We start from the raw sequence: 72089 nt of genomic DNA on the forward strand, positions 1-72089 counted from the left end.
GGAACAGGGCCCCGATTGGTTTTTGGTGGCTACAGAGGCTTGCGGCGGCGGAACTCCCGATCTATTCTGTTCCCCGAAGGTTTTAGGGTATATGGATATATATAGGCGAAAGAAGTCGGTCAGGGGAGCCACGAGGGGCCCACAAGGGTGGAGGGCGCGCCCGGGGGGTGGGCGCCCCCCCTGCCTCGTGCCCTCCTCGTTGATTCCCTGACGTGCACTCCAAGTCCCCTGGATCGCTCCCGTTCCAAAAATAACTTTCCCGAAGGTTTCATTCCATTTGGACTCCGTTTGATATTCCTTTTCTGCGAAACACTGAAACAAGGGAAAAAACAAAAACTAGCACTGGGCTCTGGATTAATAGGTTAGTCCCAAAAATAATATAAAAGTGCATAGTAAAGCCCATTAAACACCCAAGATGGATAATATAATAGCATGAATACTTCAAAAATTATAGATACGTTGGAGACGTATCACCAAGTCCAAGCACGCCTTGGGCCCGGGGGCTACTGTCGGCGTCCTGGGAACGGGGGTACCCAGAATTGCCTACCTGCGGCCCAGGGCGTGGCTCATCCAGCGGCCTGGTACGGCCCATCTTCATCAACAACCACTGAAGACCCTCACGAGGGGCCAAGCCTCGCGAGGCGGACGACGCAAGACCTCCTCAGGGGCGGCCTCCCTAGACCATCCTCAGCGCACGAGCTCACCGAGCTCAAGAACACCTCTCCTCAGGAGGCTGTTCATACCTTGTATTGTTCATCCTCAGCCTACAAGGCAATCCACCACACCACACTGGAGCAGGGTATTACACCACAACGGTGGCCCGAACCAATATAAACCCTCGTGTCTCTTATTCTTTGGGTTCGTCGAGCTAGGCCTTGAGATCATTGCGAGAGCGAGCGAGAGAGAGAGAGAGAGAGAGAGAGATCTTTGTGCGCACCCCAGTGCTCGAACCTCAAGGGTTTGCCGGAACCCACAATCCGACAGACTCCCAATCCTAGTTGGACTCCCTTTCCTTTTTCAGAGAGGGGGAAAGAGGGAAAGGAGAGGAAGAGGAGAAGGAAAGGGGGGCGCCCCCCTCCCTAGTCCAATTCGGACTCCCTATAGGGAGGGGCGCGGCTGCCCCTTGTGGGCTGCGTCCCCTCTTCCCTATGGCCCATGTAGGCCCAATCTTCCCCCTGGGGGTTCCGGTAACCTCCCGATACACCAGAAAAATGCCCGAATCGCTCGGAACCATTCCGATGTCTGAATGCAACCTTCCAATATATGAATCTTTACCTCTCGACCATTTAGAGACTCCTCTTCATGTCCGTGATTTCATCCAGGACTCCGAACAAACTTCGGTCATCAAATCACATAACTCATAATACAAATCGTCATTGAACGTTAAGCGTGCGGACCCTATGGGTTCGAGAACTATGTAGACATGACCGAGACATATCTTTGGCCAATAACCAATAGCGGAACCTGGATGCTCATATTGGCTCCTAGATATTCTACGAATATCTTTATCGGTCAAACCACACAACAACATACGTTGTTCCCTTTGTCATCGGTATGTTACTTGTCTGTGATTTGATCATCGGTATCCTCATACCTAGTTCAATCTCGTTACCGGCAAGTCTCTTTACTCGTTCCGTAATGCATCATCCCGCAACTAACTCATTAGTCACATTGCTTGCAAGTCTTATAGTGATGTGCATTACCGAGAGGGCCCAGAGATACCTCTCTGATACACGGAGTGACAAATCCTATTCTTGATCTATGACAACCCAACAAACACCTTTGGAGACACTTGTAGAGCATCTTTATAATCACCCTATTACGTTGCGATGTTTGATAGCACACAAGGTGTTCCTCCAGCATTCGGGAGTTACACAATCTCATAGTCAGAGGAACATGTATAAGTCATGAAGAAAGCAATAGAAATAAAACTAAACGATCATTATGCTAAGCTAACGGATGAGTCTTGTCCATCACATCATTCTCAAATGATTGGATCCCGTTCATCAAATGACAACACATGTCCATGGTCAGGAAACTTAACCATCTTTGATTAACGAGCTAGTCAAGTAGAGGCATACCAGGGACATTCTGTTTTGTCTACGTATTCACACATGTAGTAAGTTTCCGGTCAATACAATTCTAGCATGAATAATAAAAATTTATCATGATATAAGGAAATATAAATAACAACTTTATTATTGCCTCTACGGCATATTTCCTTCAGTCTCCCACTTGCACTAGAGTCAATAATCTAGTTCACATCGTCATGTGATTTAACACCAATAGTTCACATCTTCATGTGATTAGTTCACATCTCCATGTGACTAATACCCAAAGGGTTTACTAGAGTCAATAATCTAGTTCACATTGCTATGTGATTAACACCCAAAGAGTGATCATGTTTTGCTTGTGAGGGAAGTTTAGTCAACGGGTCTTCCACATTCAGAGCCGTATGTATTTTGCAAATTTTCTATGTCTACAATGCTCTGCACGGAGCTACTCTAGCTAATCACTCCCACTTTCAATATGTATCCAGATTGAGACTTAGAGTCATCCGGAACAGTGTCAAAGCTTGCATCGACGTAACCCTTTACGACGAACTTTTTGTCACCTCCATAACCTAGAAACATGTCCTTATTCCACTAAGGATAATTTTGACCGTTGTCCAGTGATCCACTCCTGGATCACTATTGTACCCTCTTGCCAAACTCATGGTGAGGTACACAATAGGTCTGGTACACAGCATAGCATACTTTATAGAACCTATGACTGAGGCATAGGGAATGAATTTTCATTCTCTTCCTATTTTCTGTCGTGGTCGGGTTTTGAGTCTTTACTCAACTTCAGACCTTACAACTCAGGCAAGAACTCCTTCTTTGACTAGTCTATTTTGAACTCTTTCAAAATCTTATCAAGGTATGTACTCATCGAAAGTCTTATCAAGCGTTTTGATCTATCTTTATAGATCTTGATGCCCAATATGTAAGTAGCTTCACTGAGGTCTTTCATTGAAAAATTCTTATTCAAGTATCCTTTTATGCTATCCAGAAATTCTGTATTATTTCCAATCAACAATATGTCATCCACATATAATATCAGAAATGCTACAGAGCTCCCACTCACTTTCTTGTAAATACAGGCTTCTCCAAAAGTCTGTATAAAACCATATGCTTTGATCACACTATCAAAGCGTACATTCCAACTCCGAGATTCTTGCACCAGTCCATAAATGGATCACTGGAGCTTACACAGTTTGTTAGCACCTTTCGAATTGACAAAACCTTCTGGTTGCATCATATACAACTCTTCTTTAAGAAAACCATTAAGGAATGCAGTTTTGACATCCATTTGCCAAATTTCATAAAATGCGGCAATTGCTAACATGATTCGGACAGACTTGAAGCATAGATATGAGTGAGAAATTCTCATCGTAGTCAACACCTTGAACTTGTCGAAAACCTTTTGCGATAATTCGAGCTTTGTAGATAGTTAAACTACTATCAGCGTCCGTCTTCCTCTTGAAGATCCATTTAATCTCGATGGCTCGCCGATCATCGGGCAAGTCAATCAAAGTCCATACTTTGTTCTCATACATGGATCCCATATCAGATTTCATGGCCTCAAGCCATTTCGCGGAATCTGGGCTCATCATCGCTTCCTCATAGTTTGTAGGTCCGTCATGGTCTAGTAACATGATTTCCAGAAAGGATTACCGTACCACTCTGGTGCGGACCGTACTCTGGTTGACCTATGAGGTTCGGTAGTAACTTGATCTGAAGTTTCACGATCATCATCATTAGCTTCCTCACTAATTGGTGTAGGAATCACTGGAACTGATTTGTGTGATGAACTACTTTCCAATTCGAGAGAAGGTACAACTACCTCATCAAGTTCTACTTTCCTCCCACTCACTTCCTTTGAGAGAAACTCCTTCTCTAGAAAGCATCCATTCTTAGCAACAAAGATCTTGCCTTCGGATCTGTGATAGAAGGTGTACCCAACAGTTTCTTTTGGGTATCCTATGAAGACGCACTTCCCCGATTTGGGTTCGAGCTTATCAGGCGGAAGCTTTTTCACATAAGCATCACAACCTCAAACTTTAAGAAACGAAGCTTAGGTTTCTTGCCAAACCATAGTTCATACGGTGTCGTCTCAATGGATTTAGATGGTGCCCTATTTAATGTGAATGCAGTTGTCTCTAATGCATAACCCCAAAATGATAGTGGTAAATCGGTAAGAGGCATCATAGATCGCACCATATCTAATAAAGTACGGTTACGACGTTCGGACACTCCATTACGCTGTGGTGTTCCAGGCGGCATGAATTTGTGAAACTATTCCACATTGTTTTTAAATGAAGGCCAAACTCGTAACTTAAATATTTGTCTCCGCGATCAGATAGTAGAAACTTTATTTTCTTATTACGGTGATTTTCAACTTCACTCTGAATTTCTTTGAACTTTTCAAATGTTTCAGACTTGTGTTTCATTAAGTAGATATACCCATATCTGCTTAAATCATCTGTGAAGGTCAGAAAATGACGATACCCGCCGCGAGCCTCAACACTCATCGGACCACATACATCAGTATGTATTATTTTCAATAAGTCAGTGGCTCGCTCCATTGTTCCGGAGAACGGAGTCTTAGTCATCTTGCCCATGAGGCATGGTTTGCAAGCATCAAGTGATTCATAATCAAGTGATTCCAAAAGCCCATCGGCATGGAGTTTCTTCATGTGTTTTACACCAATATAACCTAAACGGCAGTGCCACAAACAAGTTGCACTATCATTATCAACTTTGCATCTTTTGGCATCAATATTATGTGTATCACTGTAATCGAGATTTAGTAAACCATTTACATTGGATGTAAGATCATAGAAGGTTTTATTCATGTAAACAGAAAAACAATTATTCTCTGACTTAAATGAATAACCGTATCATAATAAACATGATCCAATCATATTTATGCTCAACGCAAACACCAAATAACATTTATGTAGTTCCAATACTAATACCGAAGGTAGAGGGAGTGTGCGATGGTGATCGTATCAACCTTGGAATTACTTCCAACACACATCGCCACCTCGTCCTTAACTAGTCTCTGTTTATCTTGCAACTCCTATTTCAAGTTACTACTCATAGCAACTGAACCAGTATCAAATACCAAGGGGTTGCTATAAACACTAGTAAAGTACACATCAATAATATGTATATCAAATATACCTTTGTTCACTTTGCCATCCTTCTTATCCGCCAAGTATCTAGGGCAGTTCCACTTCCAGTGACCATTTCTTTTGCAGTAGAACCACTCAGTTTCAGGCTTGGGTCTAGCTTTGGGATTCTTCATGGGAGTGGCAACTTGCTTGCCATTCTTCTTGAAGTTCCCTTTCTTTCCCTTGCCCTTCTACTTGAAACTAGTGGTCTTGTCAACCATCAACACTTGATGCTTTTCTTGATTTCTACCTTCGCCGATTTCTACCTTGGACATTCTAAGCACATGCTCACTGGTTGAGCTATTCTCCTCCATCTTGTAGGCAAAATACTTGTCAGAGGTCTAATACCTCTTAACATGGGCATGAGTCTAAAATACCAATTTTAACTCTTGGAACATCTGATATGCTCCATGTCGTTCAAAACTTTTTTGAAGTCCCGATTCTAAGCCATAAAGCATGGTGCTGTTGGGGAACGTAGTAATTTCAAAAAAAAAATCCTACGCACACGCAAGATCATGGTGATGCATAGCAAGGAGAGGGGAGAGTGTTGTCTATGTACCCTCGTAGACCGTAAGAGGAAGCGTTATGACAACGCGGTTGATGTAGTCGTACATCGTCACGATCGACCGATCCTAGCACCGAAGGTACGGCACCTCCGCGGATTGCACACGTTCAGCTAGGCGACGTCTCACGAACTCACGATCCAGTAGAGCTTCGAGGGAGAGCTTCGTCAGCACGACAGCATGATGACGGTGATGATGAAGTTACCGACGCAGGGCTTCGCCTAAGCACCGCTACCGAGGTGGATTATGGTGGAGGGGGGCACCGCACACGGCTAAGAGATCAATGATCAACTTGTGTGTCCATGGGGTGCCTCCCTCCCCCATATATAAAGGAGTGGAGGAGGGGAGGGGTCGGCCCTCTCTATGGCGCGCCCTAGGGGAGTCCTACTCCCACCGAGAGTAGGATTCCCCCCTTCCCTAGTTGGAGTAGGAGAGGAAGGGAAGGAGGAGTAGGAGAGAAGGAAAGGGGGGCCGACACCCCCCAAACCTATTCCAATTCGGCCTCCTGCCCAAGGGGGGCGCACCAGCCCCTTGTGGGCTGGTGTGCTTCCTTCTTATGGCCCATAAGGCCCATAACTTCTCCCGGGGGGTTCCGGTAACCTCCCGGTACTCCGAAAAAATGCCCGAACCACTCGGAACCTTTTCAATGTCCGAATATAGACTTCCAATATATCGATCTTTACGTCTCGACCATTTCGGGACTCCTCGTCATGTTCGTGATCTCATCTGGGACTCTGAACAACCTTCGGTACATCAAATCACATAAACTCATAATACCGATCATCACCAAACGTTAAGCGTGCGGACCCTACGGGTTCGAGAACTATGTAGACAAGACCGAGACACGTCTCCGGTCAATTACCAATAGCGGAACCAGGATGCTCATATTGGCTCCTACATATTCTATGAAGATATTTATCGGTCAAACCGCATAACAACATACGTTGTTCCCTTTGTCATCGGTATGTTACTTGCCCGAGATTCGATCGTCGGTATCTCAATACCTAGTTCAATCTTGTTACCGGCAAGTCTCTTTACTCGTTCCATAATGCATCGTCCCGCAACTAAATCATTAGTCACATTGCTTGCAAGGCTTATAGTGATGTGCATTACCGAGAGGGCCCAGAGATACCTCTCCGACAATCGGAGTGACAAATCCTAATCTTGATCTATGCCAACTCAACAAGTACCATTGGAGACACCTGTAGAGCACCTTTATAATCACCCAGTTACGTTCTGACATTTGGTAGCACACAAAGTGTTCCTCCGGTATTCGGGAGTTGCATAATCTCATAGTCATAGGAACATGTATAAATCATGAAGAAAGCAATAGCAATATACTAAACGATCAAATGCTAATCTAACGGAATGGGTCAAGTCAATCACATCATTCTCTAATGATGTGATCCCGTTAATCAAATTACAACTCATGTCTATGGCTAGGAAACTTAACCATCTTTGATTCAACGAGCTAGTCAAGTAGAGGCATACTAGTGACACTCTTGTCTATGTATTCACACATGTACTAAGTTTCCGGTTAATACAATTCTAGCATGAATAATAAACATTTATCATGATAGAAGGAAATATAAATAACAACTTTATTATTGCCTCTAGGGCATATTTCCTTCAGTCTCCCACTTGCACTAGAGTCAATAATCTAGTTCACATCGCCATGTGATTTAACACCAATAGTTCATATCACCATGTGATTAACACCCATAGTTCACATCGCCATGTGACCAACACTCAAAGGGTTTACTAGAGTCAGTAATCTTAGTTCACATCGCCATGTGATTAACACCCAAAGAGTACTAAGGTGTGATCATGTTTTGCTTGTGAGAGAAGTTTAGTCAACGGGTCTGCCATATTCAAATCTGTATGTATTTTGCAAATTTCTATGTCAACAATGCTATGCACGGAGCTACTCTAGCTAATTGCTCCCACTTTCAATATGTATCTAAATCGAGACTTAGAGTCATCTAGATCGGTGTCAAAGCTTGCATTAACGTAACTCTTTACGACGAACCTTTTGTCACCTCCATAATCGAGAAACATATCCTTTATTCCACTACAGATAATTTTGACCGCTGTCTAGTGATCTACTCCTAGATCACTATTATACTCCCTTGCCAAACTCAGTGTAGGGTATACAATAGATCTAGTACACAGCATGGCATACTTTATAGAACCTATGGCTGAGGCATAGGGAATGACTTTCATTCTCTTTCTATCTTCTGCCGTGGTCGGGCTTTGAGTCTTACTCAATTTCACACCTTGTAACACAGGCAAGAACTCTTTCTTTGACTAATCCATTTTGAACTACTTCAAAATCTTGTTAAGGTATGTACTCATTGAAAAAACTTATCAAGCGTCTTGATCTATCTCTATAGATCTTGATGCTCAATATGTAAGCAGCTTCACCGAGGTCTTTCTTTGAAAAAAAAACTCCTTTCAAATACTCCTTTATGCTTTCCAGAAAATTCTACATTATTTCCGATCAACAATATGTCATTCACATATATTTATCAGAAATGTTGTAGTGCTCCCACTCACTTTCTTGTATATACAAGCTTCACTGCAAGTCTGTATAAAACTATATGATTTGATCAACTCATCAACGCGTATATTCCAACTCCGAGATGCTTGCACCAGTCCATAGATGGATCGCTGGAGCTTGCACATTTTGTTAGCACCTTTAGGATCGACAAAACCTTCAGGTTGCATCATATACAACTCTTCTTCGAGAAATCCATTCGGGAATGCAGTCTTTACATCCATTTGCCAAATTTCATAATCATAAAATGCGGCAATTTCTAACATGATTCGGACGGATTTAAGCATCGCTATGGGTGAGAAGGTCTCATCGTAGTCAACTCCTTGAACTTGTCGAAAACCTTTCACAACAAGTCGAGCTTTGTAGATAGTAACACTACTATCAGCGTCCGTCTTCCTCTTGAAGATCCATTTATTTTCCATGGCTTGCCGATCATCTGGCAAGTCAACCAAAGTCCACACTTTGTTCTCATACATGGATCCCATCTCAGATTTCATGGCCTCAAGCCATTTTGCAGAATCTGGGCTCATCATCGCTTCCTCATAGTTCGTAGGTTCGTCATGGTCAAGTAACATGACCTCCAGAACAGGATTACCGTACCACTCTAGTGCGGATCTTACTCTGGTTGACCTACGAGGTTCGGTAGTAACTTGATCTGAAGTTACATGATCATCATCTTTAGCTTCCTCACTAATTGGTGTAGGAGTCACAGGAACAGATTTCTGTGATGAACTACTTTCCAATAAGGGAGTAGGTACAGTTACCTCATCAAGTTCTACTTTCCTCCCACTCACTTCTTTCGAGAGAAACTCCTTCTCTAGAAAGGATCCATTCTTAGCAACGAATGTCTTGCCTTCGGATCTGTGATAGAAGGTGTACCTGTTGGGGAACGTAGCAATAATTCAAATTTTTCTACGCATCACCAAGAACAATCTATGGAGTCTTCTAGCAACGAGAGGGAAAAGAGTGCATCTACATACCCTTGTAGATCGCGAGAGGAAGCGTTCAAGTGAACGGGGTTGATGGAGTCGTACTCGTCGTGATCCAAATCACCGATGACCGAGCGCCGAACGGACGGCACCTCCGCGTTCAACACACGTACGGTTGGGAAGACGTCTCCTCCTTCTTGATCCAGCAAGGGGAGGGAGAGGTTGATGGAGATCCAGCAGCATGACAGCGTGGTGGTGGAAGCAGCGGGGATCTCGGCAGGGCTTCGCCAAGCTCAGCGAGAGGGAGAGGTGTCACGGGAGGGAGAGGGAGGCGCCAGGGGCTTGGGGTGCTGCTCCCATGCGCCTCCCCACTATATATAGGGGTGGAGGGGGCTGGTTTCTTGCCCTCCAAGTCCAGTGGGGCGTTGGCAAAGGTGGGGGAAAGAAATCCCATCATTTCCCTTCCCCACCGATTGTTATCCCCCTTTTTTAGGGATCTTGATCTTATCCCTTCGGGATATGATCTTATTCCTTCTAAGGTGGGATCTTGGTGCGCCTTGACCAGGGGTGTGGGGCATTGCCCCCACTACCCACGTTCATGTGGGTCCCCCCATGCAGGTGGGCCCCACTTCGGAACATTCTAAAACCTTCCCGGTACAATACCAAAAAATCCCGAACATTTTCCGGTGGCCAAAATAGGACTTCCCATATATAAATCTTTACCTTCGGACCATTCCGGAACTCCTCGTGACGTCCAGGATCTCATCCGGGACTCCGAACGACTTTCGGATTTCCGCATACTAATATCTCTACAACCCTAGCGTCACCGAACCTTAAGTGTGTAGACCCTACGGGTTCGGGAGACATGCAGACATGACCGAGACGACTCTCCGGTCAATAACTAACAGCGGGATCTGGATACCCATGTTGGCTCCCACATGTTCCACGATGATCTCATCGGATGAACCACGATGTCGAGGATTCAATCAATCCCGTATACAATTCCCTTTGTCAATCGGTACGTTACTTGCCCGAGATTCGATCGTCGGTATCCCAATACCTTGTTCAATCTCGTTACTGGCAAGTCACTTTACTCGTAGCGTAATGCATGATCCCGTGACCAAACACTTGGTCACATTGAGCTCATTATGATGATGCATTACCGAGTGGGCCCAGATATACCTCTCCGTCATACGGAGTGACAAATCCCAGTCTTGATTCGTGCCAACCCAACAGACACTTTCGGAGATACCTGTAGTGCACCTTTATAGCCACCCAGTTACGTTGTGACGTTTGGTACACCCAAAGCATTCCTACGGTATCCGGGAGTTGCACAATCTCATGGTCTAAGGAAATGATACTTGACATTAGAAAAGCTCTAGCAAACGAACTACACGATCTTGTGCTATGCTTAGGATTGGGTCTTGTCCATCACATCATTCTCCTAATGATGTGATCCCGTTATCAATGACATCCAATGTCCATGATCAGGAAACCATAACCATCTATTGATCAACGAGCTAGTCAACTAGAGGCTTACTAGGGACATGTTGTGGTCTATGTATTCGCACATGTATTACAGTTTCCAGTTAATACAATTATAGCATGAACAACACACGATTATCATGAACAAGGAAATACAATAATAACCATTTTATTATTGCCTCTAGGGCATATTTCCAACAGTCTCCCACTTGCACTAGAGTCAATAATCTAGTTCACATCACCATGTGATTAACACTCAAAGTTCACTAGAGTCAATAATCTAGTCCACATCACCATGTGATTAACACTCAATGAGTTCTAGGGTTTGATCATGTTATGCTTACGAGAGAGGTTTTAGTCAATGGGTCTGCAACATTCAGATCCGTGTGTGCTTTACAAATCTCTATGTCATCTTGTAGATGTAGCTACCACGCGCTACTTGGAGCTATTCCAAATAACTGCTCTACTATACGAATCCGGTTTACTACTCAGAGTCATCCGGATTAGTGTCAAAGTTTGCATCGACGTAACCCTTTACGACGAACTGTTTTACCACCTCCATAATCGAGAAAATTCCTTAGTCCACTAGATACTAAGGATAAGTTCGACGGCTGTCATGTGATCCATTCCCGGATCACTATTGTACCCCTTGACTAACTCATGGCAAGGCACACTTCAGGTGCGGTACACAGCATAGCATACTGTAGAGCCTACGTCTAAAGCATAGGGGACGACCTTCGTCCTTTCTCTCTCTTCTGCCATGGTCAGGTCTTGAGTCTTACTCAATACTCACACCTTGTAACACAGCCAAGAACTCCTTTGCTGATCTATTTTGAACTCCATCAAAATCTTGTCGCGGTATGTATTCATTTGAAAGTACTATTAAGCATTTTTTATCTATCCTTATAGATCTTGATGCTCAATGTTCAAGTAGCTTAATCCAGGTTTTCCATTAAAAAACACTTTTCAAATAACCCTAGATGCTTTCCAGAAATTCTACATCATTTCTGATCAACAATATGTTAACAACATATACTCATCAAAAATTCTATAGTGCTCCCACTCACTTCTTTGGAAATACAAGTTTCTCATGAACCTTGTATAAACCCAAAATCTTTGATCATCTCATCAAAGCGTTCATTCCAACTCCGAGATGCTTACTCCAATCCTTAGAAGGATTGCTGGAGCTTTGCATACTTGTTAGCATCTTTCAGGATTGACAAAACCTTCTGGTTGTATCACATACAACCTTTCCTCAAGAAAATCGTCGAGGAAACAATGTTTTGACATCCTATCTGCAAGATTTCATAAATAATGCAGTAACTGCTAATATAATTCTAACAGACTCTTAGCATCCCTACGAGTGAGAAAGTCTCATCACAGTCAACTCCTTGAACTTGCCGGAAAACATCTTAACGACAAGTCGAGCTTTCTTAATGGTGACACTTACCATCATTGTCTGTCTTCCCTTTAAAATCCATCTGTACCCAACAGCCTTACGACCATCAAGTAGTTCTTTCAAAGTCTATACTTTGTTTTCATACATGGATCCTCTCGGATTTTATGGCCTCAAGCCTTCGTCGGAATCCGGGCCCACCATCGCTTCTCCATAGCTCGTAGGTTCATTGTTGTCTAGCAAAATGACTTCCAAGACGGGATTACGTACCACTCTGAAGTAGTACGCATCCTTGTCGTCCTATGAGGTTTGGTAGTGACTTGATCTGAAGTTTCATGATCACTATCATAAGCTTCCACTTCAATTGGTGTAGGTGCCACAGGAACAACTTCATGTGCCCTGCTACACATTAGTTGAAGTGACGGTTCAATGACCTCATCAAGTCTCCACCATCCTCCCACTCAATTCTTTTGAGAGAAACTTTTCCTCGAGAAAGGACCCGTTTCTAGAAACAATCACTTTTGCTTCCAGATCTGAAATAGGAGGTATACCCAACTGTTTTGGGTATTCTATGAAGATGCATTTATCCGCTTTGGGTTCGAGCTTATCAGCCTGAAACTTTTTCACATAAGCGTCGCAGCCCCAAACTTTTAAGAGACGACAGCTTAGATTTCTCTAAACCATAGTTCATACGGTGTCATCTCAACGGAATTGCGTGGTGCCCTATTTAAAGTGAATGCGGTTGTCTCTAATGCCTAACCCATAAACGATAGTTGTAATTCGATAAGGGACATCATGGTATGCACCATATCCAATAGGGTGCAGTTATGATGTTTGGACACACCATCACAATATGGTGTTCCAGGCGGTATTAGTCGTGAAACAATTTCCACAATTTCTTAATTGTGTGCCAAACTCGTAACTCAGATATTCATCTCTATGATCATATCACAGACATTTTATCCTCTTGTCATGACGATCTTCAACTTCACTCTGAAATTACTTGAACTTTTCAATAATTCAGACTTGTGTTTCATCAAGTAAATATTCTCAGCATCTACTCAAATCATCTGTGAAGTAAGAACATAACGATATCCACTGCGTGCCTCGGCACTCATTGGACTGCACACATCAAATGTATTACTTCCAACAAGTTGCTCTCTTGTTCCATCTTACTGAAAACGAGGCCTTTCAGTCATCTTGCCCATGTCGTATGATTTGCATGTCTCAAGTGATTCAAAATGAAGTGAGTCCAAATGATCCATCTGTATGGACTTTCTTCATGCATATATACTAATAGACATGGTTCGCATGTCTCAATCTTTTCAAAAACGAGTGAGTCCAAAGATCCATCAACATGGAGCTTCTTCATGCGTTTTATACCAATATGACTCAAGTGGCAGTGCCACAAGTATGTGGTACTATCATTACTATCTTATATCTTTTGCCATGAACATGTGTATCACTACGATCGAGATTCAATAAACCATTCATTTTAGGTGCAAAACCATTGAAGGTATTATTCAAATAGACAGAGTGACCATTATTCTCCTTTAATGAATAACCGTATTGCGATAAACATAATCCAATCATGTCTATGCGCAACGCAAACACCAAATAACAATTATTCAGGTTTAACCCCAATCTCGATGGTAGAGGGAGCATGCGATGCTTGATCACATCAACCTTGGAAACACTTCCAACACATATCGTCATCTCACCTTTAGCTAGTCTCCGTTTATTCCGCAGCTTTTATTTCGAGTTACTAACACTTAGCAACCGAACCGGTATCTAATACCCTGGTGCTACTAGGAGTACTAGTAAAGTACACATTAATATAATGTATATCCAATATACTTATGTCGACCTTGCCAGCCTTCTCATCTACGAAGTTTCTAGGGTAGTTCTGCTTCAGTGACCGTTCCCCTCATTTCAGAAGCACTTAGTCTCGGGTTTGGGTTCAACCTTGGGTTTCTTCACTAGAGCAGCAACTGATTTGCCGTTTCATGAAGTATCCCTTCTTGCCCTTGCCCTTCTAGAAACTAGTGGTTTTACTAACCATCAACAATTGATGCTCCTACTTGATTTCTACTTTCGCGGTGTCAAACATCGCGAGTTGCTCAAGGATCATCATGTCTATCCCTGATATGTTATAGTTCATCACGAAGCTCTAATAGCTTGGTGGCAGTGACTATGGAGAACCATCACTATCTCATCTGGAAGATTAACTCCCACTCGATTCAAGTGATTGTAGTACTCAGACAATCTGAGCACATGCTCAACGATTGAGCTTTTCTCCCTTAGATTACAGGCTTAAGAAACTTGTCAGAGGTCTCATACCTCTTGACGTGGGCACTAGTCTGAAATCCCAATTTCAGTCTTTGGAACATCTCATATGTTCTACGACGTTTCAAAACCGTCTTTGGTGCCACAATTTTAAACCGTTCAACATTACGCACTGAACTATCACGTAGTCATCAAAACATGTATGTCAGATGTTCGCAACATCCACAAACGACGCTCGAGGTTCAGCACACCGAGCGGTGCATTAAGGACATAAGCCTTCTGTGCAGCAATGAGGACAATCCTTAGTTTACGGACCCAGTCCGCATAATTGCTACTATCAACTTTCAACTAAATTTTCTCTAGGAACATATCTTAGTAGAACTAAAGCGTAAGCTACGACATTATTTGCAAAGACCTTTTGACTATGTTCATGATAATTAAGTTCATCTGATTATTTAATGAACTCCCACTTAGATAGACATCCCTCTAGTCATCTAAGTGATACATGATCCGAATCGACTAGGCCGTGTCCGATCATCACGTGAGACGGACTAGTCATCATCGGTGAACATCTCCATGTTGATCGTATCTACTATACGACTCATGTTCGACCTTTCGGTCTCTTGTGTTCTGAGGCCATGCCTATACATGCTAGGCTCGTCAAGTCAACCTAAGTGTTTTGCTTGTGTTCCGAGGCCATGTCTGTACATGCTAGGCTCGTCAACACCCGTTGTATGCGAACGTTAGAATCTATCACACCCGATCATCACGTGGTGCTTCGAAACAACGAACCTTCGCAACGGTGCACAGTTAGGGGGAACACATCTCTTGAAATTTTAGTGAGGGATCATCTTATTTATGCTACCATCGTTCTAAGCAAATAAGATGTAAACATGACAAACATCACATGCAAATCATAAAGTGACATGATATGGCCAATATCATCTTGCGCCTTTTGATCTCCATCTTCGAGGCATGGCATGATCACCTTCGTCACCGGCATGACACCATGATCTCCATCATCATGATCTCCATCATCGTGTCTTCATGAAGTTGTCTCGCCAACTATTACTTCTACTACTATGGCTAACGGTTAGCAATAAAGTAAAGTAATTACATGGCGTTTTTCATTGACACGCAGGTCATACAATAAATTAAGACAGCTCCTATGGCTCCTGCCGGTTGTCATACTCATCGACATGTAAGTCGTGATTCCTATTACAAGAACATGATCAATCTCATACATCACATATATCATTCATCACATCCTTTTGGCCATATCACATCACATAGCATACCCTGCAAAAACAAGTTAGACGTCCTCTAATTGTTGTTGCATGTTTTACGTGGCTGCTATGGGTATCTAGCAAGAATGTTTCTTACCTACGCAAAAGCCACAACGGTGATATGCCAATTGCTATTTACCCTTCATAAGGACCCTTTTCATCGAATCCGATCCGACTAAAGTAGGAGAGACAGACACCCGCTAGCCACCTTATGCATCAAGTGCATGTCAGTCGGTGGAACCTGTCTCACGTAAGAGTACGTGTAAGGTTGGTCCGGGCTGCTTCATCCCACAATGCCACCGAATCAAGATAAGACTAGTAACGGTAAGCAAATTGAACAAATCGTCGCCCACAACTACTTTGTGTTCTACTCGTGCATAGAATCTACGCGTAGACCTGGCTCATGATGCCACTGTTGGGGAACGTAGCAATAATTCAAATTTTTCTACGCATCACCAAGAACAATCTATGGAGTCTTCTAGAAACGAGAGGGAAAAGAGTGCATCTACATACCCTTGTAGATCGCGAGCGGAAGCGTTCAAGTGAACGGGGTTGATGGAGTCGTACTCGTCGTGATCCAAATCACCGATGACCGAGCGCCGAACGGACGGCACCTCCGCGTTCAACACACGTACGGTTGGGAAGACGTCTCCTCCTTCTTGATCCAGCAAGGGGAGGGAGAGGTTGATGGAGATCCAGCAGCATGACGGCGTGGTGGTGGAAGCAGCGGGGATCTCGGCAGGGCTTCGCCAAGCTCAGCGAGAGGGAGAGGTGTCACGGGAGGGAGAGGGAGGCGCCAGGGGCTTGGGGTGCTGCTCCCATGCGCCTCCCCACTATATATAGGGGTGGAGGGGCTGGTTTCTTGCCCTCCAAGTCCAGTGGGGCGTTGGCAAAGGTGGGGGAAAGAAATCCCATCATTTCCCTTCCCCACCGATTGTTATCCCCCTTTTTTAGGGATCTTGATCTTATCCCTTCGGGATATGATCTTATTCCTTCTAAGGTGGGATCTTGGTGCGCCTTGACCAGGGGTGTGGGGCCTTGCCCCCACTACCCAAGTTCATGTGGTCCCCCCATGTAGGTGGGCCCCACTTCAGAACCTTCTAGAACCTTCCCGGTACAATACCAAAAAATCCCGAACATTTTCCGGTGGCCAAAATAGGACTTCCCGTATATAAATCTTTACCTCCGGACCATTCCGAAACCTCTCGTGATGTCCAGGATCTCATCCGGGACTCCGAACGACTTTCGGATTTCCACATACTAATATCTCTACAACCCTAGCGTCACCGAACCTTAAGTGTGTAGACCCTACGGGTTCGGGAGACATGCAGACATGACCGAGACGACTCTCCGGTCAATAACCAACAGCGGGATCTGGATACCCATGTTGGCTCCCACATGTTCCACGATGATCTCATCGGATGAACCACGATGTCGAGGATTCAATCAATCCCGTATACAATTCCCTTTGTCAATCGGTACGTTACTTGCCCGAGATTCGATCGTCGGTATCCCAATACCTTGTTCAATCTCGTTACCGGCAAGTCACTTTACTCGTACCGTAATGCATGATCCCGTGACCAAACACTTGGTCACATTGAGCTCATTATGATGATGCGTTTCTGAGTGGGCCCAGAGATACCTCTCCGTCATACGGAGTGACAAATCCCAGTCTCGATTCGTGCCAACCCAACAGACACTTTCGGAGATACCTATAGCGCACCTTTATAGCCACCCAGTTACGTTGTGACGTTTGGTACACCCAAAGCATTCCTACGGTATCCGGGAGTTGCATAATCTCATGGTCTAAGGAAATGATACTTGACATTAGAAAAGCTCTAGCAAACAAACTACACGATCTTGTGCTATGCTTAGGATTGGGTCTTGTCCATCACATCATTCTCCTAATGATGTGATCCCGTTATCAATGACATCCAATGTCCATGGTCAGGAAACCATAACCATCTATTGATCAACGAGCTAGTCAACTAGAGGCTAACTAGGGACATGTTGTGGTCTATGTATTCACACATGTATTACGGTTTCCAGTTCATACAATTATAGCATGAACAACACACAATTATCATGAACAAGGAAATACAATAATAACCATTTTATTATTGCCTCTAGGGCATATTTCCAACAGTACCCAACTGTCTCCTTTGGGTATCCTATGAAGACACATTTCTCCGATTTGGGTTTGAGCTTATCAGGATGAATCTTTTACGCATAAGCATCGCAACCCCAAACTTTAAGAAACGTCAACTTTGGTTTCTTGCCAAACCACAGTTCATATGGTGTCGTCTCAACGGATTTAGATGGTGCCCTATTTAACGTGAATGCAGCTGTCTCTAATGTATAACCCCAAAACGATAGTGCTAAATCGGTAAGAGACATCATAGATTGCACCATATCTAATAAAGTACGGTTACGATGTTCGGACACACCATTATACTGTGGTGTTCCAGGTGGCGTGAGTTGCGAAACTATTCGACATTGTTTCAAATGAAGACCAATCTCGTAACTCAAATATTCTCCTCCATGATCAGATCGTAAAAACTTTATTTTCTTGTTATGATGATTTTCCACTTCACTCTGAAATTATATGAACTTTTCAAATGTTTCAGACTTATGTTTCATCAAGTAGATATACCCATATCTGCTCAAATCATCCGTGAAATTCTGAAAATAACGATACCTGTCGCGAGCCTCAACACTCATCGGATCGCAAACATCAGTATGTATTATTTCCAATAAGCAGTTGCTCGCTCCATTGTTCCGGAGAACGGTGTTTTAGTCATCTTGCCCATCAGGCATGATTCGCAAGTACCAAGTGATTCCAAAAGTCCATCAGCATGGATTTTCTTCATGCGCTTTACACCAATATGACCTAGACGGCAGTGCCACAAATAAGTTGCGCTATCATTATTAACTTTGCATCTTTTGGCTTCAATATTATGAATATGTGTATCACTAAGATCGAGATCCAACAAACCATTTTCATTGGGTGTATGACCATAGAAGGTTTTATTCATGTAAACAGAACAACAATTATTCTCTAAATTAAATGAATAACCGTATTGCAATAAACATGATCAAATCATATTCATGCTCAACGCAAACACCAAATAACACTTATTTAGGTTCAACACTAATCCTGAAAGTATAGGGAGTGTGCGATGATGATCATATCAATCTTGGAACTACTTCCAACACACATTGTCACGTCGCCCTTAACTAGTTTCTGTTCATTCTGCAACTCCCGTTTTGACTTACTACTCTTAGCAACTGAACCAGTATCAAATGCCGAGGGTTTGCTATAAACACTAGTAAAGTACACATCAATAACATGTATATCCAATATACCTTTGTTCACTTTGCCATCCTTCTTATCCGCCAAGTATCTAGGGCAGTTCCACTTCCAGTGACCATTTCCTTTGCAGTAGGAGCACTCAGTTTCAGGCTTGGGTCTAGCTTTGGGCTTTTTCACAGGAGCAGCAACTTGCTTGACGTTCTTCTTGAAGTTCCCCTTCTTCCCTTTGCCATTTTCTTGAAACTAGTGGTCTTGTCAACCATCAACACTTGATGCTTTTATTGATTTCTACCTTCGTCGATTTTAGCATCACGAAGAGCTTGGGAATCGTTTCCGTTATCCCTTGCATATTATAGTTCATCATGAAGTTCAAGTAACTTGGTGATAGTGACTAGAGAACTCTGTCAATCACTATCTTATCTAGAAGATTAACTCCCACTTGATTCAAGTGATTGTAGTACTCAGACATTCTGAGCACATGCTCACTAGCTGAGCAATTCTCCTCCATCTTGTAGGCAAAGTGCTTGTCAAAGGTCTCATACCTTTCGACATAGGCATGAGTCTCAAATACTAATTTCAACTCTTGGAACATCTCATATGCTCCGTGGCGTTTAAAAAACGTCTTTGAAGCTCCGATTCTAAGCCGTAAAGCATGGTGCACTAAACTATCAAGTATTCATCATATCGAGCTTGCCAAACATTCATAACGTCTGCATCTGCTCCTGCAATCGGTCTGTCACCTAGCGGTGCATTAAGGACATAATTCTTCTGTGCAGCAATGAGGATAATCCTCAGATCACGGATCCAATCCGCATCATTGCTACTAACATCTTTCAACTTAGTTTTCTCTAGGAACATATCAAAAATAAAACAGGGGAGCTAAACGCGAGCTATTGATCTATAACATAGATATGCTAATACTACCAGGACTAAGTTCATGATAAATTAAAGTTCAATTAATCATATTACTAAAGAACTCACACTTAGATAGACATCCCTCTAATCATCTAAGTGATCACGTGATCCAAATCAACTAAACCATGTCCGATCATCACGTGAAATGGAGTAGTTTTCAATGGTGAACATCACTATGTTGATCATATCTTCTATATGATTCACGCTCGACCTTTCGGTCTCCAGTGTTCCGAGGCCATATCTGCATATGCTAGGCTCGTCAAGTTTAACCCGAGTAATTTTGCGTGTGCAAAACTGGCTTGCACCCGTTGTATGTGAACGTAGAGCTTATCACACCTGATCATCACGTGGTGTCTCGGCACAATGAACTTTGGCAATGGTGCATACTCAGGGAGAACACTTGTACCTTGAAATTTAGTGAGAGATCATCTTATAATGCTACCGTCAATCAAAGCAAAATAAGATGCATAAAGGATAAACCTCACATGCAATCAATATAAGTGATATGATATGGCCATCATCATCTTGTGCCTTTGATCTCCATCTCCAAAGCACCGTCATGATCACCATCGTCACCGGCTTGACACCTTGATCTCCATCGAAGCATCGTTGTCATCTCGCCAACTATTTCTACTACGACTATCGCTACCGCCTAGTGATAAAGTAAAGAATATACAGGGCGATTGCATTGCATATAATAAAGCGACAACCATATGGCTCCTGCCAGTTGCCGATAACTCCGTTACAAAACATGATCATCTCATACAAGAAAATATAGCATCATGCCTTGACCATATCACATCACAACATGCCCTGCAAAAACAAGTTAGACGTCCTCTACTTTGTTGTTGCAAATTTTACGTGGCTGCTACAGGCTGAGCAAGAACCGTTCTTACCTACGCATCAAAACCACAACGATATTTCATCAAGTTAGTATTGTTTTAACCTTCACAAGGACCGGGCATATCCACAATCGATTCAACTAAAGTTGGAGAAACTGACACCCGCCAGCCACCTGTGTGCGAAGCACGTCGGTAGAACTAGTCTCGCGTAAGCGTACGCGTAATGTCGGTCCGGGCCGCTTCATCCAACAATACCGCCGAATCAAAGTATGACATGCTGGTAAGAATTATGACTAGTATCGCCCACAACTCACTTGTGTTCTACTCGTGCATATAACATCTACGCATAGACCTGGCTCGGATGCCACTGTTGGGGAACGTAGTAATTTCAAAAAAAAATCCTACGCACACGCAAGATCATGGTGATGCATAGCAACGAGAGGGGAGAGTGTTGTCTACGTACCCTCGTAGACCGTAAGCGGAAGCGTTATGACAACGTGGTTGATGTAGTCGTACGTCTTCACGATCGATCGATCCTAGCACTGAAGGTACGGCACCTCCGTGGATTGCACACGTTCAGCGCGGCGACGTGCCACGAACTCACGATCCAATAGAGCTTCGAGGGAGAGCTTCGTCAGCACGACGGCGTGATGACGGTGATGATGAAGTTACCGATGCAGGGATTTGCCTAAGTACCGCTACGATATGAACGAGGTGGATTATGGTGGAGGGGGGCACTGCACACCGCTAAGAGATCAATGATCAACTTGTGTGTCCATGGGATGCCTCCCTCCCCCAAATATAAAGGAGTGGAGGAGGGGAGCAGCCGGCCCTCTCTATGGCGCGCCCTAGGGGAGTCCTACTCCCACCGGGAGTAGGATTCCCCCCTTCCCTAGTTGGAGTAGGAGAGGAAGGGAAGGAGGAGTGGGAGAGAAGGAAAGGGGGGGCGCTGCTACCTCTTGAGCACTTCGTTGGTTTTCCCTTGAAGAGGAAAGGGTGATGCAGTAAAGTAGTGTAAGTATTTCCCTCAGTTTTTGAGAACCAAGGTATCAATCCAGTAGGAGACCATGCTCAAGTCCCTCGTACCTACATAAACAAATAAGAACCTTGCAACCAATGCGATAAAGGGGTTGTCGATCCCTTCACAACCACTTGCAAAAGTGAGATCTGATAGAGATGATAAGATAATTTTTTTGGTATTTTTATGATAAAGACTAAAAGTAAAGAAAGCAAAATAAACGGTAATAGAAATAACAGTAGACTAATATGATAGAGAATAGACCCGGGGGCCATAGGTTTCACTAGTGGCTTCTCTCAAGAGCATACGTATTACGGTGGGTGAACAAATTATTGTGGAGCAATTGATAGAATTGAGCATAGTTATGAGAATATCTAGGTATGATCATGTATATAGGCATCACGTCCGTGACAAGTAGACCGACTCCTGCCTGCATCTACTACTATTACTCCACACATCGACCGCTATCCAGCATACATCTAGAGTATTAAGTTCATAAGAACAGAGTAACACTTTAAGCAAGATGACATGATGTAGAGGGATAAACTCAAGCAATATGATATAAACCCCATCTTTTTATCCTTGATGGCAACAATACAATACATGTCGTTTACCCTTCTGTCACTGGGATTGAGCACCACAAGATTGAACCCAAAGCTAAGCACTTCTCCCATTGCAAGAAAGATCAATCTAGTAGGCCAAACCAAACTGATAATTCGAAGAGACTTGCAAAGATAACCAATCATACATAAAAGAATTCAGAGGAGATTCAAATATTGTTCATAGATAATCTTGATCATAAACCCACAATTCATCGGATCTCGACAAACACACCGCAAAAGAAGATTACATCGAATAGATCTCCAAGAGAATCGAGGAGAACTTTGTATTGAGATCCAAAGAGAGAGAAGAAACCATCTAGCTAATAACTATGGACCCGAAGGTCTGAGGTAAACTACTCACACATCATCGGAGAGGCCATGGTGTTGATGTAGAAGCCCTCCGTGATCAATTCCCCCTCCGGCGAAGCGCCGGAAAAGGCCCCAAGATGGGATCTCACGGGTACAGAGAGTTGCAGTGGTGGAAATAGGGTTTCGGCTCTTGTTCTGATGTTTCCAGGGTATATGAGTATATATAGGCGAAAGAGGTCGGTCAGGAGAGCTACGAGGGGCCCACGAGGGTGGGGGCGCGCCTAGGGGGCAGGCACGCCTCCCTGCCTCATGGCCTCCTCGTTGATTGCTTGACATCCACTCCAAGTCCTCTGGATCACGTTTGTTCAAAAAATCATGTTCCCGAAGGTTTCATTCCGTTTGGACTCCGTTTGATATTCCTTTCCTTCAAAACACTGAAATAGGAAAAAAACAGCAATTTGGGATGGGCCTCCGGTTAATAGGTTAGTCCCAAAAATAATATAAAAGTGTATAATAAAGCCCATTGAACATCCAAAACAGATAATATGATAGCATGGAACAATCAAAAATTATAGATACGTTGGAGACGTATCAAGCATCCCCAAGCTTAATTCCTGCTCGTCCTCGAGTAGGTAAATGATAAAAACAGAATTTTTGATGTGGAATGCTACTTGGCATAATTTTCAATGTAATTATTTTTATTGTGGCATGAATATTTAGATCCGAAAGATTCAAGATAAAATTTTAATGTTGACATAAAAACAATAATACTTCAAACATGCTAACCAAGCAATTATGTCTTATCAAAATAACATAGCCAACGAAAGCTTATCCCTACAAAATCATATAGTTGGGCCATGCTTCAATTTCGTCAAACAAAACGTTCTCATCATGCATAACCCCGATGACAAGCTGAACAATTGGTTCATACTTTTTAACGCGCTTCAGCCTTTTCAACCCTTACGCAATACATGAGCGCAAGCCATGGATATAGCACTATGGGTGGAATAAAGTATAATGATGGGGATTATGTGAGAAGACAAAAAGGTAGAGAGTCTCACATTGAACGCGGCTAATCAATAGGCTATGGAGATGCCCATCAATTGATGTCAATGTGAGGAGTAGGGATTGCCATGCAACGGATGCACTGGAGCTATAAATATACGAAAGCTCAACAAAAGAAACTAAGTGGGTGTGCATCCAACTTGCTTGCTCACGAAGACCTAGGGCATTTTGAGGAAGCCCATCATTGGAATATACAAGCCAAGTTCTATAATGAAAAATTCCCACTAGTATATGAAAGTGACAACATAGGAGACTCTCTATCATGAAGATCACGGTGCTACTTTGAAGCACAAGTGTGGAAAAAGGATAGTAACATTGTCCTTCTCTCTTTTTCTCTCATTTTTTTCTTGGGCCTTCTCTTTTTTTTCTTTGGCCACTTTTTTTTAGTCCGGAATCTCATCCCGACTTGTGGGGGAATCATAGTCTCCATCATCCTTTCCTCACATGGGACAATGCTCTAATAATGATGATCATCACACTTTTATTATTTACAACTCAAGAATTACAACTCAATACTTAGAACAAAATATGACTCTATGTGAATGTCTCCGGCGGTGTACCGGGATATGCAATGAATCAAGAGTGACATGTATGAAAAATTATGAATGGTGGCTTTGCCACAAATACAATGTCAACTACATGATCATGCAAAGCAATATGACAATGATGAAGCGTGTCATAATAAACGAAACGGTGGAAAGTTGCATGGCAATATATCTCGGAATGGCTATGGAAATGCCATGATAGGTAGGTATGGTGGCTGTTTTGAGGAAGATATAAGGAGGTTTATGTGTGATAGAGTGTATCATATCACGGGGTTTGGATGCACCGGCGAAGTTTGCACCAACTCTCAAGGTGAGAAAGGGCAATGCATGGTACCGTAGAGGCTAGAAAATTGTGGAAGGGTGAGAGTGCGTATAATCCATGGACTCACATTAGTCATAAAGAACTCATATACTTATTGCAAAAGTTTATTAGCCCTCGAAGCAAAGTACTACTACGCATGCCCCTAGAGGGATAGATTGGTAGGAAAAGACCATCGCTCGTCCCCGACCGCCACTCATAAGGAAAGCAATAAAAGAACATCTTATGCGTCAAATTTGTCACACAACTTTTACCATACGTGCATGTTACGGGACTTGCCAACCTTAACACAAGTATTTCTCAATTTCACAATTACTCAACTAGCACACTCTAATATTACCACCTTTATATCTCAAAACACTTATCAAGTATCAAACTTCTCACGATATTCAATGAACTCAATATGGAAGTTTTTATTATACTCATCTTGGATGCCTATCATATTAGGACTAATTTCACATTTAAAGCAAATTACCATGTTGTTTAAGACTCTAAAAATAATATAAGTGAAGCATGAGAGATTAATAATTTCTATAAAATAAAACCACCACCGTGCTCTAAAAGATATAAGTGAAGCTCTAGAGCAAAAACTATATAGCTCAAAAGATATAAGTGAAGCACATAGAGTATTCTAATAAATTCCGAATCATGTGTGTCTCTCTCAAAAGGTGTATTCAGCAAGGATGATTTTGGTAAACTAAAAAGCAAAGACTCAAATCATACAAGACGCTCCAAGCAAAACACATATCATGTGGTGAAAAAATATATAGCCCCAAGTAAAGTTACCGATAGACGAAGACGAAAGAGGGGATGCCTTCCGGGGCATCCCCAAGCTTAAGCTTTTGGTTGTCCTTGAATTTTACCTTGGAGTGCCTTGGGCATACCCAAGATTAGGCTCTTGCCAATACTTGTTCCATAATCCATCAAATCTTTACCCAAAACTTGAAAACTTCACAACACAAAACTCAACAGAAAATCTCATGAGCTCCGTTAGCGAAATAAAACAAACCACCACTTTAAGGTACTGTATTGAACTCATTCGTTATTTATATTGGTGTTGAACCCACTGTATTCCAATTTCTCTATGGTTTATAAGCTCTTTTACTAGCCATAGCTTCATCAAAATAAGCAAACAACACACGAAAAACAGAATCTGTCAAAAACAGAATAGTCTGTAGTAATCTGTATCTAACGCAAACTTCTGTAACTCAAAAAATTCTGATAAAATAGGAAATCCTAAATAATTTGTTTATTGGTCTACTGCAATTGAATCAGTATTTTATCACATTTTGGTGATTTTAAACAATTGTTTTCGTGAACAGAAAGTTTCTGACTTTTTCAGCAAGATCAAATAACTATTATCCAAGAAGATCCTATAGGTTTTACTTGGCACAAACACTAATTAAAACATAAAAACAAATCTAACAAGAGGCTAGATCAAATATTTATTCAAAAACAGAAAGGAAATATATTGGGTTGTCTCCCAATAAGCGCTTTTCTTTAAAGCCTTTTTAGCTAGGCATTGATCATTTTAATGATGCTCAAATCAAAGACAAGAATTAAAGCACAAAGAGAGCATCATAAAGCATGTGACAAACACATCCAAGTCTAACATAATTCCTATGCATAGGCATTTTATAAGCAAACAAATTATCATAGCAAGCAAAAATTAGCATATGCAAGGAAGAAGAAAGAGACGATAGCAATCTCAGCATGACGAGAGGTAATTTAGTAACATGAAAATTTCTACAACCATATTTTCCTCTCTCATAATAATTACATGTAGGATCATAAGAAAATTCAACAATATAGCTATCACAAAACATATTCTTAACACGATCCACATGTATGCAAAGTTGGCACTTGATAACCCATAAGTATAGCGGATCGCAACAGTTTTCGAGGGTAGAGTATTCAACCCAAATTTATTGATTTGACACAAGGGGAGCCAAAGAATATTCTCAAGTATTAGCAGTTGAGTTGTCAATTCAACCACACCTGGATAACTTAGTATCTGCAGCAAAGTATTTAGTAGCAAAGTAGTATGATAGTAACGGTAACGGTAGCAAAAGTAATATTTTTGGGTTTTGTAGTGATTGTAACAGTAGCAACAGAAAAGTAAATAAGCGAAGAAAAATATGTGAAAAGCTCGTAGGCATTGGATCGGTGATGGAGAATTATGCCGGATGCGGTTCATCATGTAACAGTCATAACATAGGGTGACACAGAACTAGCTCCAATTCATCAATGTAATGTAGGCATGTATTCCGAATATAGTCATACGTGCTTATGGAAAAGAACTTGCATGACATCTTTTGTCCTACCCTCCCGTGGCAGCGGGGTCCTAGTGGAAACTAAGGGATATTAAGGCCTCCTTTTAATAGAGTACCGGACCAAAGCATTAACACATAGTGAATACATGAACTCCTCAAACTACGGTCATCACCTGGAGTGGTCCCGATTATTGTCACTTCGGGGTTGCTGGATCATAACACGTAGTAGGTGACTATAGACTTGCAAGATAGGATCAAGAACTCACATATATTCATGAAAACATAATAGGTTTAGATCTAAAATCATGGCACTCGGGCCCTAGTGACAAGCATTAAGCATAGCAAAGTCATAGCAACATCAATCTCAAAACATAGTGGATACTAGGGATCAAACCCTAACAAAACTAACTCGACTACATGATAAATCTCATCCAACCCATCACCGTCCAGCAAGCCTACGATGGACTTACTCACGCACGGCGGTGAGCATCATGAAATTGGTGATGGAGGATGGTTGATGATGACGATGGTGACGGATTCCCCTCTCTGGAGCCCCGAACGGACTCCAGATCAGCCGTCCCGAGAGAGTTTAGGGCTTGGCGGCGGCTCCGTATCGTAAAACATGATGAATCCTTCTCTCTGGTTTTTTTCTCCCCGAACACGAAAAATATAGAGTTGGAGTTGAGGTCGGTGGAGCTCCAGGGGGCCCTAGAGGCAGGGGCGCGCCCTGGGGGGCAGGCACGCCTCCCACCCTCATGGACAGGGTGTGGGCCCCCTGGCCTTGATTCTTTCGCCAGTATTTTTTATTATTTCCAAAAATAATCTCCGTGAAGTTTCAGGTCATTCCGAGAACTTTTGTTTCTGCACAAAGATAACACCATGGCAATTCTGCTGAAAACAACGTCAGTCCAGGTTAGTTCCATTCAAATCATGCAAGTTAGAGTCCGAAACAAGGGCAAACGTGTTTGGAGAAGTAGATACGTTGGAGACGTATCAACTCCCCCAAGCTTAAACCTTTGCTTGTCCTCAAGCAATTCAGTTGATAAACTGAAAGTGATAAAGAAAAACTTTTACAAACTCTGTTTGCTCTTGTTGTTGTAAATATGTAAAGCCAGCATTCAAGTTTTCAGCAAAGATTATGAGCTAACCATATTCACAATAACATTTAGGTCTCATGTTTACTCATATCAATGGCATTATCAACTAGTGAGCAATAATAATAAATCTCGGATGACAACACTTTCTCAAAACAATCATGATATGATATAACAAGATGGTATCTCGCTAGCCCTTTCTGAGACCGCAAAACATAAAATGCAGAGCACCTTTAAAGATCAAGGACTAACTAAACATTGTAATTCATGGTAAAAGAGATCCAGTCATACCCAATATAAACTAATAGTAATGGATGCAAATGACAGCGGTGCTCTCCAGCTGGTGCTTTTTAATAAGAGGGTGATGACTCAACATAAAAGTAAATAGATAGGCCCTTCGCAGAGGGAAGCAGGGATTTGTAGAGGTGCCAGAGCTCGATTTTGAAATAGAGATGAATAATATTTTGAGCGGCATACTTTCATTGTCAACATAACAACCGAGAGATGGCGATATCTTCCATGCTACACACATTATAGGCGGTTCCCAAACAGAATGGTAAAGTTTTTACTCCCCCTCCACCAACAAACATCAGTCCATGGCTTCTCCGAAACAATGGGTGCCTCCAACTAACAACAGTCCCGGGGGAGTTTTGTTTGCAATTATTTTGATTTGGTTTGCATAAAGCATGGGACTGGGCATCCCGGTGACTAGCCATTTTCTCGTGAGTGAGGAGCGGAGTCCACTCCTCTTGAGAATAACCTGCCTAGCATGGAAGATACCGACAGCCCTAGTTGATACATGAGCTATTCGAGCATACAAAACAGAATTTCATTTGAAGGTTTAGAGTTTGGCACATACAAATTTACTTGGAACGGCAGGTAGATACCGCATATAGGAAGGTATAGTGGACTCATATGGAAATAACTTTGGGGTTTAAGGGATTGGATGCACAAGCAGTATTCCCGCTTAGTACAAGTGAAGGCTAGCAAAAGACTGGGAAGCGACCAGCTAGAGAGCGACAACAGTCATGAACATGCATTAAACATTGAGTGCAAGCATGAGTAGGATATAATCCACCATGAACATAAATATCGTGAAGGCTATGTTGATTTTGTTTCGACTACATGTGTGAACATGTGCCAAGTCAAGTCACTTAAATCATTCAAAGGAGGATACCACCCTACTATACCACATCACAACCATTTTAATAGCATGTTGGCATGCATGATAAACCATTATAAACTCCTAGCTAATTAAGCATGGCATAAGCAACTATAATCTCTAATTTTCATTGCAAACATGTTTATTCATAATAGGCTGAATCAGGAATGATGAACTAATCATATTTACAAAAACAAAAGAGGTTGAGTTCATACCAGCTTCTCTCATCTCAATCAGTCCATCATATATCGTCATAATTGCCTTTCACTTGCACGACCGAATGATGTGAATAATAATAGTGCACGTGCATTGGACTAAGCTGGAATCTGCAAGCATCCAATAAACTGGAGAAGACAAGGCAATATGGGCTCTTGGTTAAATCAACAATAATGCATATAAGAGCCACTTCAACATTTTCATTATGGTCTTCTCCTATCGACCCCCAAAGAAAAGAAATAAAACTATTTACACGGGAAGGCTCCCAACAAGCAAAAGAAGAACGGGAAATATTTTTTTGGGTTTTCTTTTAATTAATACTACTACAGCAAGAAAAGTAAACTAGCTAAAAGCTACAACTAATTTTTTTTGTTTTTCTTAATGTTTTTCAAACACACAATAAGAAAGCGTAAAAAGGAAAATAAACTAGCATGAATATTACAGTGAAAAAGTATGAGCACAGACAACTAGCATGAGTGTGTGAATATGAATGTAATGTCGGTGAGAAATACGTACTCCCCCAAGCTTAGGTTTTTGGCCTAAGTTGGTCTATGGCCACGGCTGGCCTGGCGGATATCTGAAGTTATAGTTGGGGTCGTACTGAGATGAAGCCTCGGGTTGCCACTGGTTGGCAACCTCCTCCGGGTCCCACCGGTAAACAGACTGGCGTGGGGGAACAAATTGTGGTTCCGGATCTGGCTCTGTAGCTGATGTGGGGTTCCGGTAGGCGTGAATGGCCTCAAACAGAACAAGGTACTCACCTGCAGATAAATCAAACAAGGAAGGAGCAGGCAAGGTAATAATCTGAGGGTGATTTTTATCAAATAACAGTCTATAGTTAAGCTCATTTTTCCTGTTCTTAACAATGAAATCATGTGCAACCATACTCTTGTAATCTAGAAGAACGGTAGGCAACAATTTTTCTTCTTTCTCATAATGCCTAATAGGTATATTAAAGTATGAAGCGAGGCGTGAGGCGAAGATGCCTCCCAAGATGGGGTCCTTAGTACGGTTAAGATTTAACCGCTTTGCAACAATAGCGCCCGTACTAAATGAGTCATCACGAAACAAGGCATGGCACAAAATAACAATATCAGGGGCACTTAGGTTGCCACAGTTTCCGCGACCAATTAAGCATCTACTAGCAAATAATGCAAAGTAAAGTAAAACAGGGAAATGTATGCTAGTAATTCTTGCATCGGAAACTTTCCTAGTTTCCCCTACAGCAATTGTATCAATAAACCCCTCCACATCGTCACGATGTGGTTCCTCTACGCTGCCCGGAAAAGGCAACTTGCAAACCTCACAAAATTCACGAAGGGTCATCTCCTTATACTCATCATATAAATAAAAATCCACCGTAGGTGGTGACCTCCTAGAACGGAAATGAAAATTTTGCACAAAGATATTAGTGAGTAAGAGATACTGTTAGCGTTGGTCGCGGAGGAAGTCGGTGAGGCCTGCATTCTCAGCCAACTCATAAAAATCATCATAAATCCCGGCTGCTCTCAAGAAATCATCACAAGGCCATTCACATGGCCGAACTTCCGCGGTGCGAGGGAGATTATATTTGGGCCTCTCTTCTTCTTCACTTTGCTTTTCCTTCGAGCTTCGGCTCGAAGAGCCCCTCAAAAATCTCTTCATCATTTTCTGAAAATTTCTGAAATTTTTAGTAACTTCAAATAAAAGTGAACCAAACTCAACAAAATTGATGGCAACTACTCCCACAAGTGCCTAGAGACTATATCATGCATTAGAACTACTTGGGACCATATAAATTTGACATGCAAGCTCAAGAACAGGGTCACCTAGGCAGCAAAAATTTGCAATGAATAAAGCATTAGAACAAAAACTAATTGGACCATTGGAGGAGCCACATACCAAGGAACAATCTCCCAAAGCAGTTTCATGAGAGGTGCTTTGAGCAAGGAGATCGAAAATCGCAGAAAAATGAGCTAGAACTCGTGCTTGAGCTGGTTGGTGATTTTTTTGGGAGGAAGAAGGAGTGTGTGGGTGCAGGAATAAGTGGAGGGGAGCCACCATGGGCCCATGAGGCAGGGGGCGCGCCCTGTAGGGGTGGGCGCGCCCTGGACCCTTGTGGCCAAGTGCTTGCTCCCCCTGCTGTGTTCTCAGTGCCAGATATTCTCAAATATTCCAGAACAAAACATATTTCAATTTCGGGGCATTTGCAGAACTTTTATTTTCGGGGTATTTTTTTATTGCACGGATAATTCAGAAAACTGACAGAAAATACTATTTTTGCTTTATTTCAGCAAAATAACAAAAAGTAAAAGGAGGGTACAGAGAGTTGTGCTTTCTAACTTCATCCATCTCATACTCATCAAAAGGAATCCACTAACAAGGTTGATCAAGTCTTGTTAACAAACTCATTCCGAATAACATGGAACCGGAGAAATTCGAATAACACTATGTTACCTCAATGGGGATATGCACGTCCCCAATAATAAGAATATCATATTTCTTCTTGACAGTAGGAAGAGGAAATTCAAAACCTCCAAAAATAACCAATGGAATTTTTCCAATAGAGTTTATACTATGAACTTGAGGTTGTTTCCTCAGAAAGTGTACCGTATGCTCATTACCATTAACATGAAAAGTGACATTGCCTTTGTTGCAATCGATAACAGCCCCTGCAGTATTCAAAAAGGGTCTTCCAAGAATAATAGACATACTATCGTCCTCGGGAATATCAAGAATAACAAAGTCCGTTAAAATAGTAACGTTTGCAACCACAACAGGCACATCCTCACAAATACCAACATGTATAGCAGTTGATTTATCAGCCATTTGCAAAGATATTTCAGTAGGTGTCAACTTATTCAAATCAAGTCTACGATACAAAGAGAGAGGCATAACACTAACACCGGCTCCAAGATCACATAAAGCAGTTCTAACATAGTTTCTTTTAATGGAGCATGGTATAGTTGGTACTCCTGGATCTCCAAGTTTCTTAGGTATTCCACCCTTAAAAGTATAATTAGCAAGCATGGTGGAAATTTCAGCTTTCGGTATCTTTCTTTTATTTGTAACAATATCCTTCATATACTTGGCATAAGGATTCATTTTAAGCATATCAGTTAAACGCATACGCAAAAAGAGAGGTCTAATCATTTCAGCAAAGCGCTCAAAATCCTCATCATCCTTTTTCTTGGATGGATTAGGAGGAAAAGGCATGGGTTTCTGAACCCAAGGTTCTCTTTCCTTACCGTGCTTCCTACCAACAAAGTCTCTCTTATCATAACGTTGATTCTTTGATTGTGGGTTATCAAGATCAACAACAGGTTCAATTTCTACATCATTATCATTGCTAGGTTGAGCATCAACATGAACATTATCATTAACATTATCACTAGGTTCATGTTCATCACCGGATTGTGTTTCAGCATCAGAAATAGAAATATCATTAGGATTCTCAAGTGTGTCAACAATAGGTTCACTAGAAGCATGCAAAGTCCTATCATTTTTCTTTTTCTTCTTCTTAGAAGGACTAGGTGTATCAACATTATTTCTCTGAGAATCATGCTCAATTCTCTTAGGGTGACCTTCAGGATACAAAGGTTCCTGAGTCTCTTTACCCCCTCTAGTTGCAACTCTAACAGCAAAGTCATTATTCTTACTATTCAATTCATTGAGCAAATCATTCTGAGCTTTAAGTACTTGTTCTACTTGAGTGGTAACCATAGAAGCATGTTTACTAATGAGTTTAAGTTCACCTTTAACTCTAGACATATAATCACTTAATTGTTCAATCATATAAGCATTGCGTTTTAATTCCCTACCAAAATAAGCATTGAAGTCTTCTTGCTTAACCATAAAATTATCAAACTCATCCAAACATTGGCTAGCAAACTTGGTAGGCGGGATTTCAGCTTTATCATACCTATAGAGAGAATTTACCTTTACTACCTGTGTCGGGTTATCAAGACCGTGTACTTCTTCAATAGGTGATGAATTAAGACCATGTATTTCTTCAATAGGCAGTAAATTAAGACCATGTATTTCTTCAATAGGAGGTAAATTCTTAACATCTTCAGCTTTAATACCCTTTTCTTTCATAGATTTATTTGCCTCTTGCATATCTTCAGGACTGAGAAATAGAACACCCTTTTTCTTCGGAGTTGGCTTAGGAGTTGGTTCAGGAAGTGTCCAATTATTTTCATTGGTCAACATATTATTCAATAGAATTTCAGCTTGATCAACAGTTCTTTCCCTGAAAACACAACCAGCACAACTATCCAGGTGGTCTCTGGAAGCATCAGTTAGTCCATTATAAAAGATATCAAGTATTTCATTTTTCTTGACAGGATGATCAGGCAAAGCATTAAGTAATTGGAGAAGCCTCCCCAAGCTTGTGGGAGACTCTCTTCTTCAATTTGCACAAAATTATATATTTCCCTTAAAGCAGCTTGTTTCTTATGAGCAGGGAAATATTTAGCAGAGAAGTAATAAATCATATCCTGGGGACTACGCACACAACCAGGATCAAGAGAATTAAACCATATCTTAGCATCACCCTTTAATGAGAACGGAAATATTTGAAGGATATAATAGTAGCGAGTTTTCTCATCATTAGTGAATAAGGTGGCTATATCATTTAATTTAGTAAGATGTGCCACAACAGTTTCAGATTCATAGCCATAAAAAGGATCAGATTCAACCAAAGTAATTATATCAGGATCAACAGACAATTCATAATCCTTATCAGTAACAAAGATAGGTGAAGTAGCATAAGCAGGGTCATATTTCATTCTAGCATTCAAAGTTTTTTGTTTCAGCTTAGCTAGTAATTTCTTAAGATCACTTCTATCATTGCAAGCAAGAAAGTCTCTAGCTATTTCTTCATCCATAACATAGCCCTCAGGCACAACAGGCAATTCATATCTAGGGGGAGAATCTTCATCATCACTTTCATCAATATTATCAGTTTCAATAATTTCATTCTCTCTAGCCCTAGCAAGTTGTTCGTCAAGAAATTCACCAAGTGGCACAGTAGTATCAAGCATAGAAGTAGTTTCGTCGTAAGTATCATGCATAGCAGAAGTGGCATCATCAATAACATGCGACATATCAGAATTAATAGCAGAAGCAGGTTTAGGTGTCGCAAGCTTACTCAAAACAGAAGGTGAATCAAGTGCAGAGCTAGATGGCAGTTCCTTACCTCCCCTCGTAGTTGAGGGATAAATTTTAGTTTTCTCATCTTTCAAGTTCTTCATAATGACCAGCAGATATAAATCACAAGTGACTCAAAGAATAGAGCTATGCTCCCCGGCAACGGCGCCAGAAAATAGTCTTGATAACCCACAAGTATAGGGTAGAGTATTCAACCCAAATTTATTGATTCGACACAAGGGGAGCCAAAGAATATTCTCAAGTATTAGCTGTTGAGTTGTCAATTCAACCACACCTGGATAACTTAATATCTGCAGCTAAGTATTTAGTAGCAAAGTAGTATGATAGTAACGGTAACAGTAGCAAAAGTAATATTTTTGGGTTTTGTAGTGATTGTAACAGTAGCAATGGAAAAGTAAATAAGCGAAGAACAATATGTGAAAAGCTCGTAGGCATTGGATCGGTGATGGAGAATTATGTCGGATGCGGTTCATCATGTAACAGTCATAACATAGGGTGACACAGAACTAGCTCCAATTCATCAATGTAATGTAGGCATGTATTCCGAATATAGTCATACGTGCTTATGGAAAAGAACTTGCATGACATCTTTTGTCCTACCCTCCCGTGGCAGCAGGGTCCTAGTGGAAACTAAGGGATATTAAGGCCTCCTTTTAATACAGTACCGGACCAAAGCATTAACACATAGTGAATACATGAACACCTCAAACTACGTTCATCACCGGGAGTGGTCCCGATTATTGTCACTTCGGGGTTGCCGGATCATAACACATAGTAGGTGACTATAGACTTGCAAGATAGGATCAATAACTCACATATATTCATGAAAACATAATAGGTTCAGATCTGAAATCATTGCACTCGGGCCCTAGTGACAAGCATTAAGCATAGCAAAGTCATAGCAACATCAATCTCAAAACATAGTGGATACTAGGGATCAAACCCTAACAAAACTAACTCGACTACATGATAAATCTCATCCAACCCATCACCGTCCAGCAAGCCTACGATGGAGTTACTCACGCACGGCGGTGAGCATCATGAAATTGGTGATGGAGGATGGTTGATGATGACGATGGCGATGAATTCCCCTCTCCGGAGCCCCGAACGGACTCCAGATCAGCCCTCCCGAGAGAGTTTAGGGCTTGGCGGCGGCTCCGTATCGTAAAATGCGATGAATCCTTCTCTCTGATTTTTTTTCTCCCCAAACACGAATATATAGAGTTGGAGTTGAGGTCGGTGGAGCTCCAGGGGGACCACGAGGCAGGGGGCGCGCCCTGGGGGGAAGGCGCGCCTCCCACCCTCGTGGACAGGGTGTGGGCCCCTGGCCTTGATTCTTTCGCCAGTATTTTTTATTATTTCCAAAAATAATCTCCGTGAAGTTTCAGGTCATTCCGAGAACTTTTGTTTCTGCACAAAGATAACACCATGGCAATTCTGCTAAAAACAGCGTCAGTCCGGGTTAGTTCCATTCAAATCATGTAAGTTAGAGTCCAAAACAAGGGCAAAAGTGTTTGGAAAAGTAGATACGTTGGAAACGTATCAACACTCTTCCAAAATAGTGGGATTATCATTAACTAAAGTCATGACCTCTCCAAACCCACTTTTATCAAAAATACCATAAGATTGAACATTCTCCAAATATGTGGGATCTAAAGTTGACACTCTTCCAAACCCACTTTCAATACTATTGCAAACATTATTATCAATCTCATATTCATCATGGGGCTTAAATAAATTTTCAAGATCATAAGAAGAATCACCCCAATCATGATCATTGCAACAAGTAGTAGACATAGCAAACTTAGCATCCCCAAGCTTGGGTTTTGCATATCATTAACACAATTGACATTAATAGAATTTATAATAACATCATTGCAATCATGCTTTTTATTCAAAGATCTATCGTGAATCACTTCATAAAGCACTTCATCACAATTTTCAGATTCACGGATTTCAAGCAAAACCTTATAAAGATAATCTAGTGCACCCAAATCACTAGGTATTGGTTCATCGTAATTGGATCTCTTAAAAAGATTGGTAAGCGGATGAGGATCCATAGATCTTAGGTTCTCTGTTTAGCAATAAATTATTCCAACCAAATGAGCAAATAAGCCAACTAAGACATCAAGGCAAACAAAAAGGCGAACAGAAGAAGGCGAATAAAACGGCAAGGGTGAAGTGGGGGAGAGGAAAACGAGAGCCAAATGGCAAATAATGTAATGCGAGGGATAAGAGTTTGTGATGGGTACTTGGTATGTCTTGACTTGTGCGTAGACTCCCCGGCAACGGCGCCAAAAATCCTTCTTGCTACCTCTTGAGCACTGCGTTGGTTTTCCCTTGAAGAGGAAAGGGTGATGCAGTAAAGTAGCGTAAGTATTTCCCTTAGTTTTTGAGAACCAAGGTATCAATCCAGTAGGAGACCACACACAAGTCCCTCGTTCCTACACAAACAAATAAGAACCTTGCAACCAACGCGATAAAGGGGTTGTCAATCCCTTCACGGCCACTTGCAAAAGTGAGATCTGATAGAGATGATAAGATAATATTTTTGGTATTTTTATGATAAAGACTAAAAGTAAAGAAAGCAAAATAAATGGTAATAGAAATAACGGTAGATTAATATGATAGAGAATAGACCGGGGGGCATAGGTTTCACTAGTGGCTTCTCTCAAGAGCGTAAGTATTACGGTGGGTGAACAAATTACTGTCGAGCATTTGATAGAATTGAGCATAGTTATGAGAATATCTAGGTATGATCATGTATATAGGCATCACGTCCGTGATAAGTAGACCGACTCCTACCTGCATCTACTACTATTACTCCACACATCGACCGCTATCTAGCATGCATCTAGAGTATTAAGTTCATAAGAACAGAGTAACGCTTTAAGCAAGATGACATGATGTAGAGGGATAAACTCAAGCAATATGATATAAACCCCATCTTTTTATCCTCGATGGCAACAATACAATACGTGTTGTTTCACTGGGATTGAGCACCGCAAGATTGAACCCAAAGCTAAGCACTTCTCCCATTGCAAGAAAGATCAATCTTGTAGGCCAGACCAAACTGATAATTTGAAGAGACTTGCAAAGACAGGCGATCATACATAAAAGAATTCAGAGGAGATTCAAATATTGTTCATAGATAATCTTGATCATAAACCCACAATTCATCGGATCTCGACAAACACACCGCAAAAGAATATTACATCGAATAGATCTCCAAGAAAATCGAGGAGAACTTTGTATTGAGATCCAAAGAGAGAGAAGAAGCCATCTAGCTAATAACTATGGACCCGAAGGTCTGAGGTAAACTACTCACACATCATCGGAGAGGCCATGATGTTGATGTAGAAGCCCTCCGTGATCAATGCCCCCTCCGGCGGAGCGCCGGAAAAGGCCCCAAGATAGGATCTCACGGGTACATAGAGTTGCGGCGGTGGAAATAGGGTTTCGGCTCCTGTTCTGATGTTTCTAGGGTATATGAGTATATATAGGCGAAAGAGGTCGGTCAGGAGAGCTACGAGGGGCCCACGAGGGTGGGGGGCACGCCCAGGGGGGCAGGCGCGCCTCCCTGCCACGTGGCCTCCTCGTTGATTGCTTGACGTCCACTCCAAGTCCTCTGGATCACGTTTGTTCCGAAAATCACGTTCCCGAAGGTTTCATTCCGTTTGGACTCCGTTTGATATTCCTTTCCTTTGAAACACTGAAATAGGCAAAAAACAGCAATTTGGGCTGGGCCTCCGGTTAATAGGTTAGTCCCAAAAATAATATAAACGTGTATAATAAAGCCCATTGAACATCCAAAACAGGTAATATAATAGCATGGAACAATAAAAAATTATAGATACGTTGGAGACGTATCAGCCGCCGCCCCCCAAACCTATTCCAATTCGGCCTCCTGCCCAAGGGGGGCGCACCAGCCCCTTGTGGGCTGGTGTGCTTCCTTCTTATGGCCCATAAGGCCCATAACTTCTCCTGGGGGGTTCCGGTAACCTTCCGGTACTCCGGAAAAATGCCCGAACCACTCGGAACCTTTCCGATGTCCGAATATAGCCTTCCAATATATTGATCTTTACGTCTCGACCATTTCGAGACTCCTCGTCATGTCCGTGATCTCATCCGGGACTCCAAACAATGTTCGGCACATCAAATCACATAAACACATAATACCGATCGTCACCAAACGTTAAGCGTGCGGACCCTACGGGTTCGAGAACTATGTAGACATGACCGAGACACGTCTCCGGTCAATAACCGATAGCGGAACCTGGATGCTCATATTGGCTCCTACATATTCTACGAAGATCTTTATCGGTCAAACCGCATAACAACATACCTTGTTCCCTTTGTCATTGGTATGTTACTTGCCCGAGATTCGATCGTCGGTATCTCAATACCTAGTTCAATCTTGTTACCGGGCAAGTCTCTTTACTTGTTCCGTAATGCATCATCCCGCAACTAACTCATTAGTCACATTGCTTGCAAGGCTTATAGTGATGTGCATTACCGAGAGGGCCCAGAGATACCTCTCCGACAATCGGAGTGACAAATCCTAATCTTGATCTATGCCAACTCAACAAGTACCATTGGAGACACCTGTAGAGCACCTTTATAATCACCCAGTTACGTTGTGACGTTTGGTAGCACACAAAGTGTTCCTCCGGTATTCGAGAGTTGCATAATCTCATAGTCATAGGAACATGTATAAGTCATGAAGAAAGCAATGGCAATATACTAAACGATCAAATGCTAAGCTAACGGAATGGGTCAAGTCAATCACATCATTCTCTAATGATGTGAATCACATCATTCTCCAATGATGTGATCCCGTTAATCAAATGACAACTCATGTCTATGGCTAGGAAACTTAACCATCTTTGATTCAACGAGCTAGTCAGGTAGAGGCATACTAGTGACACTCTGTTTGTCTATGTATTCACACATGTACTGAGTTTCCTGTTAATACAATTCTAGCATGACTAATAAACATTTATCATGATATAAGGAAATATAAATAACAACTTTATTATTGCCTCTAGGTCATATTTCCTTCAGGTGCACTAAACTATCAAGTAGTCATCATACCGAGCTTGTCAAACGTTCATAACGTCTGCATCTGCTCCTGCAATAGTTCTTTCACCTAGCGGTGCATCAAGGACATAATTCTTCTGTGCAGCAATGAGGATAATCCTCAGATCACGGACCTAGTCCGCATCATTGCTACTATCATCTTTCAACTTAGTTTTCTCTAGGAACATATCAAAAATTAAACGGGGAGCTACATCGCAAGCTATTGATCTACAACATAGATATGCAAATACTATCAGGACTAAGTTCATGATAAATTAAAGTTCAATTTAATCATATTACTTAAGAACTCCCACTTAGATAGACATCCCTCTAGTCATCTAAATGATCACGTGATCCAAATCAACTAAACCATGTCCGATCATCACGTGAGATGGAGTAGTTTTCAATGGTGAACATCACTATGTTGATCATATCTACTATATGATTCACGCTCGACCTTTCAGTCTCAGTGTTCCGAGGCCATATCTGCATATGCTAGGCTCGTCAAGTTTAACCCGAGTATTCTATGTGTGCAAAACTGGCTTGCACCCGTTGTATGTGAACGTAGAGCTTATCACACCCGATCATCACGTGGTGTCTCGGCACGACGAACTGTAGCAACGGTGCATACTCAGGGAGAACACTTATACCTTGAAATTTAGTGAGAGATCATCTTATAATGCTACCGCCGTACTAAGCAAAATAAGATGCATAAATGATAAACATCACATGCAATCAAAATAAGTGATATGATATGGCCATCATCATCCTGTGCCTTTGATCTCCATCTCCAAAGCACCGTCATGATCACCATCGTCACCGGCTTGGCACCTTGATCTCCATCGTAGCATCGTTGTCGTCTCGCCAACTATTTCTTCTACGACTATCACCACCGCTTAGTGATAAAGTAAATCAATTACATGGCGATTGCATTTCATGCAATAAAGCAACAACCATAAGGCTCCTGCCAGTTGCCGATAAATTTTAGAAAACATGATCATCTCATACACCAATTTATATATCATCATGTCTTGACCATACCACATCACAACAAGCCCTGCAAAAACAAGTTAGACGTCCTCTACTTTGTTGTTGCAAGTTTTACGTGGCTGCTACGGGCTTCTAGCAAGAACCGTTCTTACCTATGCATCAAAACCACAACGATTTTTCGTCAAGTGTGCTGTTTTAACCTTCAACAAGGACCGGGCGTAGTCAATCTCGATTCAACTAAAGTTGGAGAAACAGACACCCGCTAGCCACCTGTGTGCGAAGCACGTCGGTAGAACCAGTCTCATGAACGCAGTCATGTAATGTCGGTCCGGGCCGCTTCATCCAACAATACCGCCGAATCAAAGTAAGACGTTGCTGGTAAGTAGTATGACTATTATCGCCCACAACTCATTGTGTTCTACTCGTGCATATAACATCTACGCATAGACCTAGCTCGGATGCCACTGTTGGGGAACACAGTATTTCAAAATTTTACCTACGATCACGCAAGATCTATCTAGGATATGCAGAGCAATGAGCGGGGAGAGTGTGTCCACGTACCCTCATAGACCGAAAGCGGAAGCGTTTAGTAACGTGGTTGATGTAGTCGAACGTCTTCGCGATCCAACAGATCCAAGTACCGAACGTACGGCACCTCCATGTTCAGCACACATTCAGCTCGATGACGTCCCTCGAGCTCTTAATCTAGTTGAGGACGAGGGAGAGTTTTGTCAGCACGACGGTGTGGTGACGGTGATGATGAAGTTACCGGCGCAGGGCTTCGCCTAAGCACTACGACCATATGACCGAGGTGTGTAACTGTGGAGGGGGGCACCACACATGGCTAAGACAAATCTTGGTGTGTCTATGGGGTGCCTCCCTCCCCCGTATATAAAGGAGGGGAGGAGGAGGCGGCCGACCAAGGGGGCACGCCATAGAGGGGAGTCCAACTAGGACTCCCAATCCTAGTTGGACTCCCTTTCCTTTTCCGGAGAGGGGGAAAGAGGGAAGGGAGAGGAAGAGGAGAAGGAAAGGGGGGGCACCCCCTCCCTAGTCCAATTCGGACTCCCTATAGGGAGGGGCGTGGCTGCCCCTTGTGGGCTGCTTCCCCTCTTCCCTATGGCCCATGTAGGCCCAATCTTCCCCCGGGGGGTTCCGGTAACCTCCCGGTACTCCGGAAAAATGCCTGAATCACTCGGAACCATTTCGATGTCCGAATGCAACCTTCCAATATATGAATCTTTACCTCTTTACCATTTCGAAACTCCTCGTCATGTCCGTGATCTCATCCGGGACTCTGAACAAACTTCGGTCATCAAATCACATAACTCATAATACAAATCGTCATCAAACTTTGAGCGTGCGGACCCTACGGGTTCGAGAACTATGTAGACATGACCGAGACATATCTCCGGTCAATAGCGGAACCTGGATGCTCATATTGGCTCCTACATATTCTACGAAGATCTTTATCGATCAAACCGCAAAACAACATATGTTGTTCCCTTTGTCATCGGTATGTTACTTGCCCGAGATTCGATCATCGGTATCCTCATACCTAGTTCAATCTCGTTACCGGCAAGTCTCTTTAATCGTTCTGTAATGCATCGTCCCGCAACTAACTCATTGGTCACATTACTTGCAAGGTTTATAGTGATGTGCATTACCGAGAGGGCCCAGAGATACCTCTCCGATACACGGAGTGACAAATCCTATTCTTGATCTATGCCAACCCAACAAACACCTTCGGAGACACCTGTAGAGCATCTTTATAATCACCCAGTTACGTTGTGACGTTTGATAGCACACAAGGTGTTCCTCCGGTATTCGGGAGTTGCACAATCTCATAGTCAGAGGAACATGTATAAGTTATGAAGAAAGCAATAGCAATAAAACTAAACGATCTTTATGCTAAGCTAACGGATGGGTCTTGTCCATCACATCATTCTCTAATGATGTGATCCCGTTCATCAAATGACAACACATGTTCATGGTCAGGAAACTTAACCATCTTTGATTAACGAGCTAGTCAAGTAGAGGCATACCAGGGACATTTTGTTTTGTCTCTGTATTCACACATGTACTAAGTTTCAGGTTAATACAATTCTAGCATGAATAATAAACATTTATCATGATATAAGGAAATATAAATAACAACTTTATTATTGCCTCTAGGGCATATTTCCTTCACTCCTTTCCATGCCTCTCCCCTCCCCAATGTTCTCGGATGCTTGGGAAGGGCATTGGCATGTCGTGTCATCGCGCCCCGACGCACGCTCGTTGTAACGCCCCAACCATACCAGTCAGTTCGTCCATCGGTTTCTGGCCGTTGCGCATGACTACCACCTCGGATCTAGACTAGCCTCACAGATTAACACTAGTCTTTCTCATGCACTTTGTCCTCATTCGCGCCCGCCCAAAATGTGTAGTGCTTTCTACCTCCTAGGAGCAGTGAACACATTCTAGCTTGTGTAGTGCTTTCTACCCCCTAGGAGCAGCGAACACATTCTAACTTGTGTAGTGTTTTCTACCCCTGTACGTTGCAGCCTGTGACCTCGGCACTCTAACAGTCACATGAGTATCATCTATTGCCCTAATGCTACACTGTGATGGCATGAAAACATAGTGTTATGGTTGTATTAAGAACAATAAAAGCATGTCAAGGCATGAACTATGAGTGGTGCTCACCTTGAAATACGGATACCATCTTGGGCTGTTTGTGAATCTTGCTAGGAGTTTGCCAAGTTGATGCTTTGATCATCTCTCATTTGATCTCCTCAATAACATTCAAGACTTGCTTGAAATATGTAGAAATGTTCTCGATTTTATCTCTGGGGTGTGTTGTGAATAACCCTAAAACTCTTATTATGACCTACAACATGCAGAGCCTCTACGTCGTTGCAGTTGTAAATCTAGTTCAAATTCACCAACACCTCCCTATCTCGAATTAACATTGGACCATAACAGATGACAGACGTATCACTCCGAGGTACAACTCTTTTGTGGACCAACCTGACCCAGACCTGAACCACAGCTATGAGTGATGATGCCTGAACAACCAGCTTCATTTGTTCGTCCATAACCTAGTGGTGACATTGATGGTGCGATGAGCAATAGAGAAACAGACCCAGCACCGTACCTAACAACCTAACAAGGGGAGGGGGGTTGTATGTTGCTTAGCCCCATTGGAGCCGCCCACCCACCCATGGCACCAACAAGGAGGATGAGACGGGGTCGGAGACGAAGGGGAGAAGCATCCTGCCATCGGAGATTGAAGTCGCCGCCTTCACTGCCGCCGCTTCCGCAGATCTGAGTCACCGGGGTCGCTCGTGGCAAGAACTAAGGTTGGGTTTGTCCTAGCGCTAAAGGTGAGCTAGTAAATAGAAGGGGGCGGGGTGGATAACACAAGGACCCGCTTGGAATCGGTGTGTATCTTTTTACACCCGTATTTATTATACATGTGTACTTTACAACCAGTATGTGATTTTCAGTCGAGAAAGAAAACGAGAGACGGAGGTATGTACTTTTTTTATAGGTATAAAGCGCTAGAAAACAAGAATCCAATCAGGGCCTAGGTTTCTCAGGCTTTGGTGAGAATTATCTAGGTTCAACCACTCCAACGTCAGCCTGCCAAACAACCTATTTAGACTTTCTCGGATTTTCAGAATTAGGTGATATTATCCATCCATCGTAATTCCTGCCAATATCTCTCTACCGAAAGATCCCGACAAACTGTGACAGTCAACTACGAGATGCCTACGGTAACTTCGTAAAATTTCAAAATGATATGTCAACTCAATCTCTCGGAGGTGCTCATAGGGGTAGGGCGTGTGTGCGCGTTCATACGAGTGAGTGTATGCATGTATATACGAGCAATTGCGTCTGTGCTATGTTCAGAAATAATAATAATAATAATAACAATAATAATAATAATAATAATAATAATAAGCGTCCCGTAGAAGAACGAAAAAAACTCTAGCGGCGTTGTTTAACACAAAGCTGCACACAACGGCCGTTGATTCCCGTCGTCGTGCGCCGTGCGTCACGCGCGAAGCGAGTGGTGGAGGCTGGACGGACACCGCGGATTTAATTTGCTCTATCCACTCTCTCTCGTGGACTCGTCCGTGGTCCTCTTCCCCGCCGTCTTCCTCCTCCTCCCCCTCCCCCTCCCTAATCCAATGGCTGCTGCGGCCTCTTCCTCGGCCTCGCCGCTTCTCCTCCCGTCAGGGCCGCGTGGCGCTAGCTCGAGGGCCTGGCTTCCCAGCGGCGGCGGCGGCAGGGCGTTCATCAGAGGTGGCAACACCAGGGCGCCGTGCTGCTGCAGGGCTGCCGCTGGCGGAAGCGCGGCGCAATGCGGAGGAGCTGACGACGACAACGGCGGCGTGGTCACGCGGAGGGGCGTGTTTGGGGCGGTGGTTCTGGGGGTGTCGTCGTCCGCGTTATGCCTGCAGGCCGCGCTCGACGCCGTCGCCGGCGGGCTGCCGCCGGAGGAGAAGCCCAAGCTCTGCGACGCCGCCTGCGAGGCAGAGCTCGAGAATGTACGTTCGCCGTGACCCACTTAGTTGGAATGCGGCATTTCGTTTGCTTGATTCATGCAGTATTTCCTGCAAAATCCATGGAATCAGGCCGCAAGTTTTTCTGCTGCGTTTTCAGCTGCCTATGGTGACTACGGAGTCCGGTTTGCAGTACAAGGACATCAAAGTCGGCCAAGGGCCGAGTCCGCCCATTGGCTTCCAGGTGCTCACCATTACCTCTTCTTTTTCTCGTTCGACAATTGCGTGCGAACGCGTAAGCTTCTTGATCACTCACTAACCAGCGTGTGTGTAGGTTGCTGCAAACTGCATCGCCATGGTGCCAAACGGACAGATATTCGATAGGTGAGAGATCACTGAGCACATTTGGCGACCGTGCATTCAGCGTGCACATAATTGATTAGTAACACTTCGTCCTCTTATAATGTCCTGGTGTTGTTGTGCAGCTCGCTGGAGAAAGGCCAGCCCTACATATTCCGTGTTGGCGCAGGACAGGTATTTTACTGCAGGCTCTGATACATTGCATGCCCCTCTTTTTTTCCCCGAAAAGGGCACAGCCATTGCATGCCCCGATGAAAGATGACGACTAAAATTAACCCATACAGCTGTGAATTGATCTGAACCTAGCAAACACTGTTTATTTTGACAGTGCTCACCGTCGTCTTCAATGGATATAACCCCTGTTGCTAATAAATAGCACGATTAAATGAATTTCATGCTCATTCTTATCCTCTGCAATGTAGACTAATAACAAGCAGTTCTGCTTCATTGCTTATCCTAGGAAATCTGGATCAGTTATATACAGTTCATAGCTTCAAAGTATCAGATTTGGCATGGCGTTCTTTCCTCTCATTTATATCTTTGGAATTTCCAGGTGATAAAGGGACTTGATGAAGGGATCTTGTCGATGAAAGTTGGAGGACTGCGTCGGTTGTACATACCCGGTCAAGTAAGCAGTCTTGCCTCGTCGAGTTTAACAAAGCAATGCCGAAAACAAAACAAAACAAAACTAGCTGATGTGCAAGAAAACTTGACCTTTTCCTCCAATGATCATGATCATGCGCTGTGTTTCTTCAGTCTGGGATATCTGGACAGGATAGTGATGATTTCCCATTTTCTTGAACTGAGCAGTTAGCATTCCCTAAGGGCCTTACTTCAGCACCCGGAAGGCCAAGAGTGGCTCCGAGCAGCCCCGTCGTATTTGACGTCAACCTATTGTTCGTACCTGGTCTTGACGACGATGAGTGAAAGCATCATTTTGCAACTTTACAGGAGGCAACTGAAGAGAATGATTTTCTGTTTGTGAATTACCATGTATGTAGAGTGACAATTGTTTTCGGCAGCAAATTATACTAAAGTATGATGATTTGTATTAAGTGTGTAGCAACCTTGGTTGTGAATGGAACAATGTAGCCTCAGTGATATAAAGATATGTGCTAATCCTTCTACTCACTTGCCCAGTGTTTTACGTGGAGATTTGGTGTGTGTTAAAGTTAAGTGTCAGATTTGCTCGCCAAAAAAGGAACATGGAGCACTCAATAGAGCAGTTTCTTAATCCATATTCTAGTCTTTCAATAAATACACGGTTCTTTGTTTTTCCTTTTTGAGGGTCTGTGATTCCCTTTTTCTTGCAAGACATGTGGTTACGTGAAACCCTAGTTCCAAAACATGTGGTTTGTGCAATTAACCCAACTATTAACGTACTGTATTGGTGAGTCTTTTGAAAAACACTATTGTAAATTACACTTGACAGATTGCCTTTGTTTCTTCTATGAATATGCTGCTAAATACGCATCATTTTGTATTCGAAGAACGCAGAGAGGACATTCAAACTTGCCAGTCACCAAAAGTGACCATGAATCCACGATGAAAAGGCCCCAGACCAAAACAAAGAAAACAATCTGTACATACAAAGGCCAGCGCACGAGATTAAGAAATGGAGCAGCATCTTCCTTTGTAAACCAGCTTCTTAATCAGATTGACAGCGTATCGACAAACCCGAAGAATCTGCATGAGTTGGTACCATTTTCCTTCAACAAACATCCGCACCTGTAGACCCCAGAAGTTTTGAATCCGAAGAATCTGCGTGAGTTGGTAACATTTTCCTTCAACAAACATCTGCACCTGTAGACCCCATAAGAACGTAACTCTTTCTTGAGAAGGAAGACTCGACAACTGACCGTAACTTGAGCAGCCTTGAACCCTATATATAGGCTATATACTTGCTGGTGATCAATCTACACTTGGGTGATGCCCCAGAACCCCCTGAATCCACCCGGCTCTGACAGATAGCATGAATTTTGCCCGGTGGGGATTTTCGTTTGACGGTATCCCTGTGAAATTCCTGTATTCCAGACAGGATCTCGATCAGTTGCCACTGCTCTCGGACCACCCACCAATCCACTGGTTCGGAGCGGAGATGGCCCGTTTCATCTTCGGGTTGGGTGGTGGTGCAGCAGAAGCCTGCTGCTGCAACAGCAGCTGCTGTGCTTGCAGTTGCAGCGGATGCAGCAACGGCTGCTGGTGCTGAGGGTGAATCTGCTGCATCTGGTGCAGTGGCTGCATTGCAGCCTGGCCCTGAATGTGGAACATTGGCTGGTTCCCTCCAACCGAGTGCGGCGGGGGTGGGCCGATCAAGTTCATCATTCCCCCAACGGTGTTGCCCATGTGGCTCGTCGCCATCTTCAGCCTTTGCAGCTCAGATTTCAGTGCGTCATTCAGAGCTGCAACAACAGCAGCACATGCTAAGGTTTCGACGAAAAACCCCAAAATGGTCATGAAAAATTGTTTCCCCTTCTTTTATGTGCTAGCGCGCTCAAGATGATCAAGAAGTTCATAGTACCTTTCAATTAATCACCTTCCCCCAGTCTCCCTCATGGTGAACATGCAAGTCTCTTACATTCATGGCAGAACAAAGAAGGTGAAAGACAATGAGTAACTGGAATTACGGACTTTACCATCTTGTAAGTGGATTTGTTGCTGCACGTTTTGCAGGCGCATCTTCAGTTCGCTGTTCTTGGTAGAGAGCCCGGCAGTGTCTCTCTGTGCCGTTTACAAACGTGCCAAAGGGAACAAGGTTAGCTATCTGAAGTGATGCATAATTCATCGACTCATAGTTAACGCACCCTCAGTCAGATCAAGCAAATTATTTCTTCTCTCTTTGTTGTTAGCCATAACAGTGGGAGCTCAGGTGCAAGACCACTACCTAGCAGCTAACAAGATGGATAAAGCTTCTTTTTTTTTGCGACGAACAAGATGGATAAAGCTACCTGACACAAACATGGAGGTGATGGCATTGTCCACCAGTTGAAGTTAGCTGAATGACTTGCTTGGACAATTTTCTTTCATTATGATAGTGGAAACTACATGAAATCTACAGGAGAGGATACGCATGATCCGCATCCAAACTTTTGTGCATAATATTCTTCGATTAGATTTTCTAGTTAGTTCCTAGTTCTTACCGTCTAAGCAAGGATTACAGGTGCCGAAAAAACAGATAGGGCAGGATTTTCTTCCACATTTTTAAACATAATATTGGGAGAAGAGGAATAACAGAAGTTGAAGAGGGGCAGTTCTTACATGTAGAAGTGCCAGCTGGGTTGACAATGTTGTTGCTTCTGCATGCAGGGTTTGCACCTTCCGTTCAAGTTCAGAAATATACCGCATCTTCCTTTCTTTCGATCTGGCCGCCGATTGTCTATTAGCCCAAATCCTATCACATGAATTATGGAGGCTAAGTAAACATAGACAACTAGGCACTTTACAAACAAAAGGACCAACTATATACGGCTAGCTGCCATATCACAGGCAAATATTTGCTTGTTCTTCAGATCGCATCGTGCATTTAGCTTACTTATGGTCAGGCAGCATTTTCATCCGAGTGATTTTCACCTTATAAACACACCACATTGGAAAAAAATTGAGGAATAAATTCTAGTTGTTAGTACTCGTTGGTAGGGGCACATCAAACACGATGTGTTCCATGAGTTGTACTTCCTCTGTAAAGAAATATAAGATCGTCTAGATCACTTAGTGATATAAACGATCTTATATTTCTTTACGGAGGGAGTAATTTATAAACTTTAATCTCCTCATGCAGTTGTCTTCTAATGTTCTGTATATTTTGTTTCTTTTGACAGCATTTCAGACCACTTTCATTCTTTGTTCATCCATATAACAGCCGTAAATATTCGATAAGTAATAGCCTTGGATGAAAAAAAATATCAAAGTCAGATGAACAATGGATAATCCTACTGATGGAATTTCGCAAGAAGAGAACATAAGAGGCCGAACCTTTTTGCCTTCTTTGGGTCGACAAGCGCTAGTTCTGCGAGCTTTGCGTTGGACATTGCCTTCTTGGCCTCCACCGTCGACATCCCCTCCACCGCCGGCGTCCCAAGCAGCTGCTCCGCGTCGAAAGAGCTCGACGCGTCCATGGAATGGCTGTGGTGATGGCGCGGCCTCGGCCCCGCACCGGCGCCCGCCGAGGCGCACGACGACTCCGTCTCCGACGCCTCGCGCAGCTGCGCGTTGAGCTTCTCGGCGTCGAGGAACATGGAGAAGAGCTCCTCCTCGTTCTCGTCCGACAGCGACGGCCCGTCCCCTGCGCAGCCCGGGAGGTCGAGGTCGTGGTCGTCGGGGAGGCCGATGATCTCGGAGTGCGCGCGGCGGTGGCCGAGGCTGCGCGCGGGGGAGTCCGGCATGTGGCTGATGTCGCTCTCCGGAGGGCCCGTCGGCGACGGTGACAGCGACACCGACGGTTTCACTGGCGGCAAGCGATTGCCGCCGCCGCCGCCGCCGCCATCCGGGGCCGGAGACCTGCTCATGCTCTTGGCTCCAAGAATCTCCCTTTAGATTATCCCTCCACGCAATTTTTTTGGTCCAACGTTCTTCTTGGATTACGGAGTCGAGAGAATGTGGTCAGGAACCGTGACGGAAAACGTCGAGGTTTGGAAGGCACTGCAAAGACGACAAGATCTAAACAAACCCGTAGAGATCGCAACATTTTTCTGGTATATCACGCGAGGAAGAAAGAACAGCAACCACCTTGGATTCAAACGAAGAGAGAAGAAGAGAATCCCTGGCCTATTCGTTCTGTTCATCGGCTTGCAGATTGGACTCGCATGCGCCTATTTTCCGGACAACAAACAGTGAAGGAGCCTGGAAAATCGCAGGGACACTCGTCAGCAATTTCTATTTACAACAACAACTAGGCATTTATCTCATGGAGAGTGAAACAGTGCAAAACATATATAGGAAAACATGACGCAAACACGTTTTACTTGCAATTGTAAGCTTATCCTCATACACGTTTTGGGACGAGTAACGGACGGTAGAGGAAAGTCATGTTGAAGGGCAACTCATAAACGTTTAGCATTTGTATCACATGCACATGTGGAAAGGATTAAGGTTGCATATTAACAAGTGTAAATACATGGTGATAAAAATGCAAAAGGTACCAATTCCACACAAAAAATACAAATTCCAGTTTGTTATTTACTAAATATGGAGAGTGCATTCAGTTTTTAATGGACACGACATTAACTGATTTCCACTCAAGTTTATACTAAGCTACTTCTCGTGGGGGGACATGACCTATAATTTAAGCCATTAGTTAACCTACTAATGTAAAGAACTTATGTTGCGATTCTCGGGTATTTTGCAAATGATCAATGGACATGCTTGAATTTTAGTGTTTATATTATATGCATGCGTTTTTTCTTGAAATTTGAAACAAGATATAATTTTGGTCAAATTTGAGAACTGGATTATATTAACCTTGTAGGATTAGTACGGTCCGTGTACATCCTTTCAATGACTCACGTGGAAGGTCGAAAGTCACATGTAAAATGCACCTGCAGAATGTCTGTGTGTTGCAACGGGGACATAAATATTCTAGTGGTTCAACCCTAGTCATGCCAAGTATATCTTCCCCAATGTGAGGCGGACGTCAGATTTGGGGGTGGGGTGGAGCAAATGAAAGTTCGTTAGGACCAATCCCCCAGCAAATGATTTCATCCAATATGGCAAATCCCCAGCGTGAGCAGGACGCAAGGCGGGCCCTTTAACTAGGCCTCCCGGCACAACACAATTACCTTTGCACAAAAAATAAAATAAAAAGTGTCCAAAAAAATCACATATAAAAAATGTAGAAACTTTAGTACATGACATATATGCAGTATGTATTACCATGTAGTGTACAAAAGAATGGCCATTTATATTAAAAAGAAAAGTGTTGACGTCTATTACAATAACAAAAAAATGTGCATAGTAAAGTTTGCATGGAAATGTAGAGATACAAAACTTGTAGAAAAATTGCCATGATGTCGATCAAAACCAAGAAACGCACAAACGGTGTAAGTTTGCCATGATAGTGGGGTGGAAGGGGGATGTTTGAACATAAGTTTGCCTTATGTCAATGACATGCATAAAATTTAATAAAGTGCCATGCATGAGCAACTAAAATACGTCATATCTTACAAACATGAAATGAAAAACTAAACAAATAGTATGAAATTTGCCATTATGTTTGAACCTAAAGTGGCAAAAAAGTTAAAATATATATGAAAATTGTCCAATGAAAACAAATTTTTCCATTTGACTAGAACAAACTATTTAACAATTTGCCATGATGTTCTTTTTACAAATATTTTATATGATTCCAAAAAAGAAGGGCAAGAATATTCTAACATATCTGATAATGCTGACACGACAGTTTTCTAGAATTGCCATGGCAAAAAATTATGTTCGGAAACGCCAGGCCAAAAAAATATCATGTAAAAACCAAAATGAATAGTAAAAAAGCAAATTATGACCAATATTACCATGACAGATGTATATTATAAAAATCCATGGTATTATAATTAATTTTTTTCAGGCTTTGTATAAGAAATTTTCCATGAATGAAAATAACAAAAAAATTGACCAAAATTTCCATGGCAGATGTATAGTAAAATTTGTCATGGTATTTTAATTAAAAATGCCATGCTTTGTATAAGAATTCTGCCATGTATGTAAAATAACACAATTATGACCATAATTACATGGCAGATCTATATTAAAATTTCCATGTAATTTAATTAAAATTGCTATACTTTGTTTAAGAAATTTGTCATGTATGTAAATAACCGAAATTATGACCAAAATTGCCATGTCGGATGTATTATCATAATTTTCCATGGTATCTTAATTACAATTGCCATGGTTCGTATAATAATTTTGCCATACATGTAAAAAAATTGTTCATCACACATGGCAAAATACATTTGTGCCACTACTGGGGCCAGTGGAAAAAATTACCATGGCAAATGCATATTAAATTTGCCATGTTATTTAAAAAATAAATTGACTGCAAAAAATTTAGTCCCATTTGGCAAAATGTTGTGCATATGGTAAGGTAAATAAAAGTATGGGCAAATTCAGAATGTCTGCATTTCACATGTGAACATAGCAACGCGCAATGGGTTTGGACGTCACATCTATATATTGTTGCCATGGCAACCACAAAAAAACATGTTGCTATGGTTCCTTCAGAATCGAGTTTTTGCCATGGAAACTTAAAAGCATGTTGCTATGCTTAGGATTAAAATTTCCCATGATGGAAAATTTAGTGTAAGTTTGATATGCTAGCAAATTTAGTGTAAAATCGGCCTGATTCATCTGAAACAATTTACAATGAAGCTAAAAAAGAAGCATCATAATGCAATTTTCACACACTAATTTGTCATGGTGCCAAAAAAACATGCTACATGCTGCCATGATGAAAATTTGAAAATCATACTGCCTGAGTTTATTAACAATGTCACCCCTGTGGCATTAATCAAAATTGTTTTGCCAAGGCAAACTACTGTTACATGATTTGACATACTTTTAATGAGTTTTGCCATACTGTCCACATGAATTGTAAGGGATAACAAATACATTCTTTCAGTGCAGGCTGTTGTTGGAGATCAATTGGCTATGGGAAAAAATACACCTAGTCGCTCGGATGAAGCCGTGTGGCGGCCATCCGAATGGGCGCCTCATGAATCAGAGGGAGCGGTGGAGGTCATTAATGGGAGGGTGGTCAGCAGTCCGGTCCCAGTGATATTCGGAATGTGGTTGTGCGTGTACGTGTGGCGCGCTGTTGTATCACTGGCGCTAGCGCGAGGAGGAATAGCCTGAAAGTTCCCTCCCGCAGTGGCGGTTGACTCATAAATCGTGAACTTTTCAACCAAAAATGGTAAACCTACGTAACCTATGACGTAAAAGCTACATTTTTTTCTACCTCAACTAATCCCCGCCCCCCCCCCCCCCCCCCGGATTGCACAGGGTGGATCTGGGCCTTTTTTCCAACCAAATCGGGCCAGGTCAGCTCGTTTGTAAATTACATAAGAATCTTTACGTTAGCAAAGCTCTTTTTCAACTAAATAGATCTTTCAACTAATTCATGCAGTTTTTTTCAAGGATTTTGTTCATCGCTGGACCTTAATAAAAATATATTTAAAACCCGACTTGCTTTTAGGCACGAGGACCAAAATACAGGGGTTCTAGTGCTGCAATCCATATGGTAGATTTTAAAATGTGTTTCTCAATTTTTTGAGAAACTGTTTTTTTCTGAATTACTCTTATATACAGATTAAGTAAACATCTTTTGTTAGGCAAACCAATCTGTGATTGGATGGTTAGGAGAACAGTGTGTTGGAAATATGCCCTAGAGGCAATAATAAATGGTTATTATTATATTTCTTTGTTCATGGTAATTGTCTATTATTCATGCTATAATTGTATTGTCCGGAAATCGTAATACATGTGTGAATACATAGACCACAACCTGTCCCTAGTAAGCCTCTAGTTGACTAGCTCGTTGATCAACAGATAGTCATGGTTTCCTGACTATGGACATTGGATGTCATTGATAACGGGATCACATCATTAGGAGAATGATGTGATGGACAAGACCCAATCCTAAGCATAGCATAAAAGATCGTGTAGTTTCGTTTGCTAGAGCTTTTCCAATGTCAAGTATCTTTTCCTTAGACCATGAGATCGTGCAACTCCCGGATACCGTAGGAGTGCTTTGGGTGTGCCAAATGTCACAACGTAACTGGGTGACTATAAAGGTGCACTACGGGTATCTCCGAAAGTGTCTGTTGGGTTGGCACGGATCGAGACTGGGATTTGTCACTCCGTGTGACGGAGAGGTATCTCTGGGCCCACTCGGTAATGCATCATCATAATGAGCTCAATGTGACTAAGGCGTTAGTCACGGGATCATGCATTGCGGTACGAGTAAAGAGACTTGCCGGTAACGAGATTGAACAAGGTATTGGGATACCGACGATCGAATCTCGGGCAAGTAACATACCGATTGACAAAGGGAATTGCATACGGATTGATTGAATCCTCGACACCGTGGTTCATCCGATGAGATCATCGTGGAACATGTGGGAGCCAACATGGGTATCCAGATCCCGCTGTTGGTTATTGACCGGAGAGGCGTCTCGGTCATGTCTGCATGTCTCCCGAACCCGTAGGGTCTACACACTTAAGGTCTGGTGACGCTAGGGTTGTAGAGATATATGTATGCGGAAACCCGAAAGTTGTTCGGAGTCCCGGATGAGATCCCGGACGTCACGAGAGGTTCCGGAATGGTCCGGAGGTGAAGAATTATATATAGGAAGTCCAGTTTCGGCCACCGGGAAAGTTTCGGGGGTTATCGGTATTGTACCGGGACCACCGGAAGGGTCCCGGGGGTCCACCGGGTGGGGCCACCTGTCCCGGAGGGCCCCGTGGGCTGAAAGTGGAAGGGAACCAGCCCCTAGTGGGCTGGGGCGCCCCCCTTGGGCCTCCCCCCATGCGCCTAGGGTTGGGAACCCTAGGGGGGGAGTTCCCCCTTGCCTTGGGGGGCAAGGCACCCCTTCCCCCCCACTTGGCCGCCGCCCCCCCCCCTTGGATCTGATCTCCAGGGCCGGCGCCCCCAGGGGGCCTATATAAAGGGGGGGGAGGGAGGGCAGCACACAACAGCCTTGGGCGCCTCCCTCCTCCCCTGCAACACCTCTCTCTCTCGTAGAAGCTCGGCGAAGCCTTGCACGAGACCCGCTACATCCACCACCACGCCGTCGTGCTGCTGGATCTCCATCAACCTCTCCTTCCCCCTTGCTGGATCAAGAAGGAGGAGACGTCGCTGCACCGTACGTGTGTTGAACGCGGAGGTGCCGTCCGTTCGGCACTCGGTCATCGGTGATTTGGATCACGGCGAGTACGACTCCGTCATCCACGTTCATTGGAACGCTTCCGCTCGCGATCTACAAGGGTATGTAGATGCACTCCCTTCCCCTCGTTGCTAGTACACTCCATAGATGCATCTTGGTGAACATAGGAAAATTTTAAAATTATGCTACGATTCTCAACAGTGGTATCAGAGCCAGGTCCCAATCATGAGCCAGGTCTATGCGTAGTTACTATGCACGAGTAGAACACAAAGCAGTTGTGGGCGTTGAGTTTGCCAATTCTTCTTGCCGCTACTAGTCGTTTCTTGTTTCGGCGGCATTGTAGGATGAAGCGGCCCGGACCGACCTTACACGTACGCTTACATGAGACTAGTTCCACCGACTGACATGCACAAAGTTGCATAAGGTGGCTAGCGGGAGTCTATCTCTCCTACTTTAGTCGGAACGGATTCGATGAAAAAGGTCCTTATGAAGGGTAAATAGAAATTGGCAAATCACGTTGTGGTCATACGTAGGTAAGAAACGTTCTTGCTAGAAACCTACAAACCACGTAAAAAAACTTGCAACAACAATTAGAGGACGTCTAACTTGTTTTTGCAGCAAGTGCTATGTGATGTGATATGGCCAGAAGATGTGATGAATGATATATGTGATGTATGAGATTGATCATATTCTTGTAATAGGAATCATGACTTGCATGTCGATGAGTATGACAACCGGCAGGAGCCATAGGAGTTGTCTTTATTATTTTGTATGACCTGTGTGTCATTGAATAACGCCATGTAAATTACTTTACTTTGTTGCTAAACGCGTTAGCCATAGAAGTAGAAGTAATCATTGGCGTGATAACTTCATGAAGACACAATGATGGAGATCATGATGATGGAGATCATGGTGTCATGCCGGTGACAAAGATGATCATGGTGCCCCGAAGATGGAGATCAAAGGAGCATGATGATATTGGCCATATCATGTCACTATTTGATTGCATGTGATGTTTATCATGTTTTTGCATCTTATTTGCTTAGAACGACGGTAGTAAGTAAGATGATCCCTTATAATAATTTCAAGAAAGTGTTCACCCTAACTGTGCACCGTTGCGAAGGTTCGTTGTTTCAAAGCACCACGTGATGATCGGGTGTGATAGATTCTAACGTTCGAATACAACGGGTGTTGACGAGCCTAGCATGTACAGACATGGCCTCGGAACACACGCAATACACTTAGGTTGACTTGACGAGCCTAGCATGTACAAACATGGCCTCGGAACACGGAGGACCGAAAGGTCGAGCATGAGTCGTATAGAAGATACGATCAACATGGAGATGTTCACCGATCTTGACTAGTCCGTCTCACGTGATGATCGGACACGGCCTAGTTGAATTCGGATCATGTTTCACTTAGATGACTAGAGGGATGTCTATCTGAGTGGGAGTTCATTAAATAATTTGATTATATGAACTTAATTATCATGAACTTAGTCTAAAATCTTTACACTATGTATTGTAGATCAAATGGCCCACGTTGTCCTCAATTTCAACGCGTTCCTAGAGAAAACCAAGCTGAAAGATGATGGCAGCAACTATACGGACTGGGTCCGGAACCTGAGGATCATCCTCATAGCAGCCAAGAAAGATTATGTCCTAGAAGCACCGCTAGGTGAAGCACCAATCCCTGAGAACCAAGACGTTATGAACGCTTGGCAGCAGCGTGCTGATGATTACTCCCTCGTTCAGTGCGGCATGCTTTACAGCTTAGAACCGGGTCTCCAAAAGCGTTTTGAGAAACATGGAGCATATGAGATGTTCGAGGAGCTGAAACTGGTTTTTCAAGCTCATGCCCGGGTCGAGAGATATGATGACTCCGACAAGTTCTTCAGCTGTAAAATGGAGGAGAACAGTTCTGTTAGTGAGCACATACTCAGAATGTCTGGGTTGCACAACCTTTTGTCTCAGCTGGGAGTTAATCTCCCGGATGACGCGGTTATTGACAGAATCCTCCAGTCGCTTCCACCAAGCTACAAGAGCTTTGTGATGAACTACAATATGCAGGGGATGGAAAAGACCATTCCCGAGGTATATTCAATGCTGAAATCAGCTGAGGTAGAGATCAGAAAAGAACATCAAGTGTTGATGGTGAATAAAACCACTAAGTTCAAGAAGGGCAAGGGTAAGAAGAACTTCAAGAAGGACGGCAAGGGAGTTGCCGCGCCCGGTAAGCCAGTTACCGGGAAGAAGTCAAAGAATGGACCCAAGCCTGAAACTGAGTGCTTTTATTGTAAGGGAAGTGGTCACTGGAAGCGGAACTGCCCCAAATATTTAGCGGACAAGAAGAAGGCCGGCAACACCCAAGGTATATGTGATATACAAGTAATTGATGTGTACCTTACCAGTACTCGTAGTAGCTCCTGGGTATTTGATACCGGTGCGGTTGCTCATATTTGTAACTCAAAACAGGAACTACGGAATAAACGGAGACTGGCAAAGGACGAGGTGACGATGCGCGTCGGGAATGGTTCCAAGGTCGATGTGATCGCCGTTGGCACGCTACCTCTGCATCTACCCACGGGATTAGTTTTAAACCTCAATAATTGTTATTTAGTGCCAGCTTTGAGCATGAACATTGTATCTGGATCTCGTTTAATTCGAGATGGCTACTCATTTAAATCTGAGAATAATGGTTGTTCTATTTATTTGAGAGATATGTTTTATGGTCATGCCCCGCTGGTCAATGGTTTATTTTTGATGAATCTCGAACGTGATGTTACACATGTTCATACTGTGAATACCAAAAGATGTAAAGTTGATAACGATAGTCCCACATACTTGTGGCACTGCCGCCTTGGTCACATTGGTGTCAAACGCATGAAGAAGCTCCATGCAGATGGACTTTTGGAGTCTCTTGATTACGAATCATTTGACACGTGCGAACCATGCCTCATGGGTAAGATGACCAAGACTCCGTTCTCCGGAACAATGGAGCGAGCAACCAACTTATTGGAAATCATACATACCGATGTGTGTGGTCCAATGAGTGTTGAGGCTCGCGGAGGATATCGTTATGTTCTCACTCTCACTGATGATTTAAGTAGATATGGGTATGTCTACCTAATGAAACACAAGTCTGAAACCTTTGAAAAGTTCAAAGAATTTCAGAGTGAGGTTGAGAATCAACGTGACAGGAGAATAAAATTCCTACGATCAGATCGTGGTGGAGAATATTTAAGTCACGAGTTTGGTGCACACTTAAGGAAATGTGGAATAGTTTCACAACTCACGCCGCCTGGAACACCTCAGAGAAATGGTGTGTCCGAACGTCGTAATCGCACTCTATTGGATATGGTGCGATCTATGATGTCTCTTACCGATTTACCGCTCTCATTTTGGGGTTATGCTTTAGAGACTGCCGCATTCACTTTAAATAGGGCTCCGTCTAAATCCGTTGAGACGACACCATATGAATTATGGTTTGGGAAGAAACCTAAGCTGCCGTTTCTAAAAGTTTGGGGATGCGATGCTTATGTCAAGAAACTTCAACCTGAAAAGCTCGAACCCAAATCGGAAAAATGCGTCTTCATAGGATACCCTAAGGAAACTATTGGGTATACCTTCTACCTCAGATCCGAAGGCAAGATCTTCGTTGCCAAGAACGGGTCCTTTCTGGAGAAGGAGTTTCTCTCGAAAGAATTGAGTGGGAGGAAAGTGGAACTTGATGAGGTGATAGTCACCCCTTCCAAACCGGAAAGTAGCGCAGCGCGGGAAAATGTTCCTGTGGTGCCTACACCGACTGGGGAGGAAGTTAATGATGATGATCATGAAGCTTCAGATCAAGTTACTGAACTTCGTAGGTCCACAAGGACACGTTCCGCACCAGAGTGGTACGGCAACCCTGTCCTGGAAATCATGTTGTTAGACAACGGTGAACCTTCGAACTATGAAGAAGCGATGGCGGGCCCGGATTCCGACAAATGGCTAGAAGCCATGAAATCCGAGATAGAATCCATGTATGAAAACAAAGTATGTACTTTGACTGACTTGCCCGATGAGCGGCGAGCCATAGAAAACAAATGGATCTTTAAGAAGAAGACGGACGCAGATGGTAATGTGACCATCTACAAAGCTCGACTTGTCGCTAAGGGTTATCGACAAGTTCAAGGGGTTGGCTACGATGAGACTTTCTCACCCGTAGCGAAGCTGAAGTCTGTCCGAATCATGTTAGCAATTGCCGCATACTATGATTATGAGATATGGCAGATGGAAGTCAAAACGGCATTCCTTAATGGCTTCCTTAAGGAAGAGTTGTATATGATGCAGCCGGAAGGTTTTGTCGATCCTAAGAATGCTAACAAAGTGTGCAAGCTCCAGCGCTCAATCTATGGGCTGGTGCAAGCATCTCGGAGTTGGAACATTCGCTTTGATGAGATGATCAAAGCGTTTGGGTTTACACAAACTTATGGAGAAGCATGTGTTTACAAGAAAGTGAGTGGGAGCTCTGTAGCATTTCTCATATTATATGTGGATGACATATTATTGATGGGAAATGATATAGAATTCTTGGAAAGTATAAAGGCCTATTTGAATAAGTGTTTTTCAATGAAGGACCTTGGAGAAGCTGCTTATATATTAGGCATCAAGATCTATAGAGATAGATCAAGACGCCTTGGTCTTTCACAGAGTACATACCTTGACAAGATATTGAAGAAGTTCAGTATGGATCAGTCCAAGAAGGGGTTCTTGCCTGTATTGCAAGGTGTGCAATTGAGCACGGCTCAATGCCCGACCACGGCAGAAGATATAGAAGAGATGAGTGTCATCCCCTATGCCTCGGCCATAGGGTCTATTATGTATGCCATGCTGTGTATCAGACCTGATGTAAACCTTGCCGTAAGTTTGGTAGGAAGGTACCAAAGTAATCCCGGCAAGGAACACTGGACAGCGGTCAAGAATATCCTGAAGTACCTGAAGAGGACTAAGGATATGTTTCTCGTTTATGGAGGTGACGAAGAGCTCGTCGTAAAGGGTTACGTCGACGCTAACTTCGACACAGATCTGGATGACTCGAAGTCACAGACCGGATACGTGTATATTTTGAATGGAGGAGCAGTAAGCTGGTGCAGTTGCAAGCAAAGCGTCGTGGCGGGATCTACATGTGAAGCGGAGTACATGGCAGCCTCGGAGGCAGCACAGGAAGCAGTCTGGATGAAGGAGTTCATTACCGACCTAGGGGTGATTCCCAATGCGTCGGGCCCAATGACTCTCTTCTGTGACAACACTGGACCTATTGCCCTTGCGAAGGAGCCCAGGTTTCACAGGAAGACCAGGCATATCAAGCGTCGCTTCAACTCCATTCGTGAAAGTGTTCAAAATGGAGACATAGATATTTGTAAAGTACATACGGACCTGAATGTAGCAGATCCGTTGACTAAACCTCTCCCTAGGGCAAAACATGATCAACACCAGGACGCAATGGGTGTTCGATTCATCACAATGTAACTAGATTATTGACTCTAGTGCAAGTGGGAGACTGTTGGAAATATGCCCTAGAGGCAATAATAAATGGTTATTATTATATTTCTTTGTTCATGGTAATTGTCTATTATTCATGCTATAATTGTATTGTCCGGAAATCGTAATACATGTGTGAATACATAGACCACAACCTGTCCCTAGTAAGCCTCTAGTTGACTAGCTCGTTGATCAACAGATAGTCATGGTTTCCTGACTATGGACATTGGATGTCATTGATAACGGGATCACATCATTAGGAGAATGATGTGATGGACAAGACCCAATCCTAAGCATAGCATAAAAGATCGTGTAGTTTCGTTTGCTAGAGCTTTTCCAATGTCAAGTATCTTTTCCTTAGACCATGAGATCGTGCAACTCCCGGATACCGTAGGAGTGCTTTGGGTGTGCCAAACGTCACAACGTAACTGGGTGACTATAAAGGTGCACTACGGGTATCTCCGAAAGTGTCTGTTGGGTTGGCACGGATCGAGACTGGGATTTGTCACTCCGTGTGACGGAGAGGTATCTCTGGGCCCACTCGGTAATGCATCATCATAATGAGCTCAATGTGACTAAGGCGTTAGTCACGGGATCATGCATTGCGGTACGAGTAAAGAGACTTGCCGGTAACGAGATTGAACAAGGTATTGGGATACCGACGATCGAATCTCGGGCAAGTAACATACCGATTGACAAAGGGAATTGCATACGGATTGATTGAATCCTCGACACCGTGGTTCATCCGATGAGATCATCGTGGAACATGTGGGAGACAACATGGGTATCCAGATCCCGCTGTTGGTTATTGACCGGAGAGGCGTCTCGGTCATGTCTGCATGTCTCCCGAACCCGTAGGGTCTACACACTTAAGGTCTGGTGACGCTAGGGTTGTAGAGATATATGTATGCGGAAACCCGAAAGTTGTTCGGAGTCCCGGATGAGATCCCGGACGTCACGAGAGGTTCCGGAATGGTCCGGAGGTGAAGAATTATATATAGGAAGTCCAGTTTCGGCCACCGGGAAAGTTTCGGGGGTTATCGGTATTGTACCGGGACCACCGGAAGGGTCCCGGGGGTCCACCGGGTGGGGCCACCTGTCCCGGAGGGCCCCGTGGGCTGAAAGTGGAAGGGAACCAGCCCCTAGTGGGCTGGGGCGCCCCCCTTGGGCCTCCCCCCATGCGCCTAGGGTTGGGAACCCTAGGGGGGGAGTTCCCCCTTGCCTTGGGGGGCAAGGCACCCCTTCCCCCCCACTTGGCCGCCGCCCCCCCCCCTTGGATCTGATCTCCAGGGCCGGCGCCCCCAGGGGGCCTATATAAAGGGGGGGGAGGGAGGGCAGCACACAACAGCCTTGGGCGCCTCCCTCCTCCCCTGCAACACCTCTCTCTCTCGTAGAAGCTCGGCGAAGCCCTGCACGAGACCCGCTACATCCACCACCACGCCGTCGTGCTGCTGGATCTCCATCAACCTCTCCTTCCCCCTTGCTGGATCAAGAAGGAGGAGACGTCGCTGCACCGTACGTGTGTTGAACGCGGAGGTGCCGTCCGTTCGGCACTCGGTCATCGGTGATTTGGATCACGGCGAGTACGACTCCGTCATCCACGTTCATTGGAACGCTTCCGCTCGCGATCTACAAGGGTATGTAGATGCACTCCCTTCCCCTCGTTGCTAGTACACTCCATAGATGCATCTTGGTGAACGTAGGAAAATTTTAAAATTATGCTACGATTCTCAACACAGTGGTATCCCAGCCCGCCAGGGTTCAATTCCTGGTGCTCGCATTTTTCTTGATTTATTTTAGGATCTCAAGATTATATGTCGGCTCATTCTCTCGGAGGTGCTTATAGAGGTAGTGTGTGTTCGTAGGGGTGAGTGTACGTGTGCATATATGAGCGCCTGTGTCTGTATTGTGTTCTAGAAAACATGTTTCTTTTAGAACAATTTCAAAAAAATCTAGATTTCTGAGATCGAGCAAGCCACTGTTTTCATGACACAAACGTTCATATGCCTTCACGAATGAAAAAACACCTTGCCATTTACCACCACTTTCTCCACTTTTTTTTCTCTTGTGTACTTTTAAAAACAAAAAGGCAAAGATATAAAAAAATCGCAATAAAATAGGCCAGATATTTTTCTTTGAGAAAAAGTGGGTCACACTTCTTGCCCCAACGAAAAATAACTTAGCTTCCAAAAAGCCCGGCCCAACGAAACCTCCTTAGTGCCACCACGAAATGTACACAGCCCAGGTCACCCCTTCCTCCCGATTGCCGCCGGCGACGTCTCGCCGAGCACGGCGGCGGCCGAGTCGACGTTGGTGAGGAGGTACTCGTAGATCTTCTTCCTCAGCCGTTCTATCGTCTGCTCGGGCACACCGTTGGATGCAGTGGCGGGCGCTGCGGCGCCGACCTCCTCGTCGCCCGCGTCGTGGGGCGGAGGTTCCACCGGGGGCGGGTTCCCGATCTCGCTGAGCCAGTCGTTGACGCGCTTCAGCTGCGGGAGCATCCTGGCCGCACGGTCGCGGTCCCATGGCGCAGCTGCCGCCACGTCGGCGTCAAGGAACCGCTCTACGAACTCCAGGAACCACCGCCTTGCCTCCTCACCGAGCCGCCTCGCGAGCTCGCCCCTCTCCTCCGCGCCGCCTCCCCTCTCCCACTCCGGCGGAGGGGCGGCCGTCGCCGCCGCCGCCGCCACGACATGGACCGGCCTCCCCTTCCCCTTCGCGGGCGACAGCCGCGACTTCGCTGGTGGCGATGCCTTCGTGGTCGCGGCCGGCTTCACCGACTCGTCGACGAGCACGACGGCCAGCGGCGAGGACGTGTTGGCGGGGGCCGGCCTGAGGTTGTAGAGGGAGAAGGCGGAGAGGTCAGTGGCGAGACCGGCGCCCACCCAGGATGCTGCGCGGCGGCGGCGCTCCGCTGCAACGGCAAGGGATTCCTCGTCGATGCTCGCGGCTTCGCCCGCTGTTGACTGGTCCGGTGAAGTCGCTGTAGAGGTCGCTGCGGCAGCCTTGGCAAGCGAGTCAGCGACGACGGTGGCACGCGACATGGCTGAGTGCAGAGCGAGGAACTGCTCCACGGCAAGCTGCGGGTTCTGCTCCTCTGCCGTCGAGCTCACCTCGGCATACGAGCTGCTCAGACCAACAAACAACAGTGAAGGTAATTAAGTTCTTACTGCATCAATGTACTCCTACTAGTTCACATTTTGATGAATTGTAATGTTGGTGTTACTGTAAAACTCTTACGTAAGCAGAGCTGGAGGTAAAAGAAAATACAATGCATTTGCTTTTATAACAATTAATATTTCTAGAGGACACATTAGAGCGGCAAGTACAAGTAGGATGTACTTCTGAACAAGAATCAGCACACACACTGTGTGAAGATGAACACTGGCACATCCTTAGCTTTCTGCGACAAGAACATGTGGAGTGTAAGCTCCAAACATGTGCAGAAATAATCACAAGTCCGTGTATGGGTCAAAAGGAGAGGGAGCCAGCCAAGATGGTTGATGGCATCATTGCCACATCCAAGCCAGCTAGTGCCAAGACATTTGCAACGTGTGAATTATTTTCGGAACCATGTGAGGTGTACCTCAGACAGATGTGGAGTATCAACTATCAAGGCTGTCAACGGTTAGAAGCCATGTGAAATTTGGATGCTATCTACAAAACTGTTTCATGTTGCATTCTCAAAGCATAACTTAAGGAGTAATATAGTAATTAGTAAAGTTGGATATAATTGCATATGGTGATTGTACATTGTACTGGAAGAATTCATTTCTTGATTTTTAAGCAAGTCTTGTTCAGTACATCTAAGGACTTTCTAACATCTTGTCGATATCGACTCAATAAGAGGTAACATAGTTGCCAGCCTATAAACTAAAGATGCATTTGAAAATAAGAAGTATCGAGGTACTGTCAGAGAAAGAGGAATGGAACAGCTAGAAAAAGATGGGCTATTCAAGGTCATTGAATATTAGACTCTTGAAGGCAATTGACACAGCAATGTCATGAATTGTTGTTAATTATATATGTCCTCACTAAAAATAAACTATGTAGTGAGAGGATAAAAATTACCTTAAACATCGAAGTAAGCTCTCTGCAGCAGAAGCTTCTTGCATGGCTTCAACCGCAGCCATTTGTGCGGCATCCCTGTATTTGAGAAGCTCCTGTAACAAAATATAGTAAAATCATGAAGAACAAGTACGTAACATAAAGCATTTAACCACCACATGCCAAACTGTTATCTTATCACCCCCTTGGCAAAAAATGGTACTCCCTCCATTCACAAATAGTATAAGATGTTTTAGATATTTCAATATGGACTACATACGAACTGAAATGAGTGAACAAACACACTAAAACGTGTCAATATATATCCAATTCAGAAAAAATGTTAAAATATCTTATACTCCCTCCGTCCCATAATATAGGACGTTTTTTGACACTAGTGTAGTGTCAAAAAACGTCTTACATTATGGGACGGAGGGAGTATTTGTGAATGAAGGGAGTACATTGCTAGCAGGCAGTTCCATATTTGCATCATTCCGTGGCTTAAATGAAATGAAAATATTTACAGCAACAGCAAGATAAGACCTCGGTTTGTAAATAGAAAAAGAAGCGAATATATTCGTATATCCACACATCAGTTGAAAAACGTTGATTGTGGATTTATTTATTCAGTAGATAGCCATAAAAAAACAGCATGCTCAAGGTGCCAGAAAGTTAGAAATGCTAGACGAGTATTAACAGTTAGTGATCATGTGAATGAGCTATCCGTACCTTTCCTAATTTAGCAAGTGATGGAGGAAGTGCCGTCCATGAAGTGCTCGCGTCCGTCAATTTTTTGCTATTTGCAGCAATCTTCATTAAATTTGTAATGTTGGTGTTACTTAAAACCCCAGATGTCCTTCTTATAGGAGAAAGATGCTTATTCACCGGTCGGTCAGAATCATCTGATGGAGCACTTGCTGTGCTCTTCCTTGGAGGAGTCAGAATCTTAGTATCATCCTTGTGTGAGGGCTTCTCATCTGCTGGTGGTGGCGGTCTTCGTCTAGGAGTCTGTCACAAAACAACTAATAGTGCTTAGTCATTCTGAATACTGCATGGAGATGGGCACTAAAATGAATAATGGCAAGTTCAAGCATTGGTGTGACCTAAACCATTCTTAGAAGGTGACCAAGATGTTCAGAAGATAGTTTCCTAGATCCTCTATCACTAGAACACTAGGCACAAATTGAACGTGACACGCATTTACCAATATAAACGACAAGCATAGTCAGCATACCGATGTGCTTCTAATCTCAGACTTCCTGTCAGCTTTGGCTCCCTTTGAATCTGAATTGGCCTTGACGTTTGCATCTGCCTTCCCTTCCCAGCTTCTTCTCAACGCCTTTGGTCCCGATTCAAGACTTAACAGAGTGTTACTAAGGGAGTTGCCTGCAGAGGACTTCCTCCCTGCTGTAGTAACCTTCAACACAGAAGCTGCTTTTTCTAACAAGGATAACTTTGATGGCGATGACTTGTCTGCTCCTTTCACTTTTGTTCTCTGCTTCATGCCATTTGAGAATCTTTCAAATGATGCAGGTAGAGAATGTACGCTGGTAGGAGATGAAGGTGTCGACCTAGGATTGTTTGACTTCACCTTTGAGCTAACCACTTCCTTCTTGTCGAAAAGACTGGCCAGCGCTTGCTTCGAAAGCGAAGAATTCGACTTGGTCAGCTGCGGTTTCTTGGTTTCTGTCCCGTTGTTCTTCACAGAAGCATTTAGTTTCTCCAACTTGCTCTGCTCTTTCTCCAGTGACAAGGCCCCTGCATCCTTGGAACCGTTGGCGGGTGGTTGTGCCTTTTTTTCGCCAAGAAACTTGGAGGAACTAGTCATGACAAGGTCTTCGGGAGTGCCGACGCACGCATGTCGGCCTGGAACCGGCCTGACTCCCCTCAAGATAGGCACCGGGGTGGCGGCCTCAAGACGGTCTACATGGATGAACTGCCCCAGCTGAATTGTGTCGCTCAATATGAGGTCATGCTGGTCCTCCGGCAGGGAAACGTAGGTCGCGTGCGAGGAATCAGACACCTTGAGGTAGAACCCCTGGTTGGTGAAGAGATCGCTGCCAGCAAGCGCCGGAACAATGCTGACGACCTGAAGAAGGGACGACCGGTGCTCGCCCGCGACTTTGACGTCGCTGTTCATGTGCTGAAGGAGCTTGAGGAGGACCCCGGGCACAAGCGAAGCCATTGCCGTAGCTCCCAAAGCACATCAGCTGCACATTATTCAGCACAATTCAGAAACGGCGATCATTGTATTGAGGAAAAAAAAAACATGGATGACTGGAGAGAAGTGGGACTGAAAAGCGAGCAAATGGTGATAAGTCACTGGTAGACAACCTGGGTTATATATCCTACCAAAAGGGAAAGAAGGATCTCTCCAACTACCAAATGCAATAAAGGTTCCAGCTTTGTAGATAGCTTAATCCAAACTACTAGTACTAACAAGTGTGTACCGCAAATCCTTTATAGGCTCACAATGAATACACAAGTACTGTACCCAGTGGCCAGTAGAAAACACAGGAAGGATAGTGAAGTACAGTATATAAGCATGCAGTGCCGTTTGCTGAACCAGGAAAGCACAGAGCAATTCAAGTTGAGGAAAAATGGGAAGATTGGTGTACCTATGCCTACCCACCCAACATTACTAGTACTAGTACTAGCTGAAAGGAAGTAAAGCAACACATAAATGGCAGCAGCTATTGCTGCAAGGGCTGAGGGCTGGATGGAGAGTAGGGACGGTGGTGTTTTAAGGAAGGGGTTTGATTGATTGATTCGATTCAGTGGTAGTGGGAAGATAAACAGGAGCATAAATGAGCAGATCCAGCAACACAGTCAAAGCGGCCCTATCTCCCATCCTAGAACTGCATATTATAAACAAACAGGGGTAAAAAGGACAGGGTGAAGCAGCGAATCTTGAGCAGAACAAGTGGTTATGCTGAGACTTGGCAGCCAGTGATGGAGCTGCATAGGAGTAACAGCACATGGCAAATGCTGTGTGATGTGATGTCCCAGAATCGAGTTAAAGAGAAGCGGTCTCTCTCTCTCTCTCTCTCTCTCTCTCTCTCTCTCTCTCTCTACGGCTTGCTAGGCAATCACCCATAAGCAAATCTTGAGGGAGGAACAAGTGAAAAAAGGCAAAGATGGAAGCAAAACAAGAAGATGATATACTACATAAATAAATCCTGCTCTGGAGAAGAACAGAAAGAAAGAGGCGAGGAAGAGGAAGAGAAGACATGTTGACACACGCACATACCTCTTGAGCGAAGCCTGATGAATCCCGTGAGGCCTCCCTTCTCCTTTCCTCCTTCCTTGGGGAGCTCTTCTTCTCGTGAAGGAAGGCGCGGCGGAGAAGACGACTGACTGATTCCTCTTGTGCCTGCGGTCCTCCCTCCTATGGCTATGGGAGAGAGGAGCGAGGGAGGCGGCCTGCTCTGATCAGGGAAGCCCGCTCGCTCGCTCGGCTTGTCGCATCCAAGAATCCCCGCTCGTTGGTCCTCGCGCGCGCGGCTGTGCCAAGAGAGGAAATGGCGCTTCTGCCTCTCTCTCTCTCCCTCTAAAATGTGAGGAGGAGGGGAGAGAAGGCGGCGACTTCTTCGAGCTGAGCCTGCGCGCGCACGCCGGCTGCGAGCAGTAGCGGCAGCGGCAGCAGGCACAGAGAAAGAGGGAGCAGTACTGTGGCTGGCGTGCAAAAGGGCTGTGTGTCTAGGAGATCGTATCGTAGCCATGCTGGGACCGGGGAGTCAGTCAGTGGGTGTGGTTAAGGTGGGGCGTCGCTTTCCTTTCCATGGGATGGTGCAAACCGAGTTCCCAGGACAAGCTCTACGTGCATGGGTAAAAATATTTTCCGTTGTTACGACACCAGCGGCTCGAGAAACTTTCACGCGCTTTTCATGAGATGTGTGAATTACGAGCAGCGTGACATTTACAAGAAGGCGCACGCGCATGCGGAGCATGGAGGCAACGCTACTCCCCAACAAGTCTTTCAAGAGCTCTATTTGTTCCACTTCCTTGGACAATGTAAGACAATTTTTGCGTCCTCCTCCTCGTTTCTTACATAATACTCCCTCCTTTTTGATTTATATGCCTCAATTAAAAAATCTCACCAACCAAGATAGATGGTGAGTAGTGGAATACTTTTTGTAATTTGCAAAAGCACCTAATTAATGCTTTTGTTTTCCTCAAAAGTTTATGTTTACCAATGTATTAATTACAATGCATGCAAGCATAAAGTACATGCATTGGTCAATTTTTTTCTTAATACTTGCATGCAATTATTTAATGCATTTTGAAATCTGAAATTGTGATGGGAAACAATCAAATTAAGCTTTATAAAATGGAAAAACTAAGATTTTGAGATAAGCCCTATAAACCGGAAAGGAACGAGTAGTAGTACTAGTAGCTCAGTACAAGTACGCGTGCTAGCGGCAGTTAAATTTGGTTTGGTCAACGGCTCAACGGCGTCTGCACAACCAACTTGATTGGATTCATTGCCGACACTTTACACTGGTTTGACTTTAGAAACCAAACCACCAATCCACTATTAGCACCGTACTTCTAAACGTACAAACGCATTGACTCTGACTGCGAGTGCGCATGCCCTTCATTATCCATGTTATAGGAAAAACAAAATCCATCATTTTTAACGGATCAGGAATATTTCTGTAGATTCTGCACAGCTGCATAATGCAAGGCATGATACAGAAGACGGACAGAGTTGCCCCCATGCATCTGCATTTCGGTCAGCGTTTGGAATAATAATGCACTCGCTGCCTCGATGACAGTACTAACTGATAGGGATCTCGTAACCACTGTATAATATGCATACGCATATGCACTGCCGGTTGGTAAACCAGTTGCCAGACTATTTTTATGCATGTCTATGTGCATCGTCCAAACTACAGCTAAAATCCATGCATGCTGATGTGTTGGATACCAGTTCAAACTTACTAGTAGTACTAACTCACTGACTAGATGTTTACAGTGCTGGCTTACTTGAAAAGTAAGGAACAAACTCCACTTTTCTCCTCGTAATTGGAAATGAAAACGTGTGATACTGAACCCAAGTGCTCCAAGAAACAAAATGGTGGCCTCGGTTGAATCAGCTCCCACGGTGCACCAGTAGTAGTTCTTGTACTGGTAGTTCCCAGGACAAGCTGCTGGACATACTACTACGTGTACGTGAATTAGTGTTCCATTCCATTAATCTAATCTAGGGATTTGCTAAATCTGCAAGGCAACACTGACTCTCCAAATTTGCTTACATGTAGCACGTCGGTTTATCTAATTAAGTGCCTGATGATTGATTCAAATGTGCAATACCTAATCACGATGATCCTCCGGAGCTAATTACCACGTATAGACAAAATTGCATACAAGAGCATGCACCACAATAGAACCCTGGACAGAGAAAGTTAATCACCGCATGTGAAAAATTTGCAGGAAACGTTATGGTCCATGCAGATGCAGGTACCCATGGCGGGGAGGATGATATATTGAGACGTGGCAAGCCAAGTAATAATAAACGTGGAGTCAGATGAGATGTGCTCACTGTCAACTGGCCGAAGCCGATGCATGCATGCAGGTGCAGGTGCATCCAGATCATCACAGAGGTGAGCATGTGCTTTGTCTCAGCCTCCACTCGCCTATTCCTCATCTGAATAAAAACCAATTTATTCTTGGAAGCATTTTCCTGTAATAAATCCTTTCTTGTACTAGTAGTACCATTCCGTTTCTTTTTCTTGGAACAGCGGTGTGTGTTCATACATACGCATGTGGCAGGTTGCACAGGATGTCGGCGCCAACGTGGGCAGACCAGAAGAGCTTCATGGCCGGCCCATCTCACAGGATGACAAATCAGCATCACCGTGCTGGAGACAACGATGCCCAGATTTATCTGATCTGTGGGAATAGTTTCTTCACTTGTGCCATGGCAACCGAGGCCAATGGAATCACTCGGTGATTACCACTGCAAAATTATCGTGACTATCACGGAGTACGAAATTCCTACAACTACAAGAGAGCTGCACGCACGGATCTGTGTACTGGTAGATCTTACGAAATTCCTGCGTCGGCCCCATGGTCAGTCGGCAGCTGGGCCTGGGCACACTCATCACTGGACTTAGATCGCGCTACACCGCTGTACATCTCACATGTGTGTGGGGGCATATGGTTTCTTCCCGGTGACCACAGTGTCATTTGCAAACATATGGGCCATGCGGAGTTGCAGACAGAGTAGCCCAATCTTTTCCGTCCCATGATGCATGGCCGCATGATAACTGTTCCTGCTGCGGCTTTCCGTTTTTTCTGTCTGAACGTGAAATGCAGAGGCGCAGATGTACCTGTACCGCTATATTCCCTCTTTGAACTTATTGGCTTCACATGAAATAAGTACTTCTGTTGGTCGCCAAATCCTTTTTAGAGGTGGCTGTATCCTGGCAAGTGTACAGCACAGCCGGGGCAGTAGGACCTCCGTGAATTTTGGCGTGGAACAGTTCTTCTGAATAGTACTTCCTCGGGTACTTTTTACTCTGCATAATAGATTTGTGTCAAATCAAACTTTGCAAAGTTTGATCAAATTTTTGTTGAAAAGTATCAACATCTACAACACCAAACATATATACGGATGCGCTAAAACTCAGTCAACTGAATTTAAGGAAGTCTTAGTCGAGTCCTTCATCGTTAGATTTTTGTACTAAAATTCGCGCTGGAACTTTTTAGAGAATCTATAGAGGTGGAGTTTATGATCTAAGTGCATTTCTAACCGACCTCCTAAAAGGCCATAAGGGAGTAAAATTTTCAGTTTACTCCCTTACGGCGGACCTAGCCGATCCCCTAAAACCGTTAAGGGAGTAAAAAAGTAAAACTCACTCTCCCCTTCTCGCGCCGCACTGCCTCCAGACCTTGCCCCCCCCCCCCCGCCACCACCGCCGCCACCGATGACCTCCGAGCCGGCCAAAATGGATAGCCAACACCCCCCGCTCACCTCGCCGGCCGTCGGAATCCACCCACGCGCTGCCGCTGGTGCAGAAAAAAAGCTTGGGGATGACAAAGAACCACCCGGTCCAAGCGCCGCCTCCAACCGCGCCAATGGTGTCCGGCGTGGCCACCGCGTCTCCGGCAACGGTACCCCCCCCCCCCCGCCGCACCTACCGAAGGCAAATGGGCACGAAAGCCGCCGGCGGCGGC

At 43.8% G+C, this 72089-nt stretch overlaps 3 protein-coding genes and 1 long non-coding RNA gene across 5 annotated transcripts; 2 read left to right on the forward strand and 2 right to left on the reverse strand.

Annotated features, from left to right (window-relative positions):
- Positions 1-44642: 44642 nt before the first annotated feature.
- LOC109767454 (peptidyl-prolyl cis-trans isomerase FKBP16-3, chloroplastic) lies at positions 44643-46597 on the forward strand. Its single transcript, XM_020326211.4, has 6 exons — positions 44643-45151; positions 45267-45350; positions 45441-45490; positions 45592-45640; positions 46020-46094; positions 46277-46597. The coding sequence occupies exons 1-6, from the start codon at positions 44792-44794 to the stop codon at positions 46391-46393; spliced, it is 735 nt and encodes a 244-aa protein (XP_020181800.1). The 5' UTR covers positions 44643-44791; the 3' UTR covers positions 46394-46597.
- Positions 46598-46942: 345 nt separating this feature from the next.
- LOC109767453 (transcription factor RF2a) lies at positions 46943-50369 on the reverse strand. Its single transcript, XM_020326210.4, has 5 exons — positions 50192-50369; positions 49439-50104; positions 48725-48857; positions 48103-48187; positions 46943-47868 (listed from the first exon to the last, which is right to left on the reverse strand). The coding sequence occupies exons 2-5, from the start codon at positions 49969-49971 to the stop codon at positions 47513-47515; spliced, it is 1107 nt and encodes a 368-aa protein (XP_020181799.1). The 5' UTR covers positions 49972-50104; positions 50192-50369; the 3' UTR covers positions 46943-47512.
- Positions 50370-62841: 12472 nt separating this feature from the next.
- LOC109767452 (uncharacterized) lies at positions 62842-68567 on the reverse strand. Of its 2 annotated transcripts, XM_040396503.3 has the most exons (6): positions 68158-68557; positions 66499-67117; positions 66142-66402; positions 65637-65915; positions 64932-65023; positions 62842-63986 (listed from the first exon to the last, which is right to left on the reverse strand). In XM_040396503.3, exons 2-6 carry the CDS (start codon positions 67090-67092, stop codon positions 63107-63109), a joined length of 2106 nt encoding a protein of 701 aa, XP_040252437.1. In that variant the 5' UTR covers positions 67093-67117; positions 68158-68557; the 3' UTR covers positions 62842-63106. The 2 variants fall into 2 exon arrangements, with proteins under 2 accessions (XP_040252437.1, XP_040252436.1); XM_040396502.3 differs by having other exon boundaries at positions 66142-67117; positions 68158-68567.
- Positions 68568-68647: 80 nt separating this feature from the next.
- LOC109737661 (uncharacterized) lies at positions 68648-70777 on the forward strand. Its single transcript, XR_012188456.1, has 3 exons — positions 68648-68921; positions 70344-70513; positions 70683-70777. It is a non-coding gene; the product is annotated as an uncharacterized lncRNA (long non-coding RNA).
- The last annotated feature ends 1312 nt before the right edge of the window (positions 70778-72089 follow it).

Source organism: Aegilops tauschii, chromosome 7, assembly GCF_002575655.3.
Source record: "Aegilops tauschii subsp. strangulata cultivar AL8/78 chromosome 7, Aet v6.0, whole genome shotgun sequence".
NCBI lineage: Eukaryota > Viridiplantae > Streptophyta > Magnoliopsida > Poales > Poaceae > Aegilops > Aegilops tauschii.

What these genes read in the sequence shown, in the direction of transcription:
- LOC109767452 (XM_040396502.3), bottom strand. Translation starts at nt 67,092, where the DNA reads ATGGCTTCGCTTGTGCCCGGGGTCCTCCTCAAGCTCCTTCAGCACATG. An exon ending in CTGAGATTAGAAGCACATCG is followed by an intron (nt 65,916 to 66,141) that starts GTATGCTGACTA and finishes GTTTTGTGACAG; the next exon opens with ACTCCTAGACGAAGACCGCC. An exon ending in AGCTTACTTCGATGTTTAAG is followed by an intron (nt 63,987 to 64,931) that starts GTAATTTTTATC and finishes TGGTCTGAGCAG; the next exon opens with CTCGTATGCCGAGGTGAGCT.
- LOC109767453 (XM_020326210.4), bottom strand. Translation starts at nt 49,971, where the DNA reads ATGAGCAGGTCTCCGGCCCCGGATGGCGGCGGCGGCGGCGGCGGCAAT. An exon ending in CCCAGCTGGCACTTCTACAT is followed by an intron (nt 48,188 to 48,724) that starts GTAAGAACTGCC and finishes TAAACGGCACAG; the next exon opens with AGAGACACTGCCGGGCTCTC. An exon ending in ACAAATCCACTTACAAGATG is followed by an intron (nt 47,869 to 48,102) that starts GTAAAGTCCGTA and finishes CTGTTGTTGCAG; the next exon opens with CTCTGAATGACGCACTGAAA.
- LOC109767454 (XM_020326211.4), top strand. Translation starts at nt 44,792, where the DNA reads ATGGCTGCTGCGGCCTCTTCCTCGGCCTCGCCGCTTCTCCTCCCGTCA. An exon ending in GCGAGGCAGAGCTCGAGAAT is followed by an intron (nt 45,152 to 45,266) that starts GTACGTTCGCCG and finishes CTGCGTTTTCAG; the next exon opens with CTGCCTATGGTGACTACGGA. An exon ending in AACGGACAGATATTCGATAG is followed by an intron (nt 45,491 to 45,591) that starts GTGAGAGATCAC and finishes GTTGTTGTGCAG; the next exon opens with CTCGCTGGAGAAAGGCCAGC.